The 72,089-nt window shown below is 36.3% G+C and overlaps 1 non-coding gene across 1 annotated transcript; it reads left to right on the top strand.

The window, feature by feature from the left end:
• The first annotated feature begins 38,144 nt into the window (after positions 1 to 38,144).
• LOC128294386 (small nucleolar RNA R71) lies at positions 38,145 to 38,250 on the top strand. The gene has a single exon (XR_008284698.1). It is a non-coding gene; the product is annotated as a small nucleolar RNA R71 (small nucleolar RNA).
• Positions 38,251 to 72,089: the final 33,839 nt, after the last annotated feature.

Genomic DNA, 72,089 nt, shown 5'->3' with positions numbered 1-72,089 from the left:
AGTATTGAAGCCCTGTACAGGGAGATATATAAGTGGTAATGCATGAAGGTCAGAGCAGTCGAACCCTGAAACAGGGGAGACTTTAACTAATAAACTGTACTAATTGGCCCAACCAAAAATTCTAGAAAAATATTTGTAGATGGATATATGAGTCTAGTTTCAGGGAAAATTTACGAAACTGATTTTCGAGTTTTGGAACTCAAGATATGATTTTTAAGGTGACAGTGACGCAGTTAGCCAGCTAGTCTGAAAATTTTTAAAATGGACTGTAAAAATAAGGGAATTAAGTCTGTTAACCCCTCGTGTCCGACTCCGGCAACGGTCTCGGGTACGGGGTGTTACAACTATTGGCTTGGAAAATAGCCTTTAAATGGTCCACACAGGCAGACACACGGGGTGTGTGACACATGGCCAGCACCATGGGCGTGTTGAATGGCCGTGTGTCCCTTGCACCCTAATTTTGCAAGTCATTATGCACAGTAGTAGACACATGGCGTGTGTCTTGGCCGTGTGAGAGACACGTCCTACCCACATGGGCATGTACCAAGGCCGTGTGAAGTCTACCCCATTTTTATGAAAAATCATTTTATTTTAGTTGACCACAAGGTCTGGCGACACGAGCATGTGATGCGGCAGTGTGACCTTAAATTGATGTTGACGTCATAGTCAGAGAGCTACACGGCCGGAGGACATGGGCGTGTCTATAGCACACGAGCATGTCCCCTGCCCCACATGGGCGTGTGGCTCTGCATTAAAGAAAATTTCCTGAACTTCTCTATAGTCTTCGATTCATTCCCGAATCCCTTCTAATGGTTGTTTTGGGCCTCGTATGCCCATATTAAGCACAATTTGTGTACAAATGAATGAAGTTAATTTAAAAAAAATTGTAGCTCGGTTTGCCTCGTAACCTATCCCAGTCTTGGGTATGGGTAAGGGGTGTTACATTTAGTGGTATCAGAACTATGATTTAGTCAATTCTTGGACTAACCTAGCATATTTGATTCTAGCTATACATCCATACGTATATATAATGAATGATAGTGTGATGACTCTTGACAATATTAAAATGTGTTTTCGTATAGCAAATGGATCCCGACAGAGTAGTAGCGGATGATGTAGAAAGTAACGCGCCTACTCCAGTGGAAGAAGGGATGCCATCCGAAAGTAGGCCCGAAATTGTCAATAGAGGAGAAAGGAGGTAGACAGGCCTTTCTCCACATGATAAACACATGGTATACGGAGTTCATTCGAACGAACCCGAACGCTCAACCTCCTCCACCTCCCCAAAGTCCTCAACCCGCACCTGTGATGCCTCAACATATAGATTTCATGTGCTAGGAAACCTGTTGATAAAATTCGAAAACAAGGTGCTGAGGAATTTAGGGCAAATGCCAATGATGACCCTAAAAGAGCGGCGTTCTGGTTAGAGAACTCGATACGGGTACTTGTTGAGTGGGCTTGTAAAGCCAAAGAATTGGTTAAAGAAAAAAAGAAGGTCGAGTCTAAAACAAGAGATACAAGAAAGAGGTACATGACTAAGTCATTGCCATCTTAGTCTAAGAAATCTAGAGAGATGTATTCTCGTTCACATGTGTCAGCTGGACATTCATACAGGAATTGTAGAAAGCAGAATTCGGGTTTTAGATTTCAGGCTACGTCCGTGGCAAGTGTGGGTAACGCTAAACCTTCTGAGGCTGAGTGCCAGCAATGTGGTGGACGTCATTTTGGCAACTGTAGGGTGAGTGAAGGATCTTGTTTTAGATGTTGTTCTCTAGACCACTTTATTAAGGATTGTCCCGGGATGATGGAAAAAGAGAGATTTCAGAGTCCAAGACCGAGCGGCACAGCTTCTAAGGGAAAACACTCTAGGAATGCCGGGAATGGGTTCGGTAGTAAGAATGTGACATGAGATACAGCAGTGAGGTCTGAAGCTAGGGCTCTGGCTAGAGCTTATGCCATAGGTGCACATGAAGACGCAACTTCTCTTGATGTGATCACTGGTAAATTTTCTTTCTATGATACTAATGTTACTACTTTGATAGACCCTGGCTCCACTCATTCGTATGTGTGTATAAAATTGGCATCTAGTATGAATATACCCATCGAGTCTACAAAATTTATAATTAAGGTGTCTAACCCGTTAGGAAAGCATGTGATTGTTGATAAAGTATGTAAGAAATGTCCTTTGATGGTTAAATATCATTGTTTTCCAACTGACTTGATGTTGTTGCCGTTTGACGAATTTGATGTCATACTGGGTATGGATTGGTTGATACTACATGAGGCTATAGTGAATTGTAGATAGAAAGTTATGGAGTTGAAATGTGAGAACGGTGATATTCTTAGGGTTGAATTAGATGATGCAGATAAGTCGCTAATGATGATCTCTTCAATGATTGCTCAGAAATACATGAGAAAAGGGTATGAAGCTTATTTGGCATATATATTGAATACAAAGGAATTTGAATTGAAAATTGAATTAGTTCCGGTTGTGTGGGAGTATGCGGATGTATTTCTAGAAGAATTGCCAGGTTTGCTTTCAGTTAGAGAAGTTGAATTCGGTATTGAGCTAATGCCAGGGACAGCACCTATCTCTATTGCTCCATATAGGATGGCCCCGACTCAGCTGAAAGAATTGAAGTTACAGTTGGAAGAGTTGACCGACAATGGTTTTGTAAGACCAAGCTTTTGGTCGTGGGGTGCTCCCGTATTATTCATGAAAAAAAGGATGGTTCCATGAGATTATGCATTGACTATCGGCAACTCAATAAGGTGAAAATCGAAAATAAGTATCCTCTTCCAAGGATTGATGACTTATTTGACCAGCTGAAAGGAGCAACATGGTTCTTTAGGATAGATCTGAGCTCCGGATATTACCAGTTACGCGTTAAAGAGTCTGATGTGCCTAGGACTGCCTTTAGAACAAAGTATGGCCACTACGAGTTTCTAGTTATGCCATTTGGATTAACGAATGCTCCTGTCGTGTTTATGGATTTAATGAACCTAATTTTTTGACCATATTTTGATAAGTTTATTGTGGTGTTTATCAATGATATCATGATTTATTCTAGAGATGAGGCAGAGCATGCCGAACACCTGAGAACAGTTTTGCAAACTTTGAGGGACAAACAGTTGTATGCCAAGTTTAGTAAAAGCAAGTTTTGGCTTCGAAAGGTTGGGTTCTTAGGCCACATTGTTTCAGGAGATGGTATACGAGCTGATCCCAGTAAGATTTTTGCTATTGTCAAATGGAAGCCACCAAGGAGTGTAACTGAAGTTAGAAGCTTTTTGGGTCTAGCATAATATTACAGACGGTTTGTGAAAAGGTTCTCTATGATAGCTACTCCTATAATGAGACTACTTCAAAAAGATGTCAAGTTTAAATGGTCAGAAAAATGTCAGCAGAGCTTCTAGAATGCAAGTTTTGCATCTTATTCAATTTGGTCCCTAAAATTCAATTAGACATTTTATGCATAGAATTTCTTCATGAAACTTTCACATATGTCTGCATTCATAACATAAACCTCATAAGAATCATATAATAATTATTTCTATCTCAGATTTGTGGTCTCAAAACCAATGTTCCGACTAGGCCCTAATTCGGGATGTTACACTTATGGGATGGCAAGTTTGTATGGATTATCGCTAACTTAATGCTGCCATAAGGAAGGACCACTTCCCACTTCCTTTCATTGACCAAATGTTGGATAGGATTGCTAGAAGAGCCTATTATCGCTTCTTAGACTGCTATTATGGGTATAATCAAATTGATATTGCACTAGAGGATCAGAAGAAAACAACTTTCACCTGTCCCTTTGGTACTTTTGCTTTTTCCCGTATGTCTTTCGATCTTTGCAATACACCAACCACATTTTAAAGGTGCATGATGGCAATACTCTCTGATATGATTGAATATTCTTTAGAGGTTTTTATAGATGACTTATCAATCTATGGGAATGATTTTGATCACGGGTCAACAAGTTTTATTATTCAATTCTAGACTGAAATTGCACCTGGTTAAATTGTGCTCATGGTGGTCTGGACCTTTCGAAGTAGTCGAGGTATTTCCTCATAGTGCAATCACAATTAGAGACTTATATGATGGACTCCAGTTCAAAGTGAATGGACAGCTATTGAAACACTATTTTAGGAATATTAATCAAAATCAGGAAGAGACCATTAAATTGGTTGAAAAATGTTTTTTTTTTTTGAATTTATCATTATGTGATTTTATTTTATTTTTTGTTTTTGTTCAAGTTTGTTTTACTTCCCTTTTTTCTCAGAATAATTAGATACCATTGTCGACACAGTTGGGCTTTATTGTCAATGCAGTTCATACTATTGTACTGTTGTACTATCACTGCACGCGAGTTCGTGGGTGCAACTACTGATAATTTGGAGCGAGATGGAGCTAAACCGGTGGAAGCTGCAAAGGAAGCAACCGATGATGCCGGGGTAGAGCTGGAACCTGAGGAGTGATCCGAGGACCGTGAGAAGCCCAAAGACAAGAAGAGAAAGTGGTCCAAAAATAAAAAGCACAATGAGGAGAAAAAGGGGAGGAAGAAGAAACATCATGCTGCCACATCTGTGGCTGAGGAAAATTGAGTTAGTTTATTTTCAATTTTTTTTAGTTGTTGTGCTCATGCATTGCACATAGCTGTAATTTTTATTCTATTAGCGCACATTGTCGTTCCATTTCTATTGTCATTGCATTTTAATTTTAGTGCATTGAGGACAATGCAAACTTTAAGTTTGGGGGAATGCATATGAGGTTTGGAAATACACCCACATTTCAAAAAGAAATATAAGTTTAATGAAGCATTCAAGGTTTATTTGTGGTTAATGCATATGTGTTTGAAAATTTTTGTTACATTTGATGCTTAATTCTTGAATTATGTCAATTATCAATAAATGAGTTGGATAAATTTGACTGAATGTTGTCTCTTCAATTCTTTGATGAATGATTTAGGTTGCATTAGTAATGGATGACTAGTAGCATTCCTTGAATATTGAATCAATCTACCTTTTACAGCTGCTTATATATTTATATAGTTATGAATAAGAGACACTCCAAAGTAGGTGTATTGTGAAATGCTAAAGAATGCAATCACTAGAAAATGAATCTGGCCAAAGGCTGTCGCTGTATGAGTGTGTGTCAGTCCAATTACGTACTCCCTGGGGGTTTGTTGCACTCTGTTGTTACTTCTCAGGAACAAGGGTACAGTAATGCATCGATATCCCTTATTCACAAAAAAATGAAAAAAAAGAACATATTTATGATCTTCATAGATACTTAGTATTGTACAATAAATGTTGTATTGGTAGATAGAATTTAGGATTTGAACCATGATGCTGGTTTTGATGAATTTGCAATCTTATTCATTCATACTTATGTGTTGTCGATGCAATATTCTGTCATCTGAGTGTGACACATTCATTGGGAATTTAAGTGATTCAAGTTGCTAGAATGATCATTTGCCTTAGCGAATTCTTGTGTAGCCTTTTTAGTTTTTGTTTTTACTTGAGTGAAAGTGTCACGTACGGTTTCTTTGAGAAGGGTGTAATACCACCATCTATCAAGCCCTGACGAGCGATCCACGGAGCTGCATCCCTACTCACCTGGTCCATGCACATCGTTCTCTCCAGGAGGTTGGCCAATGAAAAACTCAAGTTTGGTGGTGTGTGATAGTACTAGAAAGAACATATGTTTTCTCCCTACTTATTGGTTAATTTATCCCAATTTAGTTATCTTTAGCACATATTTTAGCATTTCTAGTTCAGTAAATTGCCTTTTATAACTCAATGGATCTTAGCCTATTTATCCTTAATTTTGTCATGTTTTGGTATTGATGTCGCTACATGAGTATTTCCAGATTGCGCGCAGAATTGTTGCCGCACTTGACAACTATCTAGATAAGAACAAATATGTGTGAGCTATCCAGTCTAGTACAACCAACTTGTACGTATAGAGGCAGCATAATTCTGATGAAAAAACACCTGTGCTATTTGGATAAATATTAATATTCATGTGAAAAGGAAAAAAGAGAGGCTTTTTGAGGGGTATTTTCTTCTTCAACCTATCTTTTGAAGCTTTTTAGCTGTGGCGGCTTAAGTCTCCTACGGGTGAACCGACGTGAAAGGGACACAAATAAGCTCATGACGAGGAGCCCTGAGTGCGACACAAGAGGGAATGGAGAGATTCAAGTTGAGAATGTCCAGGAATAGTATTCTCCACTTGTTTCTTTTATATTTTTTTTCTAAATGATGGTGATTACTTTTTATTTCATGTTTGTACAGAAGTACACATGATTTCTAGGTTAAATGTTCTTTTATTCAATCTTGCTTCTTCTACTTAATCTTTGGGTTTAAATGTTTTTGGCATGGAAGTGCTATTGCGGTCATTGACACTTGAAAGTACAGGGACAATTCAAGCTAAAAAGCATGAAAAAGGAAGTTGCTTAAGGATTAGAGAAATTTAATCCACTTGTTCTTAATAGTGTTCCATTGCCATCATCGGAAGCTGTGGTTAATGTGCATGTTTAAGTCTTAGATTAAATATAGAAGTTAAGTTTGGTAAGATATTCATTGCAATTTAATGCATCGACAATCACCTATCTTTTTATACCTTGTGAGTACTTAGTATTTTGTTGAATATTCACATTAGGGATCCCAGTTTATCATTATCATAGCTTGTGTTATTGTTTTCAAGTTATTACTTCAGCAACTACTCTCACAATTTATTTTGTTTCTACCTATTTATTGCATTGACATTGATAGAAAAAAGACAACCATCCTCATGGGATCGATATCCAATAGACACATATTTGTCTACTATACTTGCATCGACAGTGTACACTTGCATATTATTGTTGTGACATTAAACAATCGATCAATGCCCTTTGGTCTTACAAATGCCCTGGTTGTTTTTATGTACTTAATGAATTAGGCATTTCAACCTTAGCTTGATTAGTTTATTGTGGTCTTCATCGATGAGATATTGATCAACTCTTAGTTTGAATCTGAGCACGATGAACATTTTAGGGTTGTTTCGTAAATCCTCCGTTAGAAGAAGCTTTATGATAAGCTAAGTAAGTGTGAATTCTAGCTCTAAGAAGTGATGTTTTTGGGTCATGTGCTATCGAATGAGGGTATCCGTGCTGATTTGAAGAATGTTGACACTTTTCGTGATTGGAAGCATCCTAAGGATGTTGGTAAGATTAGGAGTTTCCTTAGTGTAGTTGGTTATTATAGTGATGTGTCTCATATCAGTCTTGGTCGTGTGCTAATGCAAGATGGTAAAGTTGTGGCCTATGCATCGAGATAGCTTAAACCGCACTAGTGTAACTACCTGACTCACGACCTTCAGTTGAAAACTGTAGTATTTGCCTTTGAGATTTGAAGACAGTATCTGTATGGTGAGAAGTGTATCATTTACATGGAGCACAAGAGCCTTAGGTACCTTCTGTACCAGCTCATTTATCAATGGTGTCGAAAACAATAGTTTTGGGGGTATAAATCTGACGAGTGTATTTGTAAATATTATTATTTAATATTTACGAGTCAATAATAGTATTTTAATAAATTTTTATAATGATAATTTATGTTATTTGAACGGATAATTATGTTCAAGTCGTAAATTCATAAAGTCAAGTGGTTTTAAAAAAAGAGGTTTCGGGACCCCATTCTATAAACTGAGCCCATAAATATTTACAGAGTGTTATTAAGGTCGTATTAAAATATGGTTAATAAATTTTAATGTTTAAATGGTTAATTAAAGAAAAATGACTAAATCGTAAAAGTCGCATAAGTTAATCGCTACTAAGTTATAAGGTCTAAATAGGTTTAAATAACTTGTTGGATGCTTTTATTTGGCAAATAAGCCATATTCATTTATGTTGGATGGTTTATTAATGGTTTACGTAAAAAAATTATAAGTTATTTTATATGTTAATAATGTAAAAAAAAGGTAATTAAAACAAAAATAAGACAAATGGCCATTTCAGTATTTTTTATTCACTTTCTTCAACCTTTCTTCATCGAAAGCCATGATTCAAGAACACCAAAGTTTCGGTGATGCCTAAAATCAACTACATGGCATGTATTTTTCTCTCATTTTTAGTGATTTTATGTTTTTGAGATCGTTACAGCTAGGTCCAGCTAACCCATACCTTTATTTTTGAATCTGTTAAAAATTTTAGAAGTTTCCATCGATGAATCTTGGTGTTTTTTTTATAATAATTATGTGTTTGAAGCTTTGGTTATGGTATTTGGTTGTTATGTGAAGTAAATTTTATTAGTTTTTTATTTAAAGATTAAATTGTTAAAATGCTAAAATTTCAAGGTTTGATGGTGAACTAAAGGTAATTGGGATTGTTCAAGGGCCTAGATTATTCGGCTGTAAATTTTGAACTTGAAATTTGGTTAATTTGATGATTTTTGAGTTAAGGGACTGAATTGCAATAGTTGTAAAAGTTGGGGGCAATTGTGTAATTTTAAAAAATAAAGGGGTATAAAATAAAAAATTAATTGGCATATGAATATAAGCTATTAAAGGGAAAATTTTACAATTTCGATCAAGACCTTGTTAACTTATGTGAAAAAGGGAAAATTGTAAAATTGTCCCTAAACTTCTACAACTATTACAATTTAGTCTAGGTAAGTTCGTAACTTGATTAAATAAATTAGTTTTTGTTTCGATTGTTTAATAACTAATTATTTATATATGAACCAAGTTTGTTGGTTTGAAGGAAATAAATAAGACCATGGTTGAAAGGCACTATGCCACCATACAATAAACGAGTAAGACTATAGCTGAAAGACATTATGACATCAAAATTCTATCGAGTAAGACCATAGCTGAAAGAAATTATGGCATCAAAATTATATCGACTAAGACACAGCTGAAAGACGTTATGGCATCACGATTCTGTCAAGTAAGACCATAGCTGAAAGATGTTATGGCATCACGAATCAAAGAAATAAGACCATAGTTGAAAGCCACTATGGGAACACGATGGAAATGAATAAGACCATGGTTGAAAGACACTATGGCATTAAGACGAGAATAAATAACACCATGGTTGAAAGACACCATGGCACTCTTTGATCATTCGCTATTCAGGTAACACAGTTCAAGTGAGGTATGTATTATATACAAGTTACAGTTTTGATTAGTATACTTTGATACTAAATGTTAATGCCTTGGTGTGATTATGTATACTTTATATGTCTATAAATATGTTAAATCGTGATGTTATGGTGTGTTTAGAGAATTAAATTGTAATATGAGTAATTTCCAAGTATTGGATGTTATTTCATTTGATTCAATGGGTAAGTAAAGATTAATGGAAAGACATATATAAAAACTTAATGTACTAATGTTCATAAGAAATAGAAAGATAGATATGCACGTATGCAATGAAAAGGATGAAATTTATTTCTTAATTTAGATTATGTTTACTTATTATCTACTAACTATGTGGACTCAAATGTGTAGAATGTGAAATGGATATATATATGTGATGGATGATATATAAAACCTAAATGCTTATTAGGTATATGTCATGATTTACTATGATATATTATGTATGATATATGAAATTTGAGCTATGAAAGGTAATGAAAATGAAACTACATAGTATATGATGAAAGTAACTGTTGATTTGAAAAACTTGAGAGATTATATGCCTTATTTGGTTAAATTTATATGTGCATTACTTCACTACTAATCTTGTGAGGTGTTGCGTATAAGAAAATCAAATTTGAACTATGGCTAAATGGAATCATTTATAGTTGTTTAATTATTACACTTGGCAAGTTCAAGTTCCATTATATGAACTTACTAACCATTAGTTGCTTACCTAGTTGATTTCTCTATTTCTGTAGGTCATCAGAAAGCTTGATCGGTTGGAATCTTTGTCGGACCGCAATCACACTATCCATTGACTATTTTGGTAGCTTTTGAATAAGTCGGCCTAATAGTTATAAATGGCATGTATAGGGTTGTATGTTAATTTGATATATTTTGAGCCTATGCTTAAACTTACTTGCATATATGTATGTTTTGGAATTAGTTAGTATATGTTTGTGTTGATAGACGAATTTGGTCTTTTATGTGTGTCTTCTAAAGAAGTATGACTAGGTGGTATTAATTGAGAATAAAGTAACTAAATGGAGTCTGTGTGTAAAACATGTTTTGGTTTTTAGTAAATGTTTTGTGATTAGGTAACTTTTTGATATATTGAAGTGTGAATGAAACGGTTGAATGGTAGGTATGTGATATATGTATGAAATATGAATCCATGACACTGAGGTTGAATTGTTTACATGTTTAATTGTGGTACTAATAAGGGTACGTTGGATAAGCTTTTGAATTGTATGATTTATGTGTGTCTCTAGCACATTTTTTTCTTGTTTATGTGTGTTTTGAGTAAGTAAATTAATTGGTAAATGATAGGTTTGTATCTCAAGTAAGCATATTTGGTAAACTTGAGTTTTAAGGTACATTTAGGTGCACACGACCTGAGACACGGTATGTCAAGCAGCTATGTGACACACACGGGCAACCACACGGGCGTTTACCCTGAACGTGTTGTAAAATTATACAAGTGTAGTTCCCACACAGGCTGAGACACGGGTTGGGACATGGTCGTGTGTCCCAATTTCAAAAGATATAGAATCTGGGGTGTTTTACACGGCCGTGTGTCCCTATTTTTAGGTAATCATGAAATTTGCCCTAAACTTTTTGAATTGTTTCAAATTAGTCTCATTTTGATCCCAAACTATTTTTAGGGCCTCAAAAGTTCAAATTAAGGGCCAAATGTGTATGTTTGTTAGATTTGTATGAGATTAGAATAATTAATATTAAATAGCATTATTAATCTTATTTGAAGTTATTTGTTTCGATTTGTATGATAACGCTCTGTAACCCTAGTCTGAGAATGGAAACGGGTTAAAGGGTTACATTTAGTGGTATCAAAGCATGATTTTGTGGATTTTCAAACTGAACGTAACATGTGTGGAGTCTAGAAATACATGCCATTTTATAACATGTGATAGTGTGATGTCTCCTAACATAAAGTGATTTCATTTCTTTTATAGATAAAGGTTGTCTTCACACTGAGCTAATTTTGATGAATTTGAGAGCAATTCTCAACTTTCTGATCTAATGACTGCTTATTATGTGCCGAAATTCAAAAGTCTAGAGAAGAGTGTAACAAATGATTTCGGGCCTAGTCGAGCAGTGGTTTTGAACCATTAACCCGATCTTTGGAGAAATTATTTTTAATATTATTTTATGTGTTATAGCATGATTATATGAGTGCATAAAAATTTTGGTAAAATAATTTTAGCGATTGCTTACTTAATTTTGAAAAAGGACTACATCGCATAAGGGACAAAAGTTTTATTTCATTAGCTAAAGGTGTCAATTATCTATGGAACGTTAAATTAGAGGTCTTTATTGAGTAAATAGACCATAAATTTGTTAGTTCTTGAACATAGGGACAAAGGAATTGTAAAGTCAAAATTAGGTGAAATCTGGTGACTAATTTGACTAGAATATAATAAAATAAGGAAAAGCTATCATCTTTTTTTCATTTCTTCTCTTCTCCGTCGATTTTCTTCAAGAAAAAAGGCCATGGGAGCTTGAAATTTTCAGCAACTTTAGACTGATGCAAGTAAGTGATTTTGAAGGTCTTTCTTGATGATTTTTTAGTTTTGGGGCCCTTGTAGCTTAAGCTAACTAATAGGAGGACTATTTTGCAAAATGGTTGAGAGTCTAGGGTTTTTCCATGATAGTAATCATGTTGATTTCTAAAATTTTATGGAAGAAAATGAATCATGGTTGTTAAACAAACAACTTTTGTGAAAGGATTTTCATGAAAACACCTAAAATGAACCATTTTGTAAAAATGACAAAATGAGTGATAAGTATGAGTAACAACTGGAATTTTGGGCTGCTTCTAGTATAAAAAGAATTCAGCTAGGCTTGATTAGTGAGAAAATTTGATAAAAATTGATTTACGAGCCTAGGGATAAAATAGTAAATTTTGTGAAAGTCTAGGGGCAAAATGGTCATTTTGCCAAAATATGAATTATGAAATTTCATTGATTAATGTGATGATTAAACTAGTAAATTTTATCAGTATAGATTAAGAAATACAAAATCTGGACCTAGACCGGGGGAAAACCAAGCTAGTGGATTAAAAATCGACTAGTCGCTCGCTTTCTGTATACTTAGGTAGGTTGTACGTAAGTAAGGCAACTTTATCGTTATTATGTGTTGAATGATTGATTTTGCATAATATGGTTGAATATGCTTATGAATAATGCATGACAAAATCAATACGGTAAATTCTCGATTGAACCTAAGAATAGATTGGATATCCATGCCATTACATTTGGGTGATATGTGTGCTAGTGTAAGACCATGTCTGGGACATGGCAACGACCATATTATGAGAGCCAGTGTAAGACCATGTTTGTGACAGCCCTAAAGTGACCCTAGTCGGAAAGCGATTTTGGGACCGCTAAACTGAGTCACCAGATTATTTGAATATGATATTTATTGTCTAAAATATGTGAATATGAATGTGTGAAAGTTTTAAGCTTCGATTTAGTCGATTGCATGTGAATTCAGCTAATAGGACTTATGTGTGACACTTTTGAAATGTGATAGGTTAATCTATAAGGATCTATTAGTGCATGTAATAAAAGGGTGGACTTGCATGTCAATTTCCCCCTTAATTTAGTAATGGCCGGCCATGACAAGGAAGGAGGACAAAATGTTATGGGCAAAACATGTCATAAACATGTTATGTTAGTGATTTATGTTAGGAAAAAATAAAATAAGGAGTATGGGTAATAAAATAATAATGCAAAGGGAGGAGTGATGAAAAAAAAAATTGTCTCATCCATGTTTCCCCCCCTCTCCCCCCCCATTGCCGTGAATTGAGGAAAGAAAACAAAAAAAAAAAAGTGTTCATTCTTGAACATCTTTGACCGAATAGAGGAAAGAAAGGAAGGGAAAGAGCTTGGAGAAAATCGGCTATGGTGGTTTGCTAGACTAAGGTAGGTTTGATGTTGTCCATGAGATTCATGCATGTTTTTAGTTGTTAGTTTGAGTTCGACCTAGCCCATGGTTTAAATCTTTGCTATAAGATGGAGATGATATTCGGCCATGGGTGTTGTCTTCTTGGTTGATGTTTGATGTTGTGGTGACGAGGCATGAAGATGAGTTAAGTTTCGGCTAAGGTGGATTTGTGTTGATGTCATTTGCATGCTAAGTGTGAAGCTTTGTAATGATACATGTGATGGCGATTGATGACTCTTGGATTTTCTTTTGGCATTTTTGAGTTAGACATTAAGTTCTTTGTGTAACCCATGACCAAAATTGAATGGTATGGTGTCTTGATGCATTCGGCCATGGTAGAAAGTAGATGTGAAATGGTAGTAAGGTGAAGTGCAAAATGTTAGTATTTGATTACTAGTGTATATATGCGTATTAGCCGAGTTTTGAACTTGAAATAAGATGATATATAATCAATACAAGTAACCATACTTGTAGGAAGTATTAAGCATATAATCGGCCTCAACATAGACATGCATATTCGGCCATAGGAAGAAGATTAGTGTTGCATGTATTCGGTTAGAGGCAAGCATATTGATGCTTTTATCTTGGCTTAGACAATCGGCAAAAAGGAAGCGTGGGTTAATATGTTGAGTTGATTCATGATTTCATGTGTATGTGACTTTAATGTCTAATGTATATATATATGGGCTAAGTACCTTGAGTTCCTCTTTTCGATGCTCAAATGATTAAATCAATTTATTTGTTAAATTAAGCTCAAGAGCAAAGGGGAACTAAATCCGATAAAGGGAAGGAAAAAGTGGTCGAATAGCCATCGAAATCATTCGACAACATCCGAGGTAAGTTTTCGAGCAATGAGACTTAGTTTATGATTTGATTAAGTCATGATGTATGAGCATAACAAATATACGGTGATATGATGATTCTACTTGAATTATATGATGAGTTAATTAGTCTATACGTATGACGGGTAGCCGTATGTGCATAGAGATTATGTCATAAAGCAAACTAAACCATGCTTTTTGTATGTGGCTAGTGAGCCGAAAATGGGAGTGCTTAATACGTGACTTGTGTTTGAACTCTAATTATGAAAATGAGATATAAATGTGTCATGATTTATTGATATGTGCATGAATATACGGATGATAACCGGGCTAAGTCCCGAAGGCATTTGCGTTAGTGACTAGTTCTGGGCTAAGTCCCGAAGGCATTTGTGCAAGTTACTATATCCGGTTAAGTCCCGAAGGCATTTGTGCGAAGTTACTATATCCGGTTAAGTCCCAAGGCATTTGTGCGAGTTACTATATCCGGATAAGTCCCAAGGCATTGGTGCGAAGTTACTATATCTGGGCTATGTCCGAAGGCATTCGAGCAAGTAGCTATATCCGGTTAAATCTCAAGGTACTTGGCTTGGGAATGAGCGACCTTGCTGTAATAGTTTCAATTAATACGCCAGTAAAACCCCAAAGATGAGGTATGTTTCAGATATGCATTGAATTAGTTGATCCTTACAAATAGTATTCGTCATCAATAAATGAGCTACCGACCTTTGGCTAAGTTGATCTTTGTGTATGAATATAAGGGTTGGTAATGTGAAGTAAGTATGATATTGAGAATTTGTGCATATGAAATTATCCGTTTAGCCATATGAATGCTACGCTTTAGTTGTGTCTAATTTCATGGCTCAAAACTTACTAAGCATTTAATGCTTACTCCGTTTCTTTGAATCTCTTTTATAGATTTTGGTTCGTCACCATCGGACTCGGGATTATTGAAGTCAAGTCGCCACACTATCAAAGCCCCTTTGGTACACTTTTGGTTGAACTTTGAAATGGCATGTATAGGACTACCCTTTTGATGTTGGTCATGTACCTTTCGGTATTGTACAAATTTGGATAGCCATGCGAAAATGGCTTATATATATATTTGAGCATAATGTTATAATCATTTTGTATGTATATGGTTATTGAGAGGTGTGGATATGCTTGGCAATGATTGGCCATTGGAATGGTTAATCACGATCATACTTTGTGCTATATATGCTAAAGGGTTAGTTGAATCATGGAAACTATGTAATAGGTAAAGTCTACCTTAAAGGCGATCTTGACAAGCAGCAGTGGTGTGAATTTGAAAAATCACTAAAAATAGTAGGAATGAAATTAAATAGTGAATAAATTATGTAATCGAACCTTGATGAATCTACTTCCATATGGAAGAAACGAAACGGTCATATGTGTCGTATTTTAAGAGATATTTAAGTTTTCGTCAGACAGGGCCAGAGCGATTTCTGGATCCCCTAATATGAATTTGGAAATTCATTATAAATTAACCAGAGATAATTAGAAGTCATTCCATATATGTATAGATTCCTTTTTGAGTCTAGTTTCATTAGAAACAAACGACATAAGTATTGAATCCCTGTATAAGGAGTTATCTAAGTTGCAATGCAGGAAGGTCAGTGTAGTCGAACCCTGTAACAGGGGAGACTCTAACTAATAAAATATACTAATTGGCTCTACCAAAAATTCTAGAAAAATATTTTTGGATGGATATATGAGTCTAGTTTCAGGGAAAAATTACGAAACTGATTTTCGAGTTTTGGAACTGAAGATATGATTTTTAAGGTGACAGTGACGCAGTCAGCCAGCTGTCTAGAAATTTTTGAAATGGACTGTGAACATACATGAATTATGTCTGTTAGCACCTCGTGGTCGCTTCCGACAACGGTCTCAGGTACGGGGTGTTACAATTAAATTGGTATCAGAGCTACGGTTTAGTCGATTCTAGGACTACCGTAATATGTTTGGGTCTAGCTATACATGCCATTATGTGATTATTTGATAGTGTGGTGATTTCTGACATTTGCAAATGTGTTTACTTATAGTAATGGATCCCGATCCCAACCGAAGCGGTAGTGATGATCTTGAGATCATGGCGCTGCTCCGACAAGGGACAAGACCGCGGACTCTCAACCTATTGCTAGTAATCCGAATGATGAAGCTAGACAAGCTTTTTATAGCGTGATGAATGATTGGTTCAACCAATACATTCGAACTAATACGGCTGTTCCACAACCTCCATTCCCGACAAACACAACCCCCGCACCTACAATACCTTCGGTAGCTGACCAAATAAGGTAAAATAAGCCCCCAGTTGACAGAATCCGAAAGCATGGGGTACTGAATTTAAAGCTACGGACAGCGATGATGCCGAGCAAGCTGAATTTTGGTTGGACAACACTATTCGGGTACTCGACGAGCTATCTTGCACACCCGATGAGTGCCTAAAGTGTACTATCTCTTTGCTACGTGATTCTGCCTACTATTGGTGGAATACGTTGACTTCTGTTGTGCCCAGAGAGCAAGTAACTTGGGAGTTTTTCCAAACCGAGTTTCGAAAAAAGTATATCAGTCAGAGATTTATGGATCAAAAACAGAAGGAATTTCTTGAACTTAAACAAGGTTCCATGTCGGTTACCGACTATGAACGAAAATTTGTGAGGCTTAGCCGATACACACGAGAATGCATTTCCTCAGAAGCCGTAATGTGTAAATGTTTCGAGGATGGACTGAATGATGATATAAAGCTGTATGTTGGCATCTTGGAATCCAAGAATTTGTGGTACTTGTCGAGCGAGCTTGCAAAGCTGAGGAGCTTAGTATGGAGAAAAGAACAGCTGATATGGGAGCAAAGGAGTTTCGTAAGAGGTCTTCGGGGAGGCCCTTTCAACAATCATCGAAAAAGTTTAGAGATGATTTGGGCCGATCTAGAGACACTTCAGGTTTTTCTAGACGAGACCGTGATCGACCCCCTGTGAGTGCACGAGTCACTTCGGTCGCCAGTGTTGGGAATGACCGTCGAGACAGAACGGAGTGTCAGTATTGTGGTAAATGGCACTCGGGGAGTTGTAGATTCCATGACCGCTCCTGTTACAAGTGCGGGTCGGCTAACCACTTTATTAGAGATTGCCCGAGATTGTCTGAACACAATGTAAATCAGAGTGGGAAGCCTGGTGCTACTACTGCTCGGGGTAGACCATCTAGGAATACGGGCAATGCTAGTGGCGGTCAGAAAGGATCTAGAGATGCTACAACCAGATCTGAGGCTCGTGCTCCTGTTAGAGCTTATGCTATACGCGCACGCGAGGATGCTTCCTCGCCAGATGTTATTACCGGTACTTTTACTCTCTTTGATACTAATGTGATTGCTTTGATTGACCCTGGTTCTACTCATTCCTATATATGTGAAACCTTAGCATCCAATAAAACTCTACCTGTTGAGTCTACTGAGTTTGTAATTCAGGTTTCAAATCCCTTGGGTCGTTATGTGCTTGTCGACAAAGTGTGTAAGAAATGTCCCTTAGAAATCAGAGGTTCCTGCTTTCCGGCCGATTTGATGCTTCTACCGTTTGACGAATTTGATGTGATCCTCGGTATGGATTGGTTGACCGTACATGATGCAATTGTAAATTGCAAAAGAAAAACCATCGATTTAAGGTGTGTAAATAATGAGATAATCCGAGTTGAGTCTACTGACTTGAATAGGTTGCCAGCTGTAATATCATCGATGTTGGCTCAAAAATATGTAAGAAAGGGTGTGAAGCATACCTTTCAGATGTATGATGACAAAGAGTTAGAAAAGAAGCTGAATCATGCGGTGGTTTGTGAATACCGGATGTTTTTCCAGAAGAATTACGGGTTTACCACTGTTCGGGAGGTAGAGTTTGGTATTGAACTTGTACAGGACTACGCCGATTTCGATAGCTCCGTATCGTATGGCACCAACCGAGTTAAAAGAGTTGAAAGCTCGATTACAAGAATTGACGGATAGAGGTTTCGCCGACCAAGTTTCTCACCTTGGGGTGCACCAAGATTGTTTGTGAAAAGAAGGACGGAACCATGAGGTTGTGCATCGACTATCGTCGGTGAATAAGGTGACAATAAAGAATAAATATCCAATGCCACGTATTGACGATTTGTTTGATCAACTAAAGGAGCCTCGGTGTTTTCAAAGATAGATTTGAGATCGGGTTATTACCGATTCTTGAATTCGAGATCGGATATACCCAAACCGCTTTAAGCGAGATACGGTCACTATGAGTTCTTAGTGATGCAGTTTGGGCTCACTAATGCCCCTGCGATATTTATGGATTTGATGAATCCGATCTTCAAACCGTATTTGGATCGGTTTGTAGTCGTGTTTATCGATGATATTTTGGTTTATTCGAGAAATGAAACCGATCATGCTGAACACCTGGGATTAGTGTTGCAAATTTTACGGGATAAGCAGTTATATGCTAAGTTCAGTAAGTGTGAGTTCTGGTTAAGAGAGGTTACCTTCTTGGGTCATGTGGTATCCGCATTGGGTATTCGAGTTGACCCGAGCAAAATTTCAGCCATACTTAACTGGAAGCTTTCGAGAAATATTACTGAGGTTCGGAGCTTTTTGGGACTTACCGGTTACTACCGACGGTTTGTGAAAGGTTTTTCGATGATAGCCACACCAATGACGAAACTACTTCAGAAGGATGTTAAGTTTGAATGGACAGAAAAGTGTCAGAAAAGTTTCGAACAATTGAAAACTCACTTGACGGAAGCTCCAGTACTAATGCAGCCCGAATCAAGCAAGGAGTTCGTCATTTATAGTGATGCATCCCTACTTGGGTTGGGTTGCGTATTGATGCAAGAAGGTCGAGTTGTGGCCTATGCGTCGAGACAATTAAAGCCACATGAGAAAAATTATCCGACCCATGATCTCGAACTAGCTGCCATCGTATTCGCTTTGAAAATATGGCGACACTACTTATTTGGTGAGAAGTGCCATGTATATTCGGATCACAAAAGTCTCAAATATTTGATGACTCAAAGAGACTTAAATCTGCGACAAAGACGTTGGCTCGAGTTGTTGAAGGATTATGAACTTGTCATTAACTATCACCCGGGAAAGGCTAATGTGGTTGCGGATGCCTTAAGTCGTAAATCACTGTTTGCTTTACTAGCGATGAATGTACACTTGTCCGTTCTATCCGACAATGTGTTAGTGGCAGAATTAAAGGCCAAACCATTGTTGATTCATCAAATTCGTGAAGCTCAGAAAGTCGATGATGAATTGGTTGCAAAACGGGCTGAATGTGTTCCGAATATGGAATCAGAGTTTCAAGTTGATGATGACGATTGTTTGAGGTTCGTAAATCGTTTGTGTGTTCCAAGAAATTCGAACTCATTTCGATGATTACGAACGAAGCTCATTGTAGCCGAATGTCAATTCACCCGGAGTACGAAATTGTACAACGACCTAAGACGTCGCTTTTGGTGGCATGGTATGAAACGAGACATTTTCGATTTTGTCTCGAAGTGCTTAGTATGTCAGCAAGTGAAGGCAGAACATCAAGTGCCGATCGGTTTACTTCACCGATCATGATACCGAATGGAAATGGGATCGAGTCACGATGGATTTTGTATCCGGGTTGCCGTGTCGCAAGTAAGAAAGATGCGATTTGGGTTGTTGTTGATAGATCGACTAAGTCGGCTCACTTTATCCCCGGCTTGCACGGATTTTTCAATGGATAAACTAGCTGAATTGTATGTTTCTCAGTTGTGAGATTACACGGGTACCTACTTCTATTGTGTCGGATAGAGATCCGAGATTCACCTCACGATTTTGGAAGAAATTGCAAGAAGCTTTGGGTACCAAGTTGCATTTTAGCACCGCTTTTCACCCCAAACCGATGGTCAATCCGGCGGATAATTCGGATACTTGAGGATATGTTGAGATGTTGCATCCTCGAGTTTAGTGGTTCATGGGAGCGGTATTTTCCTTTGATTGAATTCACTTACAACAACAGTTTTCAATCAAGTATTAAGATGGCACCTTACGAGGCTTTGTACGGTCGTAAATGTCGTACACCATTGTTTTGGACCGAGCTCGGTGAAAGTAAAATTTTCGGAGTTGATTTGATTAAAGATGCTGAACAAAAAGTAAAAGTAATCCGTGAAAGTCTGAAGGCATCCACAGATCATCAGAAATCATATGCAGATTTGAAACGAAAAGACATTGAATATCAGGTGGGAGATAAAGTGTTTCTTAAAGTTTCGCCTTGGAAAAAGATACTCAGATTTGGCCGTAAGGGCAAGTTGAGTCCGAGATTCATTGGGCCATACGAAATCTCCGAACGAGTTGGTCCAGTCACGTATAGATTGATTTTGCCCCTTGAACTTGAAAAGATTCACGATGTCTTTCATGTTTCGATGCTTTGACGTTACAGATTTGATCCTTCGCACATAATAAGTCCCTCCGAGGTTGAAATTCAAGCCGATATGAGTTATGAAGAAGAACCAATTCGTATCCTAGCTCGTGAAGTGAAAGAGTTGCGAAACAAAAAGGTTCCTTTAGTAAAAGTGTTATGGCTCAAACACGGGATGGAAGAAGCTACTTGGGAACCCAAGAACTCTATGAAAGAGCGATACCCAAACCTATTTACTGGTAAGATTTTCGGGGACGAAAATTTCTTAAGTGGGGGAGAGTTGTGACAGCCCTAAAGTGACCCTAGTCGGAAAGCGATTTTGGGACCGCTAAACCGAGTCACCAGATTATTTAAATATGATATTTATTGTCTAAAATATGTGAATATGAATGTGTGAAAGTTTTAAGCTTCGATTTAGTCGATTGCATGTGAATTCAGCTAATAGGACTTATGTGTGACACTTTTGAAATGTGATAGGTTAATCTATAAGGATCTATTAGTGCATGTAATAAAAGGGTGGACTTGCATGTCAATTTCCCCCTTAATTTAGTAGTGGCCGGCCATGACAACGAAGGAGGACAAAATGTTATGGGCAAAACATGTCATAAACATGTTATGTTAGTGATTTATGTTAGGAAAAAATAAAATAAGGAGTATGGGTAATAAAATAATAATGCAAAGGGAGGAGTGATGAAAAAAAAATTGTCTCATCCATGTTTCCCCCCCCCATTGCCGTGAATTGAGGAAAGAAAACCAAAAAAAAAAGTGTTCATTCTTGAACATCTTTGACCGAATAGAGGAAAGAAAGGAAGGGAAAGAGCTTGGAGAAAATCGGCTATGGTGGTTTGCTAGACTAAGGTATGTTTGATGTTGTCCATGAGATTCATGCATGTTTTTAGCTGTTAGTTTGAGTTCTACCTAGCCCATGGTTTAAATCTTTGCTATAAGATGGAGATGATATTCGGCCATGGGTGTTGTCTTCTTGGTTGATGTTTGATGTTGTGGTGACGAGGCATGAAGATGAGTTAAGTTTCGGCTAAGGTAGATTTGTGTTGATGTCATTTGCATGCTAAGTGTGAAGCTTTGTAATGATACATGTGATGGCGATTGATGACTCTTGGATTTTCTTTTTGGCATTTTTGAGTTAGACATTAAGTTCTTTGTGTAACCCATGACCAAAATTGAATGGTATGGTGTCTTGATGCATTCGGCCATGGTAGAAAGTAGATGTGAAATGGTAGTAAGGTGAAGTGCAAAATGTTAGTATTTGAGTACTAGTGTATATATGCGTATTAGCCGAGTTTTGAACTTGAAATAAGATGATATATAATCAATACAAGTAACCATACTTGTAGGAAGTATTAAGCATTTAATCGGCCTCAACATAGACATGCATATTCGGCCATAGGAAGAAGATTAGTGTTGCATGTATTCGATTAGAGGCAAGCATATTGATGCTTTTATCTTGGCTTAGACAATCGGCTAAAAGGAATTGTGGGTTAATATGTTGAGTTGATTCATGATTTCATATGTATGTGACTTTAATGTCTAATGTATATATATATGGGCTAAGTACCTTGAGTTCCTCTTTTCGATGCTCAAATGATTAAATCAATTTATTTGTTAAATTAAGCTCAAGAGCAAAGGGGAACTAAATCCGATAAAGGGAAGGAAAAAAGTGGTCGAATAGCCATTGAAATCGTTCGACAACATCCGAGGTAAGTTTTCGAGCAATGAGACTTAGTTTATGATTTGATTAAGTCATGATGTATGAGCATAACAAATATACGGTGATATGATGATTCTACTTGAATTATATGATGAGTTAATTAGTCTATACGTATGACGGGTAGCCGTATGTGCATAGAGATCGTGTCATAAAGCAAACTAAACCATGCTGTTTGTATGTGGCTAGTGAGCCGAAAATGGGACTGCTTAATACGTGACTTGTGTTTGAACTCTAATTATGAAAATGAGATATAAATGTGTCATGATTTATTGATATGTGCATGAATATACGGATGATAACCGGGCTAAGTCCCGAAGGCATTTGCGCTAGTGACTAGTTCTGGGCTAAGTCCCGAAGGCATTTGTGCGAATTACTATATTCGGGTTAAGTCCCGAAGGCATTTGTGTGAGTTACTATATCCGGGTTAAGTCCCGAAGGCATTTGTGCGAGTTACTATATCCGGCATTTGTGCGAGTTACTAAATCTCAGGGATGAGGTATGTTTCGTATATGTATTGAATTAGTTGATCCCTTACAAATAGTATTCGCTCAGTCGATAAATGAGCTACCGGCCTTTGGCTAAGTGAATCTTTTGTGTATGAATATAAGGGTTGGTAATGTGAAGTAAGTATGATATTGAGAATTTGTGCATATGAAATTATCCGTTTAGCCATATGAATGCTACGCTTTAGTTGTGTCTAATTTCATGGCTCAAAACTTACTAAGCATTTAATGCTTACTCCATTTCTTTGAATCTCTGTTTTATAGATTTTGGTTTGTCAGCTATCGGACTCGGGATTATTGAAGTCGAAGTCGCCCACACTATCAAAGCCCCCTTTGGTACACTTTTGGTTGAACTTTGAAATGGCATGTATAGGACTACCCTTTTTGATGTTGGTCATGTACCTTTCGGTATTGTACAAATTTGGATAGCCATGCGAAAATGGCTTATATATATATTTGAGCATAATGTTATAATCATTTTGTATGTATATGGTTATTGAGAGGTGTGGATATGCTTGGCAATGATTGGCCATTGGAATGGTTAATCACGATCATACTTTGTGCTATATATGCTAAAGGGTTAGTTGAATCATGGAAACTATGTAATAGGTAAAGTCTACCTTAAAGGCAGATGCTGACAGCAGCAGTGGTGTGAATTTGAAAAATCACTAAAAATAGTAGGAATGAAATTAAATAGTGAATAAATTATCTAATCGAACCTTGATGAATCTATTTCCATATGGAAGAAACGAAATGGTCATATGAGTCGTATTTTAAGAGATATTTAATTTTTCGTGGGACAGGACCAGAGCAATTTCTGGATCCCCTGATCTGACTTTGGAAATTCATTATAAATTAACCAGAGATAATTAGAAGTCATGCCATATATGTATAGATTCATTTTTTAGTATAGTTTCATTAGAAACAAACGGCATAAGTATTGAAGCCCTGTATAAGGATTTATCTAAGTCGCAATGCAGGAAGGTCAGTGTAGTCGAACCCTGTACAGGGGAGATTTTAACTAATAAACTGTACTAATTGGCTAGACCAAAAATTCTAGAAAAAAATTTGTGGATGGATATATGAGTCTAGTTTCAGGGAAAAATTACGAAACTGATTTTCGAGTTTTGGAACTGAAGATATGATTTTTAAGGTGACAGTGATGCAGTTAGCCAGCTGTCTGGAAATTTTTAAAATGGACTGTGAACATACATGAATTATGTCTGTTAGCACCTCGTGGTCGCTTCCGACAACGGTCTCGGGTACGGGGTGTTACAATGTTTGGGACATGGCATTGGCAATGTTATGAGAGCCAGTGTAAGACTATGTCTGCGACATGGCATCAGCCACATTATGAGAGCCAGTGTAAGACCATGTTTGGAACATGGCATCGACAATGTTACGAGAGCTAGAGTAAGACCATGTCTGGGACATGGCATCGGCATTGAGACAAGAGCTAGTGTAAGACCATGTCTAGGACATGGCATTGGCCTCGAAATGTGAGCTAGTGTAAGACCATGTCTAAGACATGGAATGGTAATTTACCCTCTTGTGTGAGGCTTATCAGATATTCTTTAGCATTCCAAATGGTTTCACAGGTTATTTTAAAGCTTATGATAAAGATATAGAATGATATAATCATGTTGTAAGTGGTACAGGTTCTTATTCGAAACTCAAGAGAGATGAGTCTAGTTAAGATGCCTTAATGGTAAGAATGATATGAGTAAGTTCTAGCTATGAAAATGATTTTGGGACGATTTTGTAATATGTGACTTATACTTGTGATATATAAGCATGTAGTGATATTTACCTTTGTTCACTCAAGAATGTTGTGTTGATTAATAATATGCTATCTGTTTAAATATGCACGGTTGGTATTGTTACTTATTTATATGCAACTTACTAAGCTTTATGCTTACTCCTTCACGTTTACATTTCAATATAGTGCCACCAAGCTAGCATCGGGAATCATGGGACGTCGGAGGCATCGATCACACTATCACTTGAAGCTTTTGGTATAGTTAGTTTAAATGTTTTGAGTGTGGCATGTATAGGGACTTGGTCTTTTTATTTAGTGTCATGTTAGTTTAGCCACAAGTTTTGGCTCTTATGGATGTGTTATTCATTTTGTATAGGCTATTAATGTAACACCCCTTACCCGTATTCGACGCCAGGACAGGGTTTGAGGCGTTACCGGACTTAAACATTCACAACATGCAAAACCGGGCCACAAAAGTTTTGCCCAAAATTAAAAATCTCAAACACATGCATATTGTCCCTTATACAGGCCTTCGAAACCTATAACATACATCGGGGTGGTTCGGGACTAAACTAAGAACTTTGAAAATCTTTGGGCAACTTAACCAATTTTCTTGCTTTAGAGAGTCACACGCCCGTGTGGGTTGAGTAGTGTCCTCCACATGGCTAAGACACATGGCCGTGTCTCTACCCGTGTGGCCAACACTTAGGCTATTTTTCCAGCCTTGTGTTGTCCTTAATTCTTTCCCATACTTTACACATCATGGACCCAAATTATAGCATCAATTTAATGATTAATCGACCTTGAGAAAGATTCAATTAAATAATTTGCATATTGCCTTACAAGTGTTTATTACCCAGCACTTAATCTCTACACATTCTAAAATTGTCCATGTTTAATCATTATCAACTTACTACCAGGCCACATATTCATTCCATGGCCACGACCACCTCAAATGGTTCTAGGGCATTCATCATATACATGTGTTAAACTAATTATTCATAGAAGCCAATTATAATTACACGACATGCATTAACCCATAGTAGGAATAATCAGGCTTACAAGCCAGAACCATAATATGCCACATCTCATGGCTATATACAATAGATCATTATAAGCTGATATATTTGGCTAATCATAACAACATCTAATATAAAGAAACTAGTCCTTATACATGCCACTCACTTGAAAGTGTTTAATACACGTATGACAATACTTTGGAGTTGATAGCTTGATAGTGTGATGCTGCCTCCGATGATCTCCAACCCCGAGCTGACCTGACAACACTAAAGAAATGGAGAGGAGGGAGTAAGCTTAAGCTTAGTAAGTCCATCTGAAAATAATAACCATTATGACAACATGTTTCCTTAGGCAATTAACCATAATGACACTTTTACTCATATTTTAGTTAAGCTGTTTTCTCGAGTCATAGTTACTAATTTATTTATATCTAGAGCTATAGAACTCAAAATTAAGATCTGTTAATTTTCCCTAAAACTAGACTTATTTATCTTCTTACAATAAAATTTCTAGGATTTTTGGTTTAGCCAATAAGTACAGTTTATTATTCAAAGTCTCCTCTGTTTTGTTGTTTGATAGCTTTAACCTTTTTTCACTAAAATTTGTTTATCTCATAGTACGAGACTAGGATAATGTTCTTGTCTCTTTCTCCTGAAATTAGACTCATTACGGATTTCAGTCATATAATTCCTAACTCATAATTATTTTTGTACAATTTATAATGATTTTCCCAAGTGCAAATTCATAGTAACTATCATAAGCTCATTGATCGTGGACTCATCATTTCATGAAACCCATATCTTATTACACAATGTAAGTTAACATGATATTACAACACAATTCATAATCATAAGCATAAGGATGGTTTATCTTTCAAACCTTTTTACTTGTTTATCATGTATACATATGCATGAATTTTCTTACTCATCATTTATCACATTTCAATAAGGCATCACTTATGAGTATAATCTATGTACCTGTACATATCCGTAGCATATCAATTAACTTTACCTTTATCACCACACCCATCTCGGTACTTTCATCGCATTATTCATTATAATACCAGTTGAATTTCTCAAAAATCTCGATGGATAGCTCATTTACCGTCAAGTCATACAAGTGATTATTTTCAGGCAAGCACTCTCGCAAACCTCACATCTTACGGTGGGATTACCAGTCCAAGCTAAATCCCCTGTAATATAAACTCATAGAGTGATGTCGAGATTACCAGTCCAGGCTAAATCCCTTGTAGTGACAAACACTCTTAATGATCTTGGATTTGAATTACTAGTCCAAGCTAAATTCAGACCCTAATTGGATTACCCATCCGAGCTAAATCCATAATGCACACATATTCTTCGGGAGGCTCGACCACTCAAAGAACACCCGTCTGGGCTAGATCCTTTCTATACTGAGATCAGCGGATTACCCGTCCAGGCTAATCCTTTTCTGGAACACATGCAAGATCTCATATCATGTAAGAATAGCGTATCTATCAGATATCCCTTTATTTTCAATCGAGATTTTCTCTTTTCACCAAGTATACCAATAAACATAGCTGATCATGCAATGTACATTCAATTCAACACATTTTTATGTTTATTTGGACATTAGTCCATGAAATAAACATGGTATTGCACATAATTATATTTAGGCATTTGTCACAACTATATAAATATTCATCACACATTGTTTACATATCAATTTGAGTTCAAGCATGAACAATAATATCATTGCATTATCATTGACATATGAACTTACCTCGGTTCCGAGTACGAATATTTATTTCAAGTTTGTGCTTAACCTTGTTCAACCTCGTTCTAAACCCGAATCTTGTTTTCCTTGATCTATAATATCACATTTAGCTTACTAATTAGTCACATTATTCATATGGGTCCAAAAATCATATTTTTACAAATTTGCATTTGACCCTTAAACTTTCACATATTTACACTTTTGTCTCAATACTCGTAAAATGATTTTTATTCAATTTCCTTGCATTTCAAGCCTAGCAGAATCATTTTCATAACTATGGAAGCCCCCAATTTTCACTAAATCACCATTTTATGACTAATTTTATAACTTTTACGATTTAGTCCTTTTAACCATTTTTACTGAAAATCACTTAGCAAAAGTCGTTTATTACAGACCGAGCCTTCATATTCTACCATTAGACATCAAAATACATGTATATGATTCATGGGTAAATTTTTAAACACAAACTGTAGCTCAAATAAATGGTAGAAATAGCTAGATCTTGTTACGAGGATTTTAAAAACGTAAAAATCATTAAAAACGAGGCAAGAACGGACTTACAATCGAGCTTGGAAGCTTGGAAAATCCTAGCCATGGTTTCTTCATGTCATATTCAGCGAAGGAAGAAGATGGACAAGAAATTTTGGCTTTTGTTCTGTTTTTAATTCATTTTAATTACTAGATTACCAAAATGCCCTTAACTTAATAATATTCTATTTCAGCCATTTCATGTCCATTTTTGTCCATAAAATTATACAATGGTCTAATTACCATTTAGGGACCTCTCATTTACAATTTCATGAGAATTAGACACCTCTAACATGTAGAACTCAACATTTGTACTTTTTACAATTTAATCCTTTTGACCAAATTGAGTGCCCAAACGTCGAATGAAAATATAATAAAAATAAATTTTCTTATGTCGGATTTGTAGTCCCAAAACCACTTTTTCGACTAGGCCCTAATTCGGGATGTTACAATTAATGTTGGCGAATATTGATTATTATTAAATGCATTCGATGAAAATTCTCATGGTTGTGGCTGTTTGGATTATGTGTGTTTATACTTGAATTGGTTATGTTTGATGTTGTGTAGGTTGGTGCAATGAGGGTGGCAAAAAGGCTTGGTAGATAGCCTTGTTTTTTGTCCACACAGACAGACACAAAGGTGTGTGTCTAGACCGTGTGCGACACAAAGTTTGCCCCATGGGCATGTAGTCAGGCTGTGTGTCCCCTGTAACTAAATTTGGCAAAGCAGAATGCCTAGTAGCAACCACACAGGCAAAGACACAGTCGTGTGTCTCAATTGTGTAGAGGACACGGCCTAGTACACGAGTGTGTACCATGGCCGTGTGCCCTTAAAGGGTTGCTGATGTCAGAAACAGAATGTCAAGGTTTTTGTACACAGGCTGAGACACAGGCTTGTCATGGCCGTGTGGGGGATTGGTCATGGACACGAATGTGCCAAGCCGTGTGAAAACCCCTGTAGGAGAAATAAATCCGCACAGGCTAGGGACATGGGCATGTCCCGATATGTTCAGGCTGTGTGAGCCACGGGCCTTCAACATAGCCATGTGAAGAAGACATACGGGTGTCTCGCCCTTTCACATGGGCGTGTGCCCCTATTTGCTTTGAAATTTTACAAAGTTTTCTAAAGTGTTTGGTTTATTCTCGAACCATTTCCAAAGCATGTTATGGACCTTGTAGGTTTATATTTGGGTCGTTAAGAGGAAGTCTAAAAGTTTCAAAAATCAAGCGAAATTTATGACCCGAAAATGATTGTGTGTATATGTTTAAGCCCAGTAACATCTCGTATCCTATTCCGACATTGAACTCGGGTAAGGGGCGTTACATTTAGTAGTATTAGAGCTATGGTTTAGTCGATTCTTGGACTAACCTAGCGTGAGTACATGTCTAGCTATACATGCCATAAATACATTATGATAGTGTGACGACTCTTGATGAATCTAAATTGTGTTTTCATATAGTAAATGGATCCCGATAGAGCAATGATGGATGATGTGGAGAGTAATGTGTCCGCTCCCACTAAAGGGACCACGCTAGTAGAGAGCGGGCCTGTGACAATGAGTCAGGGCAGAGGGGATAGAGAAGTGTACCTCCATATGATGGATGCCTGGTATTCAGAGTTTGTTCCTGCAAATTCGAACACTCCACCTCCCCCACCCCCTCCAATCCCTCAACCTAACCCTATAGTTCCCCAAGGGGTAGAGATGTTAAGAAGGGATAAACCTTCGGTTGACAGAATTAGAAAGAAAGGAGCCGAGGAATTTAGGGTGAATATAAATGATGACCTAGAGAGGGCAAATTTTGGCTAGAAAATAGAATTAGGGTATTCGATTAGTCGTCTTGCACACCTGAGGAGTGCATGAAGTGTGTTGTGTCACTTCTGCGAGACTTAGCCTACCAATGGTGGAACACTGTAACACCCCATACCCATATCCCATACTGTGACGGAATACAAGGCATTACCTAACTTTAAACTCAAGCTTTCATTCATTCCGAGTTACCGAAACTCTGTTCAATTTTAAAAATTATCAACATATCCAGAATATGGGCTTACGAGGCCTAAAACACACATCGTAAATTATTCAGGACCATTTCGAGCCCTTTTTCCAACTATAGAAAAATGTCACTTAACACAAGTAAACACGCCCGTGTAGAAGGGCAACACACCCGTATGACCATTTTAACATGGTCGAGCTGATGGCCCGTGTGGCTCACACGGCTTAAGCACTTTGGGACACACCCGTGTCCCACACCTGTGTAGAATTAATTTCAAATTCACACCTACAGGGGTTTTCACACAGCCAGACACACACACGTGTCGTTGGCCAGTGTCCCTCACGCGGCCACAACACACCCGTGTCCTAGCCTATATGCAAAAACATGGACATTCTGTTTCTGACGTCAGCATGCTCATGATGTCACACGACCAAGGCACATACCCGTGTACTAGGCCGTGCCCTCCACACGGTCGTGTCTCTGTCTGTGTGTTTTGACCACGTGATTTATTGATAGGTTTTAAATATTTATAATTAATCATTCTTGAAACTAACTATTATCGCGATGTAGGCAAGTGTACCTATCGACCAGTAGTATAGTTTCAGCAAGACCGGATTATCGAACCCAAAGGAACTAAAAGTACTAGTAATAACTGTCTTTTTATTATTTAGCCTAAGAATAAAGAGGTTTTTATTTTAACTAACTAATTAGCTAAACTAAGAATTCACAGAGAATGGAATTGGGGAATTTCTTTTGGGAAAATCAATTGAATTAAGACAATACCTAAGGAAAAATCCACCTAGACTGTACTTGTTATTCTAGCTTCGAATTGGACGATTTATTCATTTAACTTGTTCCATATAGATCCCTAAGTTATGTTATTATCCCTATTCAAGACTAATAACGTCTAATCCCTAGATTGAATAATTGAGACCTTTCTCTAATCAACACCCTAGGGTTGCATTAACTCGATCTATGGATCCTCTTATTAGGTTTCACCCTAATCTGGCAAAATCTTGTCACCCTATGTCTAGACGAGCAATCGACTCCGCTTAATTATGACAAATGTACTCTTAGACAGGGTCTATTCGTCCTTTGAATAAGAGCTTATCTTGAATCAGTATCCTGGGATATCAAAACAAGAATTAAGAACACATAATTAAGAACAAGTTAAATATTTATCATACAGTTCAGAAAATAATAACAAGATTCGTCTTAGGTCTCATTACCCTTAGGTATTTAAGGGTTTTAGTTCATAACTAAATAAGAAAACATCTCAGAATAATAAAGAATACAAAACATAAAGAAAACCCAAAACTCCTAAAGGGGAAATTGAGGAGAAATCTTCAGTCTTGATGATGAATTTGACTTCTAAGATGGATCAATCGGCTTTTTTGAAGTAATTCCTTACTCCCTATTCTATGCCCCCCTTTTTCTTCCTCCTCTAGGGTGTATTTATATGCTTTGGAATGCCTAAGAGCACTCAAAATTAACCTTTTTCGAATTGGACTCAACTTGGGCTTGGCAAGGACATGCCCGTGTATGATTACTTCAAGCCGTGCTCGAGCCTGCCAAATTGACACGGCTGTGTGGTCTACCCGTGTGAGGAGGTCCAGGCCATGTTGATTTCGTACTTTGGCCCATTTTCTCTAGTTTTGGCCCGTTTCTCGTTCCTTTCACTCTTCTATGCTCTCGTAAGTATAAAACATGAAATTAAAGCATTAGGAGCATCGAATTCACCAATTCTAATAGGAAATTATCCATAGAATGTGTTAAACATGGGGTAAAAATATGTATAAATTACGGTATATCAAATATCCCCACACTTAAGCATTTGCTTGTCCTCAAGCAAAATTCTCAAATCATAATCAAAATAAATTCTTCTCAACTTATAATTTCTATCGATAATATCTCAAAATAATTCATAGGTACTAATACATTGAGAATTCAACTAAAAGAACATAAAAGTTCAAACATTCCAAGTTGAGCATTTTCTCCTGAAAACATAGGTGTTTCTCCTCATTTAAGTAATTACCTTTGATTTGGAAAATCACAGAGTTTCACATCCTCACTAAAGATTCACTAAAATCACTCGAGGTGTTTTAAGGACAATAAATGAAGCACTCAATAGTCAATAATGAAAAGTCATTACCATAGGCTTGCATGAAAATCAAATCTCCACCACTGATAAATTGAGATGAAACATCAATCAAAAGGTCTTTAGAGGGTTGTAATGAGGCTTGGTTAAGGGGTGTGGTCACACACTGAAAGAAAGGGTTAGAATCGAGATTGAATTGAAAAATTGCTTAACTAGAAAAAGATTTAATCATCACTTGAGTACAACAGAGCTTATTCTCAGAATATGGAATTACTAATGTGAATACATAGTTTTTTTTTTAAGAACAAGTTAAATAACATAGACTAACTATTAAGAACAAGACATAGCTAAGCAATTTATTCAACTCAAATCTCTACAAAAATAGGGATTAATTAATTTAGGGGATTTCAACAATAATGGGTTAAGGGTTGATATTGAGGGTAATACAAGGAATGGCTTGGTAGGCTCAAAGGGGTTTACTAAGGGTTAATCGTGGAGGCAGGCTTTTCATGGCATGAGTGGGTTAATCCTAGTGCCCCTATCATCTTGACATATCAAATCAAATAGTGTGGTCTTGACATGCATAATCAGACAAGTTCTAGAATAACAATTCAATATTGACGCACTCAAAGCAATAATAAAAGTGAGCATGAAAGAATTAATAGATGCTCAAAAGGCTTAAAAATCTCACAAAAATTATGGCTTTTTGATGTTTAAAACTTGTGAATTCCAACTCAAAGTAATACTTAAACTTTAAGGAAACAACCTAAGATTTTAAATTCTTAAAAATCAACATATCATGCTTGATTCTCTAATGTCTTAAAGTTCAAACAATCAATGCATCAATGCCTATTTTTTAATTCAAGATATATTAATCAAAATCATAAATCAATCAAAATTTATCCTAAATATGATATGAGAGCTTTTCAAGAAAACAAGGCAGTCATTCAGGGATTTTTCTGATAATGAAATGAATACCCCCCACACTTAAGATGTACATTGCCCTCAATGTACAAAGATAGATAGAAAAAAAAATTTGTAATCGTAAGATAGGGGGAGAAGTGAAACTTCCTGAGTTAAAAAATGGATGGATTTACTGGATTAGCGAGAGCGAGTTGTTGGAAATAAAGCTGGAGGACAAACATGATTCTGAAGGACAAAATGAGAATTGGGGGAATAATTTGATAGTAATCATAAAGATAAGTCGTGTTTAAAAACAAAAGAATCTTCAAAAAGTAATAAAAGAAACAAAGAAAAAATAATCTAATTTTTCAAGTGGCACGGCCGGTTCACACGCCCATGTGGATCGTGTCCCGTTCGTGTTATTCACGAAGTGAGATATCGTCACACGGCCTTCGGGCATGCCCGTGTGTATAGGCCATGTGTCTTCATGGTCATGTTACACGACCGTGTGTGATGTGGTTCGTTTCTCCCACGGTCGTGTAGGTCTTCGTACGCCCGTGTCATTTTGACAGTGTCGTCCACGGGTGCTAGACACGGGCGTGTCGCACGCCCGTGGCCACTTATCACATTCCGTGTTGGGAAAGATAACTTTTAACCTGTTTTCGCATGGTCGTATCTCACGGCCATGTTTCCGTCCGTGTTGGTCACACGGCCTTAAGCACGGCCGTGTGATTGGCCGTGTGGAGTTGGGAACCTGTGCTTCAAAGACTCTATTAGTGACCTAGATGCTTAAAACTTGAAATTTAAATAATTTAAAACCATTAGTACTCGGGTTACCTCCCGAGAAGCACTTTTTTATAGTCAAAGCTCAGCTGTTACCTTGTTGATTTATTCAGGGCAGTTTGTGGAATCGTAGCTCATCTTCATCATTTTTAAAATTCTCCCCGTATAAAGTTTGAGACGTTTTCAATTTACTTTGAAAGTACCGTGTGATGGGTGACTTACCTCTATTGTGCCATATGGAAGAACAAATTGAATTACGAAAGGTCCTGACCATCGCGATTTAAGTTTCCCAGGAAACAATTTGAGTCTTGAGTTGTATAGGAGGACAAGATCTCTGACTTCAATTTTTTTTGTTGCTTTAGACGAGTGTCATGGCGCCGCTTTGTTGCTTCCTTGTATAGGCGTGACTTTTCGTATGCATTGGCTCGCCACTCATCAAGCTCGTTCAGCTGCATCAACCTATTTTTTCCTATAAGTTCGGGATCAAGGTTTAGAAATTTAATAGCCCATAAGGCTTTATGCTCTAGTTCGAATGGAAAATGACAACTTTTTCCATAAACAAGTCTGTAAGGTGATGTTCTTATGGGTTTCTTAAAAGCAGTTCTGTAAGCCCATAAAGCATCATCTACTTTCATTGCCCAATCTTTTTTGTTTGATTCTACTATTTTTTCAAGGATCCGTTTGATTTTCGGTTTGCCACTTCAACTTGTCCATTAGTTTGAGGATGGTATCGTGTGGCTATTGTATGATGAACTCCATATTTTTTTAGAGTTTTTTTAAATTGGTTATTACAAAAATAAGTGCCCCTGTCATTGATAATTGCTCTAGGTGTTTCGAATCTCGTAAAAAGTCTATTAAGGAAACGTATTACCACTCTAGCATCATTAGTAGGCAGAGCTTGGGCTTCCACCCATTTGGAAATATAATCAACTGCTACTAAGATGTATTTATTCCCATATGAACTAGGGAATGGGCCCATGAAATCGATACCCCAAATGTCAAATATTTCACATGAAAGCATATAGTTTTGAGGCATTTCATCACGTTTGGATATGTTACCTGTCCATTGGCATTTGTCACATGAAGTAACGTACTTGTTAGTTTCTTTGAATAATGAAGGCCAATAAAAACCTAATTCAAGTATTTTATGGGCAGTCTTAGTTCCACTATAATGTCCTCCATTTGGCCCTGAGTGGCAATGTTCCAGAATTTTCGATGTTTCGGATCTTGTAATGCATCTTCTAATGACTTGATCTGCACATCTGTGAAAAAGAAAGGGGTCGTCCCAAAAGTAGTTTTTCACATAATTAAAGAATTGCTTCTTTTGCTGGTGTGTTAACCCTTTGGGATAATGTTAGCGGCTAAAAAGTTCACGATATCCGTAAACCAAGGTACCTCGGAGTCAGATATAGCGAAAAATTATTCTTCAGGAAACGAATCATTTATTTCAACTTCATCTAGTTCATTGGTATTGGAGTTCTCAAGCCTGGATAGGTGATCAGCCGCGAGATTTCAGCTCCTTTCTTATCCTGAATTTCCAAGTCGAATTCCTGCAATAAGAGAATCCATCAAATGACTCGAGGTTTTGCATCAGTTTTAGTTAAAAGGTAACGAAGGGCGAAATGGTCAGAGTACACAACAACTTTAGATCATATGAGATATGATCAAAATTTATCAAATGCAAAAACCATAGCTAGCAACTCTTTTTCCGTAATAGTATAATTCTATTGTGCGGCTGTTAGAGTTTTGCTAGCATAATAGATGATAGGTTGAAAATGCCTGTCTCTCCGTTGTCCCAGTATTGCACCTACTACAAAGTCACTCCCATCACACATTAATTCAAATGGTAAATTCCAATTAGGTGCAATTATAATTGGAGCATTAATTAATTTATCCTTTAAAGTATTAAATGCTTCTAAGCACTCCTTATTGAAATTAAAAGGTATATCTTTTTCTAGCAATTTAGTCAAAGGATTAGCTATTTTAGAAAAATCCTTAATAAATCTTTTATAAAAACCATATGTCCTAAAAAACTTCTAATAGCCTTAACTGAGCTTGGAGGGGGTAATATTTTGATTGCTTCTATTTTAGATTTGTCCACCTCAATCCCTTTACTAGAAATTTTATGCCCTAATACAATACCTTCTTGAACCATGAAGTGACATTTCTCCCAGTTAAGCACAAGGTTCGTTTCCTCACATCTTATTAAAACTCGCTTTAAATTTTTAAGGCAGAGATGGAAAGAGTTACCCAATACCGATAAATCATCCATAAATACTTCCATGATATCTTCCACGAGTTCGTTGAAGATGGCCATTATACAATGCTGAAAAGTGGCAGCAGCATTACATAATCCAAAAGGCATTCTATGATAAGCGAACGTACCATATGGGCATGTGAATGTTGTCTTTTCTTGATCTTCAGGAGCTATTGAGATTTGGAAGTAACCAAAGAGTCCGTCTAAAAAGCAGTAGTACATGTGCCCGGATAATCTTTCCAACATTTGGTCAATGAATGGCAAGGGGAAGTGATCTTTTCTTGTGGCATCATTCAGTTTTCTATAGTCAATGCAAACTCTCCATCCCGTGACTGTCCTTGTCGAGATTAATTCATTCTTCTGGTTGGTCACAACCGTCATGCCTCCTTTCTTAGGGACAACTTGCACTGGACTTACCCAAGAACTGTCAGAAATAGGATAAATAATTCCAGCATCTAGAAGTTTAATTACCTCAGCTTTTACAACTTCCTTCATGTTAGGGTTCAGTCGTCTTTGAGCTCGCACACACGGTTTGTATTCATCTTCCATCATAATTTTGTGGGTGCAAAAAGAAGGGCTGATTCCTTTAATGTCAGAAATTTTCCAAGCTATGGCCTTTTTATGCTCTTTTAATACTTGGATTAATTCCTCTTTCTCCTTGGGTTGCAAGTTAGAAGCAATGATAACTGGCAATGTAGAATTATTTCTAAGGAATGCGTATTCCAAGTGGTTTGGTAATTGTTTAAGTTCCAGTTTAGGAGGCTCTTCAATAGAGGGTTTTTGCTTAAGTTCAGCGTTTATCTTCATGCCCTCGTATTCTACTCGTCTTGAAGAATGCTCATTAGGTTCATCATCTGTCTCCTCTTCTTGAGCTAGATACTATTTCGTCGTGTCCTTTTGTATAATTTCCTGAAAAGAGTCTTGAGTAGTATGATCAATAGAGTCAATAAAATAACAAGAGTCATCCTGTTCCCTAGAAAACTTCATAGCATCATAAATTTTAAATATAATCTCCTCGTCACTTACTCTAAGTACCAATTTACCATCACCCACATCGATTACAGCCCTAGCAGTGGCTAAAAATGGGTGCCCTAAACTTAAGGGCACTTCCACATCTTCATCCATGTCAAGCACAACAAAGTCAACAGGAAATATGAATTTATCTACTTTCACAAGTACGTCTTCTATAATGCCCCTAGGATATTTAACAGATCTATCGGCTAATTGAATACTCATCCTAGTAGGTTTAGGTTTCCCAAGACCAAGTTGTTTAAACATTGTATATGGCATCAAATTAATGCTAGCGCCTAAATCAGCTAGTGCTTTCTCAACATTTAGACTACCAATTAAGCAAGGGATAGTAAAACTTCCTGGATCTTTCAGTTTGGTTGGCAGCTTGTTTTGGAGTATGGCTGAGCACTCCTCGTTGAGTTCTACTGTAGATAAGTCCTCGAATCTCCTTTTATTTGTTAGAAGCTCCTTCAAAAATTTTGCGTATGTAGTTATCTGCGAGATGGCTTCAACAAAAGGTATGTTGATATGTAATTGCTTAAAAAGTTCAAGAAACTTACCGAATTGTGCATCAATTCAGTCTTTTTTCAATTTTTCTGGGTATGGAACTGGAGGTTTATATTCCTTCGGCACTAGTTTGTCACTATTTTTGGGTTTTTCTTGCCCCCTTCCACTTACCACGGCTTCTTGTGTTAGCTTCTTTTCAGATTCTACTAACACTTTCCCACTCCTTAGTGTAACTGCTTTCACATGCTCTTTTGATTTGGTGTTGTTAGGTAAACTTCCTAGTGGTCTTTCTGAAATCAATTTGGAAAGCTGGCCTATCTGAGTTTCGAGCCCTTAGATCGATGCTTGTTGATTTTTAAGTGTTGTCTCGGTGTTCTGGAAATGGGTTTCTAACACTGAGATAAACTTTGTGAGTATCTCTTCAAGGTTCAGCTTCTTTTCCTATTGGTAGGGTGGTTGTTGGTAGCCTAAAGGTGGTTATGGTCTTTGATTTCCTTGACTGCCCTACGAGAAATTGGGGCGGTTCTACCAACCTGCATCGTAAGTGTTACTATATGGATTGTTTTGAGGTCGAGGATTATTACCCATGTAATTTAATTGGTCGTTATCGATGTTGTGGCCATAAGGTTGGTATTCCGAATGGCTTGTTCCACCTCCACTTACTTCGTACTGCATTACTGGGTGAACCTGTGAAGAACTAAGAAAACCATCAATTTTCTTATTCAAGAGTTCTACCTAATTAGAGAGCATGGTGACCGAATCAATGTTATAAACATTGGTTATTTTCGTTGGCTTTGTCCTCATGACTTGCCACTAATAGTTATTCAATGACATCTCCTCTATGAACTCATAAGCATCTTCAGGTGTTTTATTATTGATGGTTCTGCCAGCAGCTGCGTCAACCATTTGCCAAGTCAAAAGATTCAGGCCATTATGGAATGTTTGAACCTGAAGCCAAAGCGGTAATCCATGGTGAGGGCACCTTCTCAAAAGGTCCTTGTATCTCTCCCATGCATTGTAAAGTGTTTCTAAATCCATCTGCACAAAAGAAAAGATATCATTACGTAATTTAGCCATTTTAGCTGACAGAAAATATTTTAGTAAAAATTTTTCTTTCATTTGTTCCCAAGTAGTAATTGACCCTCGTGGTAACGAGTTCAACCACTATTTAGATTTGTTCCTCAATGAGAAATGGAATAACCGAAGACGAATGGCATCATAAAAAACGCCATTAATTTTAAATGTATCGCATAGTTCCAAAAGGTTTCCTAAGTGAGCGTTGGGATCTTCATCCTGCAAACCATCAAACTGAACAAATTGCTGTATCATTTGAATAGTGTTAGGTTGTATTTCAAAAGTGTTTGCAGCTACAGCAGATCTAACTATGCTCGATTCAGTTCCTGTTAAAGAAGGTTTAGCATAATCATACATAGTGCATGGAGCAGGATTTTGATTAACCGCAATTGCCTGAGGTAGCTGATTGTCTTGGTTTTCAGCCATCTCTTCCGTTGGGGGTTGAGTATCATCTTCTTGCTCATTCTCTGTGTACCTTAGGCTTCGCCTTATTTCTCTTTGGTTTCTGGAAACTGTGCGATCGATTTCTTCGTCAAAAAGTAGTGGTCCTGACGGGTTTCTTCTAGTCATAAACTATAAAAACCTGTCAGAAGAAAGAAAAAGAGAATTAGTAAATTAGAATAAAATTAAAAATAAAATTAGATTGCAAGAAAATTAAATGGCTAAAGTAATAAAAATTTAGTGTTCCTAATATTTTAGTTCCTCGGCAACGGCGCCAAAAACTTGATCGCGTGATTTCGTGATAGGTTTTAAATATTTATAATTAATCATTCTAGAAACTAACTATTATCGCGATGTAGGCAAGTGTACCTATCGAACAATAGCATAGTTTTAGCAAGACCGAATTGTCGAACCCAAAGGAACTAAAAGTACTAGTAATAACTGCCTTTTTATTATCTAGCCTAAGAATAAATAGGTTTTTGTTTTAACTAACTAATTATCTAAACTAAGAATTCACAGAGAATGGAATTGGGGAATTGCTTTTGGGAAAATTGATTGAATTAATACAATACCTAAGGAAAAATCCGCCTAGACTGTACTTGTTATTCTGGCTCCGAATCGATTGATTTATTCATTTAACTTGTTCCATAGAGATCCCTAAGTTATGTTATTATCCCTATTCAAGACTAATAACGTCTAATCCCTAGATTGACTAATTGAGACCTTTCTCTAATCAACACCGTAGGGTTGCATTAACTCGATCTATGGATCCCCTTATTAGGTTTCACCCTAATCTGGCAAAATCTTGTCACCCTATGTCTAGGCGCGCAATCAATTCCGCTTAATTATGACAAATGTACTCTTAGACAAGGTCTATTCCTCCTCTGAATAAGAGCTTATCTTGAATCAGTATCCTGGGATATCAAAACAAGAATTAAGAACACATAATTAAGAACAAGTTAAATATTTATCATAAAATTTAGAAAATAATAACAAGATTCGTCTTAGGTTTCATTCCCCTTAGGTATTTGGGGTTTTAGTTCATAACTAAATAAGAAAACATCTCAGAATAATAAAGAATACAAAACATAAAGAAAACCCAAAACTCCTAAAGGGGAAATTGAGGAGAGATCTTCAGTCTTGATGATGAATCCGGCTGTTGAGATGGATCAATCGGCTTTCTTAGAGTAATTCCTTACTTTCTATTCTGTGCCCCCCTTTTCTTCCTCCTCTAGGGTGTATCTATAGGCTTTGGAATGCCTAAGAGCCCTCAAAATTACCCTTTTCTGAATTGGACTCAACTTGGGCTCAGCAGGGACACGCTCGTGTAACACGCCCGTGTGCAATTACTTTAGGCTGTGCTCGAGCCTACCAAATTGACACGGTCGTGTGGTCTGCCTGTGTGAAGAGGTCCCAGCCGTGTTGATTTTGTACTTTGGCCCATTTTCTCCAGTTTTGGCCCGTTTCTCGTTCCTTTCGCTCTTCTATGCTCTCCTAAGTATAAAACATGAAATTAAAGCATTAGGAGCATCGAATTCACCAATTCTAATAGGAAATCATCCATAAAATGCGTTAAACATGGGGTAAAAATATGTATAAATTACGGTTTATCATGTTGATTACCATGCATACTGACTTGAAAGTTTTACGTGTAGGGGACACACGACCTGACCACATGCCCATGGGACACACGCCTGTGTGCCTACCCGTGTGGACAATATAAGGCTATTTACCAAGCCTCATTGCCCCCCTCACATACCTAGTTTCATACACATACCAACCAGTACCAACACAAGCACAATTCATATAACTAATTCAACCACAATAGACATTCATTTAACCATGGTAACAAATCTTTTATAAATTCAAAATGAATATTAACTATCATTCCAAGCTTAATACATTTTAAAAGGTTTCCAACCCAAGCAAACACATTTAGCCAATTCTCAAAGACACAAAATAATAAAGTCTAAGTCCTATACATGCCATATTCAAAAATATAAATCCAACTATACCGAATGCTTTGGTTGATAGTGTGATCGATACCTCTAACTTCTAGAATCCTTGAGCTAGATAGGCGACACTATAAGGCAATGGAAAGGAAAGGGAGTAAGCATAAAAGCTTAGTAGTTGCATATAAATAAATATACAACAATGATATACCAATAATAAACATGCTCATAATACCAAGGTAAGCATAGATATAACTTACTCATCACCATCCATACACGTCACATATTATACAATGAGCTCATATCTCATACGTACCAATTAGGTACTTGTGCCACTCACAACACGATTATACCATCCTCATAGATTAAGAACATAACTTTCACTGTTGAACCATTTGGAACACTACCAGATATTCATTAAGCCTCAAACGTGGGTAAGGTACTGACGCCATGTCCCATACATGGTCTTACACTGGCTCATATCTCTAGTCAATGCCATGCCCCAGACATGGTCTTACACTGACTATCATCTCGTAGCCGATGCATGTCCCAGACATGTCTTACACTAGCTCTCATCTCAATGTCGATGCCATGTCCCAGACATGGTCTTAACCTAGGTCACAAACAAATTACCCAAACGTTATGGCGTGAATATCCGATTTACTTCTTAAGGTTACAATGGAATTTCTACTATCTCAATTATCATTATACATTCCCAATTTCACAACCAAATAATTCATGCTATATTAACTCAATACAATTCAATACATACATTAAAAATGTAGTTGTATTATTTACATACAACTTACCTCAAATTACAAAATGTGGCAACTAGTCAATTTAGTCAAATTGCTTGGCTTTCCCCCGGTCTAGGCTTGAATTTGGTATTTCTTGATCTATAATAGCAAAACACACTAATTTAATCACTAAATAAATTTAAGCAATTAAAAATTCACGTCTTTGGTAAAATGACCGTTTTGCCCCTAGGCTTTGGCATAATGACCATTTTACCTCTTTGCTCGAAAAATAATTTTTATCGAATTTCTTCGCATCTTCGCATCAATTTTTATCAATTTTTATCGAACGAGTAGAAAAGGTGCACCTAGGGAGTCTGCTGTGAGACCCGAGGGCACGGCACCTACAAAGACCTACGCCATTCGTACTCGTGAAGAGGCCTCATCTCTTGATGTGATTACGGGTACATTTTCTATCTATGATACTACTGTTGTTGCTTTGATTGATCCGGGGTCTACCTTTTCGTATGTTTGCATGAAATTGGTGTTTGATATGAACTTGCTTGTTGAATCTACTGAATTCGTGATAAAAGTGTCAAACCCGTTAGACAAATATGTGTTAGTTGAAAAAGTGTGTAAAAATTGCCCTTTGATGATTAGGGGTCATTGTTTTCTGGCTAATCTCATGCTATTACCGTTTGACGAATTTTGATGTAATTCTTGGTATGGATTGGTTGACCGCTCATGATGTTGTAGTGAATTAGGGAAGAAAATTTATCAAACTAAAATGTACGAATGGTAATGTTCTTCGAGTTGAACCAGGCGAATTAAATAGCATGCCTATAGTTATTTCTTCCATCTCTGCTTGAAGATGCATAAGGAAGGGTTATAAAGCTTACCTTGCCTTTTTATTGAACACTAAAGAGTCTAAATCAAAGATTGAGTCGGTACCGACAGTATGTGAGTATTCGGATGTGTTTCCGAAAGAGTTGCCTGGGTTACCTCCTATTAGGGAAGTAGAGTTTGGTATTGATTTGCTTCCTGGCATTGCACCTATTTCAATTGCCCCATATAGGATGGGCTCGACAGAGTTAAAAGAGTTGAAAATTTAGTTACAGGAGTTGACTGACAAGGGTTTTACAAGACTGAGCTTTTCACCTTAGGGTGCTCCCGTGTTATTTGTGAAGAAGAAGATTGTTCGATGAGGCTATGTATAGATTATCGATAGCTCAACAAGGTGACGATAAAGAACAAGTATCATTTTCCAAGGATTGATGATCTATTTGATCAGTTGAAAGGAGCCACAGTATTTTCAAAGATAGACCTAAGGTCTGGTTACTATCAGTTGCTAGTTAAGGAGTTAGATGTACCAAAAACTGCATTTCTGACGAGGTATGGTCATTATGAGTTCCTTGTCATGCCTTTTGGGTTAACCAATGCTCCCACTGTATTTATGGATTTAATTAACAGAATATTTCAGCCTTATCTGGATAAATTTGTTGTGGTGTTTATTGATGACATATTGATTTATTCTTGTGATGAGACCGAACATGTTGAGCATTTAAGGAAGTTTTGTAAACTTTGAGAGATAAGCAGTTATATGCTAAGTTTAGGAAAAGTGAATTTTGGCGTCGCGAAGTTGGATTTTTAGGACATATTGTTTCGGGAGACGGTATTAGAGTTGACCCGAGTAAGATTTTAGCCATTGTTGATTGGAAACCGTCGAGGAATGTGACAAAGGTCAGAAGCTTTTTAGGCTTTGCCAGTTATTACAGACAGTTTGTCAAAGGGTTTTCAATGATTTCTACTCCAATGACGAAGCTATTACAAAAGGATGTTAAGTTCGAGTGGACAGAGAAGTGCCAACAGAGTTTCGAGGAACTGAAACGTTGTTAACTGAGGCTCCAGTGCTAGTTCAACCTGAACCGAGAAAGGAGTTTGTGACTTTTAGTGATGCATCCTTGAATGGATTAGGGTGTGTACTTATGCAAGAAGGAAAAGTGATAGCCTATGCATTTAGACAACTGAAATCGCATGGGAAAAATTACCTGACACATGACTTGGAACTAGCCACCATTGTGTTTGCATTGAAGATTTGAAGACACCATTTGTATGGTGAGACATGTCGAGTATTTACCGATCACAAGAGTTTGAAATACTTGATGAATCGAAAGGACTTAAATCTAAGGCAATGAAGATGATTAGAGTTGATAAAAGATTATGAGTTAGTAATCGACTATCATCCGGGAAAGGTTAATGTGGTCACCAATGCCGTAAGTAGAAAATCCTTATTTGCTTTGAGAGCCATGGGTACATGGTTAGCTTTATCAAATGATGGTGCGGTTGTAGTAGAGTTGAAAGCTAGGTCAATATTTCTTGAAGAGATTCGTGAAACACAGAGTAGTGATGAGGATTTACAAGCTAAGAGAGCCCAATGCGAATCAGGCACTAGATCTGATTTTTGGATTGGTTTTGATGGTTGCTTGATGTTCCGAGATAGGATTTGTGTTCCTAAGTATACCGAGTTGATTCATAAGCTTTTGCGTGAGGCACACAATGATCGTCTATCAGTACACCCCAGTAGTACTAAAATGTATAACAACTTGAAGAAAATATATTGGTGGAATGGTATGATAAGAGATATTTTCGAGTTTGTTGCGAGATGCCTAATTTGTCAGCAAGTGAAACCTGAGTACCAAGTACCTTCAGGATTGTTACAGCCTATCATGGTTCCCGAGTAGAAATGGGACCGAATTACCATGGATTTCATAATGGGTTTACCCTTGACACTGAGTAAGAAAGATGCAGTTTGGGTCGTTGTTGATCGATTGACGAAGTCTGCTCATTTTATGTCGGTATGTACCAACTACTCGCTAGATAGATTAGCTGAGTTGTATATTTCTGAAATTGTGAGACTTCATAGAGTACCCTTATCGATTATATCAGATAGAGATCCGAGGTTTACCTCACAATTTTGGAGAAAATTGTAAGAAGCTTTGGGCACAAGATTGAATTTTAGTACCGCCTTTCACCCACAGACCGACGACCAATCCGAGAGAGTGATTCAAACCTTGGAAGACATGTTGAGATGCTATGTTTTAGAATTGCAGGGTAGTTGGGAAAAGTACTTACCTTTGGTTGAGTTTGCCTATAACAATAGTTTCCAGACGAGTTTAAAAATGGCACCTTATGAGGCATTGTATGGCCGGAAGCATCGAACTCCCTTGTATTCGATAGAGGTCAAGGAAAATCAGATTCATGGGGTTGACTTGGTCAAAGAAACCGAAGACAAGGTAAAAGTAATTGGAGATTGTTTAAGGGCGGCATCGGATAGGCAAAGGACTTACACGAATTTAAAAAGAAAAGAAATTGAGTATTAAGTGGGCGATAAGGTATTTTTGAAAGTATTCCCATGAAAAAGGGTTTTGAGATTCTGCAGGAAAGGCAAGTTGAGTCCTCGTTTCATAGGACCTTATGAAATCACTGAAAGGATAGTACCAGTAGCTTATCGGTTGGCCTTTTCGTCTGAGTTGGAGAAGATCCATGATGTATTTCATGTGTCTACGTTGCACTGTTATAGATTGAATCCCTCATATGTGATTTCACCGACAGAGGTTGAGATCCAACCGGATATGACTTATGGTGAAGAGTAGATCAAGATTTTGGCTCAGAAAGTCAAACAGTTGAGAAACAAGAATATTGCCTAAGTGAAAGTGTTATGGCATAGACATGGGTTAGAAGAGGCTACATGGGAGCCCGAGGAGGCCATGAGAAACCAATACCCGCACTTGTTTACCGGTAAGATTTTCGAGGACGAAAATCCCTAAGGGGGGAGAATTGTAACATCCCAAATTAGGGCCTAGTTGGAAGAGTGGTTTCAAGACCACAAATTCGAGATAGAAATAATTTTTTTATGATTTTTATAGGGCCCATGATAAGTATGCATGCTTGTGTGAAAATTTCATGGAGAAATTCTATGCATAAAATGTCCAATTGAACCTTAAGGACCAAATTGAATAAGATGCAAAACTTGTATTCTAGAAGCTTCAAGCATGAATTTGCTTTACACTATAAATTAGAAGGTCCTAATTAGCAATTTGACCAATTTTTAAAATTTTGGACAAAAATGGACATGCATAGGAAAAAATTGAAAGAAAGGCCTTAAGGGCATTTTGGTTAATTAGTAATTAAAAGAATAAAAAGGGAAAATTAAAGAAAAAATTGGCTCATCTTCTTCATATGGCTGCTGAAATTTCTAAGCTCTCCATAGCTAGGGTTTTTGACATTTTGAAGCTCAATAGTAAGTGTTTCCTAGCCCGTTTTTAATGTTTTTTACATTTTCGAAGATCTCGTAGCTTAATTTACCTATTTCCACCCTTATTTTGAAGTAGTGTTTATGTTTAAAAATTTACCCATGTTGACATCCATGTTCTTTAATGTTTAATGAAGGAATATGTGAGCTTGATGTGTGTTTAACATCTATTACTAAGTGATTTTGCACGAAAACACCTAAAAAGGACTAAATTGAAAAAGGTGTAAATTGAGTGATAAAAATATATTTTTATTGAGTAATGTGGGTTGTTATGAGTATAAGGAAAATTTGGCTAGGCTTGGGTAACGAAGAAAATGCATGCATTTCACTTTATGAGCCTAGGGACTAAATTGTAAATAAGTGAAAAGTTAGGGATAAAAAGGTAATTTTACTAAAGTATGAATTATGGGTCGATTTGAACAATGTGGTTATTAAACAAGTTAAATTTGGTATTATAGATCAGGAAAAATAGAGTCCGAACCTAAACCAAGAGAAAAGTAAGGTTTTGGACTAAAACGTAAAGTTAGCAGTATTTTGGGACAGAGGTAAGTTGTGTGTAAGTATTCAACAATTTCATTATCGTGTATTTAATGCTTGATGTTATATGAAATGTGTGTATATGCCCTTATGGAATTTGACTTGAGCTGATTCAATAACAATTCAATGATAGCTTTGTATCTCGGAAATCCCGGGTGACACTAAGGAATACTTAGGATTTGGATGTCATGACAACATGATTTGTGAGATCCCATGTAAGACCATTTCTGAGCATGGCATCGGCATCGATACGAGATCCTGTGTAAAACCATATTAGGGATATGGCTTCAACATCGATACGTGATTTCGTATAAGACCATGTCTGGGACATGGTGTCGGCACCGATTCAAGACTTCGTATAAGATCATATTTGGGATTTGGCATCGATGTGTGGTTCCATGTAAGACCATGTCTGGGACATGGGTTTGGCACCCTATTTGGTGTATGATCATCCCGAACGTCCTCCCGTATTCCAAGTGGTTCAACGTGCCTTTCAAGATCAAGGTTAAGAGATTGAGAAATATGAATAAACTATGAGTAGTACAGGTATGTATGTAAACATTATGAGTATGGAATTTGATTCATGATGGAAAATTTATCATGAGTAAGAAAAAGTAAGATAAGTTATGAAGTTCAATGACATTTACTGTCAATTCTTATTATGTCCATTGTGTGTGTAAATTGATAATGTGGTGGTAATTAGTAGCATGTTTAACTCATGAAATTGTATGATCTATGTTATTTATTAGTTACATACAACTTACTAAGCTTTATGCTTACCCCCTCTCTCTTTTCCATTTTTTCTAGCATCACCAAGCTAGCTCGGGGATTGTGGACATCGGAGCTCAAGATACACTATCAACAAATCTTTTAGGGTATTTTTGGTTTAATACATTTAAGTATGGTATGCATAGGGGACTTATTATTTTGTTGTACGTGTCATATTGGTTGGCCAAAGTGATGGCCCATATTGGTATACTAATTCATTTTGTATATGGCCATGAAGTATGGCACATATTGATTATTGGGTTGTAATTCTAGATATGGATGCATGCATGAGATGTGTTGATACCCTTGAGGTGTGTGAAGAGTTGGTTGTTGACAATGAATGATAAAATTTGGAATCTATGCATGATGGATGATTGATGTCACTTGGTTAGGTTATAACATGGTTTAAAGTAAGGAAATGTTTTGAATGATCCTAGTAAGTTATGGAGTCCCAAATATGTATACTTTGGCATGTAATTTTCATGCATGAGTTAAACTATTGATGTTTAAGTAACCCATTTATGCCATAATAATCACCATTGGCATATGAGATGTGCATGTGTTAGTGAGGGTGACAAAAGGGCTTGGAAAATAGCCTCATAGTTGTCCACACGGGTAGACAACGGGCATGTGTCTAGGCTGTGTGTGACACACGGTCAGCCCCATGGGCGTGTTGTCTGGCCGTGTGTCCCCTGCACCCTAGTTTTGCAAGTCAGTATGCATGGTAGTAAACACAGGGGCAGAGACACAGCCGTGTGTCTCAACCTTGTGGAAGACACGGCCTCAGGACATAGGCGTGTGCCCAGGCCATGTGAAGTTTGCTCTTTAGATGCGAAAATTAAATTCGCCACATAGCCTAGCACACTGGCATGTGACTTGGCTGTATGACTTATAATTAATGCTAACATCATAAACAGAGAGTTACACGGGTTGAGGGCACAGGCGTGTCCCAGCCACACAGGCGTGTGAAAGCCACACGGCCTATCCATACGGGCGTGTGACTCTCCAAACTTGGAAAATTTCTTTAAGCGTTGTAAATTTATTTTTTAGAAGCTCTCAGCTTAGTTTCAAACCATCCCTAAAGTATGTTAAGGACTATGTGGACCCATAGATGGGATATTGTCTGTAACACCCCGTACCCGAGACCGTTGCCGGAGTCGAACACGAGGTATTTACGGACTTATTTCATTGACTTACACAGTTCATTTTTTTTTCCAGACAAGCTGGCTAACTACATCACAGTCACTTTAAAAATCATATCTCGAGTTCTGAAGCTCAAAAACTGATTCCATAAATTTTCCCTGAAACTAGACTCATATATCCATCTACAAATTTTTTTCTAGAATTTTTAATCGGGCCAATTAGTATAGTTTATTAGTTAAAGTCTCCCCTGTTTCAGGGTTCGACTGCTCTGACCTTCATGTATTATGACTTATATATCTCCCTGTACAGGGATTCAATACTTATTTCGTTTATTTATCAGGAAACTAGACTCAAAAAGGAATCTATACATATATGGCATGACTTCTAATTAGCTCTGGTTAATTTATAGTGAATTTCCAAAGTCAGATCAGGGGATCCAGAAATTGCTCTGGCCCTGTTCCACGAAAACTTAAATATCTCTTAAAATATGGCTCATATGATCGTTTCGTTTCTTCCATATGAAAGTAGATTCATCAAGGTTCGATTACATAATTTATTCACTATTTAATTCCATTCCTACTATTTTTAGTGATTTTTTTCAAATTTACACCACTGCTCTTGTCAAGATCGCCTTTAAGGTAGACTTTACCTATTTCATAGTTTCCATGATTCAACTAGCCCTTTAGCATATATAGCACAAAATATGATCATGATTAACCATTCCAATGGCCAATCATTGCCAAGAATATCCACACCTCTCAATAACCATATACATACAAAATGATTATAACACTATGCTCAAAATATATAAGCCATTTTCGCATGGCTATCCAAATATATACAATACCAAAGTACTTGACTAATAACACAAGGGCAGTCCTATACATGCCATTAGCAGAGTTCAACTAAAAGAGTACCACAAGGGCTTTGATAGTGTGGACGACTTCGACTTTGACAATCCCGAGTCCAATAGCTGACGAACCAAAATCTATAAAATAGAGAACCAAAGAAACGGAATAAGCATTTAATGCTTAGTAAGATTTGAGCAATGAAATTAGGCACAATTGAAGTATAGCATTCATATGACTAAACGGATAATTTCATATACACACATTCTCAAAATCATACCTACTTCACATTACCAACCCTTATACTCATACATAAGAGAATCAACTTAACCAAAAGCCGGAAGCTCATTAATCGACTGAGCGAATACTATTTAAAAGGAATCAACTAATCCAATGCATATACGAAACATACCTCATCGTTGGGATTTTACGAGCATATTAATTGAAATTATTATAGCAAGATCGCTCATTCCCAAACCAAGTACCTTGAGATTTAACCGGATATAGCTACTCGCTCAAATGCCTTGGGACTTAGCCCGGATATAGTAGTTCGCACAAATGCCTTGGGACTTAGCCGGATATAGTAACTCGCACAAATGCCTTCGGGACTTAGCAGGAATTAGTAACTCGCACAAATGCCTTGGGACTTAGCCCGAATTAGTCACTAGCACAAATGCCTTGGGACTTAGCCCGTTATCATCCGAATATTCATGCACATATCAGTAAATCATGACACATCTTTATTTCATTTTCATAACTAGAATTCAAACACAAGTCAATTATTAAGCATTCCCATTTTCGGCTCAATAGCCACATACAAACAGCATGATTTGGTTTGCTTTATGACATGATCTCTATGCACATACGGCTACCCATCATACGTATAGACTAATTAACTCAACATATAATTCAAGTAGAATCATTATATCACCGTATATTTGTTATGATTATACGTCATGACTTAATCAAATCGTAAACTAAGTTTCATTACTCGAAAACTTACCTCGGATGTTGTCGAACGATTTCGACGGCTATTCGATCACTTTTTCCTTCCCTTTATCGGATTTAGTTCCCCTTTGCTCTTGAGCTTAATTTAACAATAAATTGATTTAATCATTTGAACATCAAAAAGAGAAACTCAAGGTACTTAACCGATATATACATTAGACATTAGAGTCACATATATATGAAATCATGAATCAACTCAACATATTAGCCCACACTCTCTTTTAGCCGATTATCTAAGCCAAGATAAAAGCATCAATATGCTTGCCTCTAAATGAATACATGCAACACCAATCTACCTCATGTGGCCGAATATGCATGTCTATGTTGAGGCCGATTATATGCTTAATACTTCCTACAAATATGGTTACTTGTATTGACTACATACCATTTTGTTTCAAGTTCAAAACTCGGCTAATACACATATATACACTAGTAATCAAATACTAACATTTGCATTTCACCTTACTACCAATTCTCATCTACTTCGCCATGGCGAATGCATCAAGACATCATACCATTTCAATTTTGGTCATGGGTTAAACAAAGAACTTAATGTCTAACTCAAAATGCTAAAAAGAAAATCCAAGAGTCATCAATCACCATCACATGTATCATTACAAAGCTTCACACTTAGCATGCAAATGACATCAACACAAGTCCACCTTAGCCGAAACTTAACTCATCTTCATGCCTCATCACCACAACATCAAACACCAACCAAGAAGACAACACCCATGGCCGAATATCATCTCCATCTCATAGCAAAGATTTAAACCATGGGCTAGGTAGAACTCAAGCTAACAACTAAAAATATGCATGAATCTCATGGAACAACATCAACATACCTTAGTCTAGTGAACCACCATAGCCGATTTTCTCCAAGCTCTTTCCCTTCTTTTTCTTTCTTCTATTCGGCCAAGTTGAACAACATGAGAACTTTTTCTTTTTTTCTTCATCATTTTCCTTTTCATTATTTTATTACCATGCTCCTTATTTTATCATTCCTCCCATGAAACACTAACATAGCATGTTTATAATACCTTTTTACCCATAGCATGGCCGACCACCATCCTAAGTTTTGGGTATTTTGACATGCAAGGACAACATTTTCTAGCATGCATCAATAGGCCACTTTAACATTTGTCTAGCACATTTCTAAATTTTCTCACACAAGTCCTATTTAGCAAAATTCACTTACAATTAACAAAATTCAAACATGAAATTTTCACACATGCCTATATACATATAATAAGCATCAAATATAATGGTTAATTATTTTTATGACTCGGTCTTGTGGTCCCAAAACCACTTTCCGACTAGGGTCAATTTAGGGCTGTCACAACTCTCCCCCACTTAAGAAATTTTCGTTCCCGAAAATCTTACCGGTAAATAGGTTTGGGTATCGTTCTTTCATAGAGTTCTCGGTCTCCCAAGTAGCTTCTTCCATCCCGTGTTTGAGCCATAACACTTTTACTAAAGGAACCTTTTTGTTTCGTAACTCTTTCACTTCACGAGCTAGGATACGAATCGGTTCTTCTTCATAACTCATATCGGGTTAAATTTCAACCTCTGATGGATGGATCAGATCTATAACGTTGAAGCATCGAAACATGAAAGACGTCGTGAATCTTTTCAAGTTCAGGGGGCAAAATCAATCTATACGCAACTGGACCGACTCGTTCGGATATTTCATATGGCCCGATGAACCTCGGACTCAATTTGCCCTTACGCCCAAATCTGAGTATCTTTTTCCAAGGTGAAACTTTAAGAAACACTTTATCTCCCACCTGATACTCAATGCCCTTTCGTTTCAAATCTGCATACGACTTTTGGCGATCTGATGCTGCCTTCAGACTTTTACGAATTATCTTTACTTTCTGCTCAGCATCTTTAATCAAATCAACTCCGAAAATTTTACTTTCACCGAGCTCGGTCCAAAACAATGGTGTACGGCATTTTCGACCGTACAAAGCCTCGTAAGGCGCCATCTTAATGCTTGACTGAAAACTATTGTTGTAAGCGAACTCAATCAAAGGTAGATACCGTTCCCATGAACCACTAAACTCAAGGATGCAGCATCTCAACATATCCTCGAGTATCTGAATTATCCGCTCGGATTGACCATCGGTTTGGGGATGAAAAGCGGTGCTAAAATGCAACTTGGTACCCAAATCTTCTTGCAATTTCTTCCAAAATCGCGAGGTGAATCTCGGATCTCTATCCGACACAATAGAAATGGGTACCCCGTGTAATCTCACAATCTCAGAAACATACAATTCAGCTAGTTTGTCCAAAGGAATAATCCGTGACGCACGGAATAAAATGAGTGACTTAGTCGGTCTATCAACAACAACCCAAATCGCATCTTTCTTACTTGTCGACAATGGCAACCCAGACACAAAATCCATCGTGACTCGATCCCATTTCCATTCAGGTATCATGATCGGCTGGAGTAAATCCGTAGGCACTTGATGTTCCGCTTTCACTTGTTGGCATATTAAACACTTCGAAACAAAATCGAAAATGTCTCGACTCATACCATGCCACCAAAACTGACGTCTCAGATCGTTGTACATTTTCGTGCTCCCCGGGTGAATTGACATTCGGCTACTATGAGCTTCGTTCAGAATCATCGAAATAAGTTCTGAATTTCTTGGAACACACAAACGACTTCTGAACCTCAAATAATCGTCATCATCAATTTGAAACTCTGATTCCCTAACCGAAACACATTCAGCCCGTTTTGCAACCAATTTATCATCGACTTTCTGAGCTTCACGAATTTGATGAATCAACACCGGTCTAGCCTTTAATTACGCTACTAACACATTGTCGGATAGAATGCATAAGTGTACATTCATCGTCAGTAAAGCAAATAGTGATTTACGACTCAAAGCATCCGCAACCACATTAGCCTTTCCCGGGTGATAGTCAATGACAAGCTCATAATCTTTTAACAACTCAAGCCAACGTCTTTGTCGCAGATTCAAGTCTCTTTGAGTCATCAAATATTTGAGACTTTTGTGATCCGAATATACATGGCACTTCTCACCAAATAAGTAATGTCGCCATATTTTCAAAGCGAATACGATGGCAGCCAGTTTGAGATCATGGGTTGGATAATTTTTCTCATGTGGCTTCAGTTGCCTCGACGCATAAGCTACAACTCGACCTTCTTGCATCAATACACAACCCAACCCAAGTAAGGATGTATCACTGTGAATGACGAACTCCTTGCCTGATTCGGGCTGCACTAGTACTGGAGCTTCCGTCAAATGAGTTTTCAATTGATCGAAACTTTTCTGACACTTTTCTGTCCATTCAAACTTAACATCTTTCTGAAGTAGTTTCATCATTGGTGTGGCTATCATCGAGAAACCTTTTACAAACCGTTGGTAGTAACCGAAAAGTCCCAAAAGCTCGAACCTCAAGAATATTTCTGAGGCTTCCATTAAGTATGGCTGAAATTTTGCTCGGATCAACTCGAATACCGATCGCGGATACCACATGACCCAAGAAGCTCACCTCTCTTAACCGAACTCACACTTATCGAACTTAGCATATAACCGCTTATCTCGTAAAATCTGCAACACTAATCTCGGTGCTCAAGATGCTCGGTTTCATCTCTTGAGTAGACCAAGATGTCATCGATAAACACAACTACAAACCGGTCCAGAATCGTCTCAAGACCGATTCATCGATCCATAAATACCATGGGCATTAGTGAGCCCAAACGGCATCACTAAGAACTCAGAGTGACCGTATCTCATTCGAAAGTTGTTTTGGGTATATCCGAATCTCGAATTCAGAATCGATAATAACCCGATCTCAAATCTATCTTTGAAAACACTGAGGCTCCCTTTAGTTGATCAAACAAATCGTCAATGCACGGTATCAGATATTTATTCTTTATTGTCACCTTATTTAGTTGACGATAGTCGATTCTCAACCTCATGGTTCCGTCCTTCTTTTTCACAAACAATACTGGTGCACCCAAAGGTGAGAAACTTGGTCGAGCGAAACCTCTATCCGTCAACTCTTGCAACTGAGCTTTCAATTCCTTTAATTCTGTTGGTGCCATACGATAAGGAGCTATCGAAATTGGTGTAGTCCCAGGTACAAGCTCAATACCAAACTCTACCTCCCGAACAGGTGGTAAACCCGGTAATTCTTCGGGAAAAACATCCAGATATTCACAAACCACCGGCACAGATTCAGGCTTCTTTTCTAACTCTTTGTCATCAAGTACATACGCAAGGTATGCTTCGCACCCCTTTCTTACATATTTCTGAGCCAACATCGATGATATTATAGCTGGCGACCCATTCAAGTTAGTAGACTCAACTCGAATCATCTCATTATTTGCACACCTCAAATCAATAGTTTTTCTTTTGCAATTTACAACTGCATCGTGAACGGTTAGCCAATCCATACCGAGGATAACATCAAATTCATCAAACGGTAAAAGCATCAAATTGGCCGGAAAGCAGGAACATCTGATTTCTAAGGGACATTTCTTACACACTTTGTCGACAAGCACATAACAACCCAAGGGATTTGACACCCGAATTATGAACTCAGTAGACTCAACAGGTAAAGTCTTACTGGTTGCTAAGGTTTCACATATATAAGAATGAGTAGAACCAGGGTCAATCAAAGTAATCACATTAGTATCAAAGAGAGTGAAAGTACCGGTAATAACATCAGGCGAAGAAGCATCCTCGCGTGCACGTATAGCATAAGCTCTAGCAGGCGCACGAGCCTCAGATCTGGTTGTAGCATCTCTAGATCCTCTCCGACCGCCACTAGCATTGCCTGTGTTTCTAGACGGTCTACCCCGAGTAGTAGTAGCACCTGGTTTGCCACTCTAATTTACATTTTGTTCAGACAGTCTCGGGCAATCCTTGATAAAATGGTCAGCTGATCCGCATTTATAATAGGAGCGGTCATGGAATCTACAACTCCCTGAATGCCATTTACCACAATACTGGCACTCCGTTCTATCTCGATGATCGTTTCCAACACTGGCGACCGAAGTGACTCGTGTACTCACAGGGGGTCGGTCACGATCTCGTCTAGAAAAACCCGAAGTGTCTCTAGACCGGCCTAAGTCATCTCTAAATTTCTTCGATGACTGTTGGAAGGGCTTTCCCGAAGATCTCTTATGAAACTCCTTTGCTCCCATATCAGCTTTCCTTTTCTCCTTACTGAGCTCCTCGGCTTTGCAAGCTCGCTCGACAAGTACCACAAATTCTCGGATTTCTAAAATGCCAACATACAGGTTTATATCATCATTCAGTCCATCTTCGAAATGTTTACACATCATAGCTTCTGAAGAAATGCATTCTCTTGCGTCTCGCTAAGCCTCACAAATTTTCGTTCATAGTCAGAATCGACACGGAACCTTGTTTAAGTTCAAGAAATTCCTTCCGCTTTTGGTCAATGAATCTCGATCGATATACTTCTTTCAAACTCGGTTTGGAAAAACTCCCAAGTTACTTGCTCTCCGCCCTAACAGAAATCAACGATTCCACCAATAGTAGGCGTAATCACGTAGCAAGGAGATAGTACACCTTAAGCATTCATCGGTGTGCAAGATAGTTCATCAAGTACCCGAATAGTGTTATCCATCCAAAATTCAGCTTGCTCGGCGTCGTCACTATCCGTAGCTTTAAATCCAGTAGCCCCGTGTTTTCGGATTCATCAACTAGGGCTTATTTGACCTTATTTGGTTAGTGATTGGAGGCATTGCAAAAGGGGTTGTATTAGTCGGGAATGGGGTTGTGGAACAGCTGTATTAGTTCGAATGTATTGGTTGAACCAATCATTCATCACGCTATAAAAAGCTTGTCTAGCTTCATCGTTCGGATTACTAGCAATAGGTTGAGAGTCCGCCAGCGCTGTCCCTTGCGCGGGAGCAGGCGCTACACTCTCAAGATCATCAGCTACCGCTCGGTTGGGATCGGGATCCATTACTATAAATAAACACATTTTCAATTGTCAGAAATCACCACACTATCAAATAATCGCAAAATGGCATGTATAGCTAAACCCAAACGTGTTACGGTAGTCCTAGAATCGACTAAACCGTAGCTCTGATACCAATAAAATTGTAACACCCCTTACCCGAGGCCGTTGCCGGAGTCAAACACGAGGTATTTACGGACTTATTTCATTGACTTACACAGTTCATTTTTTTTCCAGACAAGCTGGCTAACTGCATCACAGTCACTTTAAAAATCATATCTCGAGTTCCGAAGCTCGAAAACTGATTCTGTAAATTTTCCCTGAAACTAGACTCATATATCCATCTACAAATTTTTTTCTAGAATTTTTAATCAGGCCAATTAGTACAGTTTATTAGTTAAATTCTCCCCTGTTTCAGGGTTCGACTGCTCTGACCTTCATGCATTACGACTTACATATCTCCCTGTACAGGGCTTCAATACTTATGAAGTTTGTTTCTAAGGAAACTACACTCAAAAAGGAATCTATACATATATGACATGACTTCTAATTATCTCTGGTTAATTTATAGTGAATTTCCAAAGTCAGATCAGGGGATCCAGAAATCGCTCTGGCCCTGTTCCACGAAAACTTAAATATCTCTTAAAATACGGCTCATATGATCGTTTGGTTTCTTCCATATGAAAGTAGATTCATCAAGGTTCGATTACATAATTTATTCACTATTTAATTCCATTCCTACTATTTTTAGTGATTTTTTTCAAATTTACATCACTGCTGCTGTCAGCATCTGCCTTTAAGGTAGACTTTACCTATGTCATAGTTTCCATGATTCAACTAGCCCTTTAGCATATATAGCACAAAATATGATCATGATTATCCATTCCAATGGCCAATCATTGCCAAGCATATCCACACCTCTCAGTAACCATATACATACAAAATGATTATAACACTATGCTTAAAATATATAAGCCATTTTCGCATGGCTATCCAAATATATACAACACCAAAGTACTTGACTAATAACACAAGGGCGGTCCTATACATGCCATTAGCGAGTTCAACTAAAAGAGTACCACAAGGGCTTTGATAGTGTGGACGACTTGACTTTGACAATCCCGAGTCCAATAGTCGATTTAACCAAAATCTATAAACAGAGAACCAAAGAAACGGAATAAGCATTTAATGCTTAGTAAGTTTTGAGCAATGAAATTAGGCACAATTGAAGTATAGCATTCATATGACTAAACGGATAATTTCATATACACACATTCTCAAAATCATACCTACTTCACATTACCAACCCTTATACTCATACATAAGAGAATCAACTTAACCAAAAGCCGGAAGCTCATTAATCGACTGAGCAAATACTATTTAAAAGGAATCAACTAATCCAATGCATATACGAAACATACCTCATCGTTGGGATTTTACGAGCATATTAATTGAAATTATTACAGCAAGATCGCTCATTCCCAAACCAAGTACCTTCGGGATTTAACGGATATAGCTACTCGCTCAAATGCCTTGGGACTTAGCCCGGATATAGTAGTTCGCACAAATGCCTTGGGACTTAGCCGGATATAGTAACTCGCACAAATGCCTTCGGACTTAGCCCGAATTAGTAACTCGCACAAATGCCTTGGGACTTAGCCCGAATTAGTCACTAGCATAAATGCCTTGGGACTTAGCCCGTTATCATCCGAATATTCATGCACATATCAGTAAATCATGACACATCTTTATTTCATTTTCATAACTAGAATTCAAACACAAGTCAATTATTAAGCATTCCCATTTTCGGCTCAATAGCCACATACAAACAGCATGATTTGGTTTGCTTTATGACATGATCTCTATGCACATACGGCTACCCATCATACGTATAGACTAATTAACTCAACATATAATTCAAGTAGAATCATTATATCACCGTATATTTGTTATGATTATACGTCATGACTTAATCAAATCGTAAACTAAGTTTCATTACTCAAAAACTTACCTCGGATGTTGTCGAACGATTTCGACGGCTATTCGATCACTTTTTCCTTCCTTTATCGAATTTAGTTCCCTTTGCTCTTGAGCTTAATTTAACAATAAATTGATTTAATCATTTGAACATCAAAAAGAGAAACTCAAGGTACTTAACCGATATATACATTAGACATTAGAGTCACATATATATGAAATCATGAATCAACTCAACATATTAGCCCACACTCTCTTTTAGCCGATTATCTAAGCCAAGATAAAAGCATCAATATGCTTGCCTCTAACTGAATATATGCAACACCAATCTACCTCATGTGGCCGAATATGCATGTCTATGTTGAGGCCGATTATATGCTTAATACTTCCTACAAATATGGTTACTTGTATTGACTACATACCATTTTGTTTCAAGTTCAAAACTCGGCTAATACACATATATACTGTGACAGCCCAAAATTGACTCTAGTCGGAATGTGGTTTCGGGACCACAAAACTGAGGCATAAAAATAATTTAAAATTTATTTTGATGCCTATAATATGTGTGTGCTCATGTGTGACATTTTTTGGTGATTGATTTAGTGTTATTAAGGTGAATTTCACTAGAAAGGACTTAGTAGTGAACTTTGAAAGTACGATAGGGAATTGTGTGATGACTAATTAAAGCATGCATGCAAAACAATGGACTTGCATGTCAAATTCCCTTTTATAGGTGGTGGCGGCCATGGCAAGGAATTATGGGCAAAGAAAACATGTTATGACATGTTTTGTTAATGCATGATGTATTAAGTGATAAAATAATTAGATGAGGGAAGAGAAATAAAAAAAAAAATGTGTGTGAGAGAGTAGCAATCCGCCATTGCCGTGCAAGTGAAAGAAAAACAAAAAAAAATTGTTCATCCTTGTTCTCTCCTTTTTTTGGCCGAAAATTCTAAGAGGAAGAAGAGACTTTTGCTTCATTTTCTTTGTTTAGAAGAGATCTAGAAGGAGATTTGGCTAAACTTGCATCAAGATTAAGGTATGTATGAGGTTGTGTTATGAGTTTCATGCATGTTTTAGTTGCTAACTTGATGTTCATGTTAGCCATGGTTCAAATCCTTGTTATGCCATGGGAATGGTATTTGGCCAAAGTTGTTATTGTGTTAAAGCCATTGCATGCTAAATGTGAAGCTTGCTAATGATGCATGCAATGATGGATTGTCTACTCTTGAAATTCCTTTGTAGCAATCTTGAGTAAGACATTGAGTTTTCTTTTGTTTAACCATGACCGATGTTGAAAGGGGCATGATTGTGATGTATTCGCCATGAAGCATTCATGAGCATGGTTTATGCTTCTTGCATGTTAGTTAAAATTTGTGCTTTGGATGGTTATGGACACCTTGAAATTGCCTTGCACCTATATGTGTATATATGTTTGCACATGATATTTTGGTGATGAAGAAAGTGATAAATATGTTTGTTTAAAGAAGAAATTTGTTGAAGAATGTTGTGAAATTTGCATGTACATTCGCCTAGTACATGTATAGGGTGAAAAACCTTGAAATTATTTTTGATTTTGTGTATTTATGACCATGTATAATCGGCCACATGAGTAATTTGAGCACTTGATGTTATGTTAAAATTCATGAGCTTAAATATATGGATGTATGTATATGTGGCCATATAATGGCGTTTTGGTTCAAAGGTTGAATGATAAATTATAATAAAGTGAGATGATATGAGATGCCGAATGTGATTGACTAGTAAACATTATTGAGAAAATATTGAATACTTCTACTTGTATTCGTTAAGCTCAAGAGCAAAGGGAGCTAAATCCGATAAAGGGAAGGAAAAAGTGATCGAATAGCCGTTGAAGCCGTTCGACAACATCCGAGGTAAGTCCTCAAGAAATGACCCTACTCGAATTATGTGAAATGAAATATGGATGTGTAATGATTATTGATTTATGTGTATGAGTATTTGAATGATACCGGGCTAAGTCCCAAGGCGATTATGCAAGTGATATGTTTGTGTTTGAGCCTTAGTAACGAAAATGAAACATGGATGTGTAATGATTATTGATGTATGTGTGTGCATGAGCAATTGAATGATATCCGGCTAAGTCCCAAGACATTTATGCTAGTAATTATATCCGGTTAAGACCAAGGCCATTGTGCTAGTGACCACATCCGGCTAAGACCAAGGCATTCGTGCAAGTTGTTAAATCCGGGCTAATACCAAGGCATTTGTGCAAGTCGTTCTATCCGGGCTAAGACCAAGGCATTCGTGCATGTGGTTATATCCGGTTGTATTCAAGAAGCTTGGGCTGAAGGTGAGCGTTGGTTGCTGTAATAAATTTAATTAGTACGCTCGAAAAGCCCAAAGGATAAGGTATGTTTATATGTGCATTGGAAAAGTCGATATGTTTGAGTAACATTCGCTCAATCGACTAACGAATTTTCAGCTATTGAATTGATTGATATCTTGTGAAAGTATACAATGATGAAGTGTGAAGTAAGTATGATTATGTGAATGTGTATTAATGAAATGATTCATTTGGCTATGTGAATGTAATGCTTTAGTTAAAGCTGATTTTATTGCTTGAGACTTACTAAGCATAAAAATGCTTACCCGTTGCTTTGGCTCTCTGTTTTATAGATTTTGCTCGTTAGCGATCGGATTTGGGATCATTAAAGTCGAAGTCATCTACACTATCAAAGCCTCCATTTTGGGTATAATTTTGGTTGAACTTTGAAATGGCATGTATAGGACTACCCTATTGTAGAAGGTCATGTACCTTTCGGTTTTATGTAGCTTGGATAGCCATGTGAAAATGGCTTATATACGTTGTTAGTATGATTCTATAATCGTTTGTATGATGATCATTATGGGGTATGGAATGGTTTTGAAAAGATTAGCCATTGGAATGGTTAATCATGATCACACTTGTGCTATGTATGCAAAAAGGGCCAATTGAATCGTGGAAATCATGAAATAGGTAAAGGTTACCTTGAAAACAGATGCTGGCAGCAGCAGTGGTGTGGTTTTGAAAAATCACCAAAATTTGTAGGAATAGTATTAAATAGTGAATAAGTTATGTAAATGAACCTTGATGAGTCTACTTTCATATGGAAGGAACGAAACAGTCATAGGAGTTACTTGTTAAGAGATATTAAAGTTATTGTGAGACAGGGCCAGAACGGTTTCTGGGTCCCCTGTCGCGACTTTAAAAATTTTCTATAAGTTATCCAGAAATAATTAGAAGTCATGCCTTATATGTGAAGATTACATTTTGAGTCTAGTTTCATTAGAAACAAACGGCACCAGTATTAAAGCCCTGTACAGAGAGATATTCAAGTTGTAACACGCGAAGGTCAGAGCAGTCGATCCCTGTATCATGGGTGACTTTAACTAATAAACTGTACCAATTGGCCCGACCAAAAATTCTAGAAATAAATCCATGGAAGGATATATGAGTCTAAATTCAGTTAAAATTTACGGAATCAGTTTCCAAGTTTTGAAACTCGAGATATGATTTTTAAGGCGACAGTGACGCAGTTTTCCAGCCTGTCTGGAAATGCCAAATTGGTCGGTGCTTTAAGAGGATTTAGCTCGTCAACCCCTCGCGTCCGACACCGGCGATGGTCTCGGGTTCGGGGTGTTACATATACACTAGTAATCAAATACTAACATTTGCACTTCACCTTACTACCAATTCTCATCTACTTCCTACAATGGCCGAATGCATCAAGACACCATACCATTTCAATTTTGGTCATGGGTTAAACAAAGAACTTAATGTCTAACTCAAAAATGCTAAAAAGAAAATCCAAGAGTCATCAATCACCATCACATGTATCATTACAAAGCTTCACACTTAGCATGCAAATGACATCAACACAAGTCCACCTTAGCTGAAACTTAACTCATCTTCATGCCTCATCACCATAACATCAAACACCAACCAAGAAGACAACACCCATGGCCGAATATCATCTCCATCTCATAGCAAAGATTTAAACCATGGGCTAGGTAGAACTCAAGCTAACAACTAAAAATATGCATGAATCTCATGGAACAACATCAACATACCTTAGTCTAGTGAACCACCATAGCCGATTTTCTCCAAGCTCTTTCCCTTCTTTTTCTTTCTTCTATTCGGCCAAGTTGAACAACATGAGAACTTTTTTTTTTCTTCATCATTTTCCTTTTCATTATTTTATTACCATGCTCCTTATTTTATCATTCCTCCCATGAAACACTAACATAGCATGTTTATAATACCTTTTTACCCATAGCATGGCCGGCCACCATCCTAAGTTTTGGGTATTTTGACATGCAAGGACAACATTTTCTAGCATGCATCAATAGGCCACTTTAACATTTGTCTAGCACATTTCTAAATTTTCTCACACAAGTCCTATTTAGCAAAATTCACTTACAATTAACAAAATTCAAACATGAAATTTTCACACATGCCTATATACATATAATAAGCATCAAATATAATGGTTAATTATTTTTATGACTCGGTCTTGTGGTCCCGAAACCACTTTCCGGCTAGGGTCAATTTAGGGCTGTCACATTATCTTTATGTTTGAGTGTTTTTAAGATCGGATGAAATTTTTATGGTTCAGTTTGTGTTAAAGTGTATGTTATAGATCGGTAATGCCTCGTACTTTGCCCCAGAGTAGGATACGGGTGAGGGGTGTTACAATGAGTCTGTATATAGATTGCTAGTAGTTGAATAAAATTACGGTACAGGATAAATACTCGTTACTTTGTATTATAGACCTATTTGATCAGTTGAAAAGTGCTACAGTGTTCTTGATGATAGATTACCGATCTGGTTTCTATCATTTGTGAGTTACAGATGTTTATGTACTAGAAACAACATTCAAAATACATTATAAGCATTACGAATTTCTAGTTAAGTCTTCCGTATTAAATAATCCCTTGCAGCATTTAACGTTTGGTGAATCAGCTTTCTTTCTATTCACAGTTCAACGGATTCATTGATATTTTATATTGAGGATGTACTGATCTATTATAAAACTGATCTAAAGCATGCTTAGTGATTTGGAAATCTGTATTATAGATTATTTATTAAGAATTTCTTGATAAATACATCGCTGATTATAAAGCTATTATAGGGACATGTTGGACTTATTTAGTTAGTTAAATGCCAGTAGGGTTTTGACCAGTTGAAAATTTTATTGATAGAAGCTCTAGTACTTATTCACCGTAAGTTCAAGAAGGAATTCATTATTTACAGTAATATTTCACTTAGATTATCTTGAATTATGTCAATTTGATTACGATAGATTCGAGAGTTAAATCATTATTCTTCAAAAAATTTGGGAGATGTAGAGAAATGACTTAAATTTGTTAGTTAAACGAAAGCATATTCAGAAAGATCAGATCACGAACTTTCTATATTTTTGAAATGCAATATGTGTGCTATTTAATTATGAGTTTATACGAGACATCTTATAAGAGGCTTATAGCAATGTCTATTTGATCCAATCAGGTAACAACAAAATGTGTAGTGACTTGAGGCAGAATTACTAGTGGCCAAGAAGAAAACATGAAATTTCTGAGTTTGTACTAAAATGTTCAATACGCCAACTGTTCAAAGCTAAATATCAAGTTTTTTTTTTGAACAAAACTAAATATCAAGTTTTGTATGAATTATTGCAGGATGTTAAGATTTCTGAATGGGATTGAGAATGAGACACGGTAAATTTTGTATCTAAATTATCCTTGACAATGAGAAAGAAAGAATTGATTTGAATTGTTACTATCAAGTTGGTAAAATCGACTCATTTTTTTCTAGTTAAAACAGATTATTCACTTGAAGAGCTAGTTGAGTTGTATGTATTTGAGTTTATCTCTAGATTCAGGAATAAATTTCACGAAGTCATGGGCAATCAGTCAGACAGTCAGACAGTCAGAATGAGAAATTTAGATTCTAGAAGACATAGTACAGTATTACATCATCAAGTTCAAGGGTCGTTGGTTGAATCCATTTATTATGGCAATTATCAGTCCGACATTAAAATGATACCATTTGAAGCTTTTCACAGACGAAAATGTAGAACTCATTATATTGGTCAAAATGGAATGAAAATAGGTAGTGGGGACAAATTTGATTTGGAAAAGAGAAGGGTCTTTCAAAATTCAGTAACCAAACTTATTTCATCTAGGAAATTTTGAAGACGGAATTTTCTAAGGGAGAAGAGTTGTAATAGCTCATTTGTCAAAAATAACGATTTCCGAGCCACAAATCTGACAAACGAATTCATAAATATTATTATTTAATATTTACAAGTCAAAAATAGTATTTTAATAACTTTTTATAATGATAATTTATGTTATTTGAAAGGATAGTTAGGTTCAAGTGGTAAATCCTTAAAGTCAAGTGGTTTTAGAAAAGGAGGTTTCGAGACCCCATGTTATAAATCGAGACTGTAAATATTTTATTAAATTTTTACGAAGTGTTATTAAGGTCGTATTAAAATATGGTTAATAAATTATACTATTTAGATAGTTAATTAAAGAAAAATGACTAAATCGTAAAAGTAGCATAAGTTAATCGCTATTAAGTTATAAGGGGTAAATGGGTTTAAATAACTTGTTGGATGGTTTTATTTGGAAAATAAGCCATACTCATTTATGTTGGACGGTTTATCAATGGTTTACGTAAAAAGATTATAAGTTATATTATATGTTAATAATGTAAAAAAGGTAAAATAAAAATAAGACAAATGGCCATTTCATTATTTTTTATTCACTTTCTTCAACCTTTCTACACCGAAAGCCATGGTTCAAGAACACCAAAGTTTCGGTCATGCTTAAAATCAATTGCATGGCATGTATTTTTATCCTGTTTTTAGTGATTTTTATGTTTTTGAGATCGTTACAATTAGGTCTAGCTAACCCGTACCTTTGTTTTTGACTCTATTAAAAATTTTAGAAGTTGTCATTGATTAATCTTGGTTGTTTTATTATGATAATTATATGTTTAAAGCTTTGATTGTGGTATTTGGTTGTTATGTGAAGAAATTTTTATTATTTTTTTATTTAAGGATTAAATTGTTAAAATATTAAACTTTCAAAGCTTGATGGTGAATTAGAGGTATAATGGGGAGTGTTTAAAGGCCTAGATTATTTGGCTGTAAATTTTGAACTTGAGAATTTGGTTAATTTGATGATTTTTGAGTTAAGGGGCTAAATTGCAATAGTTGTAAAAGTTAGGGCAATTGTGTAATTTAAAAAAATCAAAGGGTATAAAATGAAAAATTAATTAGCATATCAATATAAGCTAATAAAGGGAAAATTTTACATTTTAGATCAAGACCCTGTTGACTTACATGAAAAAAAGAAAATTGCAAAATAGTCCTTGAACTTCTACAACTATTACAATTTAGTCTACATAAGTTCGTAACTTGATTAAATCAATTAGTTGTTGTTTCAATTGTTTAATATCTAATTATTTATATCTGAATCGAGTTTTTTGGCTTGAAGGAAATAAATAAGACCATAGTTAAAAGACACTATGACACCATACCAGAAATAAGTAAGACTATAGCTGAAAGACATTATGACATCAAAATTCTCTCGAGTAAGACCATAGCTGAAAGACGTTATGGCATCAAAATTATATCGACTAAAACCATAGCTAAAAGGCATTATGGCATCACGATTCTATTGAGTAAGACCATAGCTGAAAGATGTTATGGCATCATGATTCTATCGAGTAAGAACATAGCTGAAAGACGTTATGGGATCAAGAATCAAAGAAATAAGACCATAGTTTAAAGACACTATGGGGACACAATGGAAAATGAATAAGACCACGGTTGAAAGACATTATGGCATCAATACTAGAATAAATAAGACCATGGTTGAAAGATATTATGGCATCAAGACTAGAATAAGTAAGACAATAGTTGAAAGACACCATGGCACTCTTCGATCGTTTGCAATTTAGGTAACACGTTTCAAGTGAGGTATGTATCGTAAGTATGAATACGAGTTGAACTTTTGACTAGTATAGTTTGATAATGAATGTTAATGCCTTGGTTTGATTATATATACTTTATATGTCTATAAATATGTTAAATCATGATGTTGTGGTGTGTTTAAAGAATTAAATTGTGATATGAATATTTTCCTAGTATTGGATGTTATTTAATTTGATTCAATAAGTAAGTAAAGATTAATGGAAAGGAATATATAAAAACTTAACATGCTTTCCATGTATCTTATCATTTCAATGTATTTCATATAGACATGTATTTGCTCATATTGAACATTTACCGTTTCCTTTTCGATTCATGCCCATTGAACCAAATAAAATATCGTTGGATACTAGGGATAGCTCACACAAAGTGTGCTAACTCATATAACTGTAATCCGTCAATTCATGTACGTATATGCTCACATGAGCTATGAAAATGGGCCTGCTCACACGCGGTGTGGGTCAGAACATAGCTACACGATGTTGCTCACACGCGGTGTGGGTCAGAACATAGCTACACGATGTTGCCAGACCTCAACTATCGATAAGACATTTAAGACCAGCATTTGAATCATGTAAATCCTAATGACATGACATTTGTACCCTATGAATTCTTAAGGTTCAAACAGTGCTCGATAGTCGTCGAAACATCAATGGATTTCCATTGTTTCATTACAGGATAAATTGCATACTAACATATATATATATATTGATTTAATCATAATATAATCACATATTAACATTCAATTTAATCAAAATTATACAGAATACAGTTCAAAACGAACTTACCTGGCAAGTTTGTAGAAATGACAAAGTCTAGGGGCATTTTGGTAATTTTTATTCTCCTTGATTTTCCACTTGATCTTGATCTAAATTAATAATTTCATTCAATATATTAATTTAAAAGTAAAACAATTCATTTTATGCAATTTAGTCATTTTTATATTTTTACAAAATTGTCCCTAAATTTTAATTTTATTCAATTTAGTCCTTGAGCCCAAAACATACAAATTAACCATTTTTAATAATTACAGCCCATTTTTAAAATGCCCGAATATTCATGGCACCATATCAGCCGATATTTGTAATAATTTCACATCAAATCCTTGTACTTTTATTCTTTTAACAATTTAGTCCCTAATTGATAAATTCATCAAAAATCACTTCATAAAATACTTTTAAATAACAACTAATATTTCAAATTCATCAATTAATATCTAAAATCACAAGGTTAATTAATGGAAACTTCAAAATCTTTAATAGTTTCAAAACCAAAGGTACGGGCTAGATCGACCTAGTTGCAACGATCTCAAAAACTTAAAAATTACAAGAAATGGGGCTAAAATCACATACAAATTTAGCTTTTGAAGTTGTCGAAGCCTGCAAGTTAAAAAAAATGGCTTCTTCCCCCATTCTCAATCGGTGATGAAGCTTTGGAAAAGATGAGAAAAGCTTTTGTTTTATTTATTTTAATGTAATTATCAAATAACCATATTAACCTTAATTAATAATTAAATAAAACATCAAATTCATGTCCATTATTGTCCAATAACACCTTCAATGGTCTGATTACCATTTAAGTCCATTTTCCTTTATTCAATTAACCATTTAATCACTCAAATCAAATAGCGATCAAATTTTATATCTTTTACAATTTAGTCCCTTTTAATCAATTAGCCATTGAAACATTAAAATTTTTCAACGAAACTTTAATACCACCTTAATGATACTTCGTAAAAGCTTAGTTTATAGAAACGAGGTCCCGATACCTCATTTTCTAAAACCACTTGACATTAGGGTCATACCACTTGAACTTAATAAATCGCTTATATAAAATAATTTATCAAATCAAAAACCTTTTTAAAACCATATTTGACTCATAAATATTAAATAATAATATTTACGAACTTGTCGGATTTGGTTGCCTCAAAACCACTATTTCTAACACCATTGAAAAATAGGCTATTACAATTCATACGACCCAATCGATAGCACAAAATACCAAAATCGTGTCTGAACAACTATCATCATGCCAATATTAATGATATGTATTCTAACACAAAAATAACATGAAATTCATATAAGCCGATTCAAATTTTCGAAGACCAACAACTCAAAAAGGTTCTACCATATTTCCTAACTCCCCAAAATAAGAATAAATAAGAACCTACGAAGAATAACCAGACTTCCTTAGATCACTCCATTGGAAACTGTACCGCCTACACTGAACCATTACTAATATGTAAATAACCAGACTTCCTTGGATCACTCCCTTGGAAACCACACCGCCCACACCTAACCATTACTAATCTGTAAATGTTGAAATGAGGGAATGAGCTTTTACAAGCTTAGTGAATGAATAGAGTAACCATAACGTAAACATATCGTCATGCAACACAACCAGGCATTTACTACAAGAAGTTCATTCTTAAGTCTAGGATCATATAGTATTAAATCATGCATAGTCTAAAGGTCATTCTCATAACACATATACATACTCATTCAAGCATAGAACATATTCTATACAATTACATAAGATAAGATAAGATAAGATGGCACTTAGATTATGAAACATATAGTGAGCTTTATCGTCACACATCCAATACACGAATCTCCTTACACCACATACACTCGTAGAGTCAAACATGTCTAAAAAGTGAAGCATATAGCTAACACTCTCCTTATTTCCCCTCACATGTCCTGTTGAATGGAGCTCAGCTCACATTTCCTTATCCCTCAATACATGTCCCAATGCCTCAACGCCTAAAACCTCTATACATATAAGTGATTACTCACAATCCTACGGCATGCCAACTATATCCAATGGTTCCAAGATCATAAGGCCAAAATATATGAAAAACAATACATATTACTTACCGATTATCCATTCACTATCACTATGTATTAGCATCTTTTGCAAAACACTAGCATAAGCATATAACATATATATTACACATTTACTATACGTATACAATTGCACTTTTCACAATAATCACCATATCCATGTATCACGTGTCATTCATATTATATAACCACATAACCACAAGACTAGTATAGTTTAGTTCAAGAAAACTTACACTCAGAATTTAGAGTAAAGGTGTAGGCTACATCTAAATTCCCAAATAACACATGACTCGTGTTTATGAGTAGTAATTCCATCACTCACCACTTTATGCTTTTACCGAAAAGTCAGAAGTTCAACTAATGCTTCCCTAGCTCATAGAAAGGTCTAATGAATCCAAAGCTTTACACAAATAAATCATACAATAACCATAGTCAAATATCAACCAATAATCCACTCAAACTAACTAAAACACAAGCTTTAAGCTAAGTTCTCATGTAACTTAAACTATTAACATAACAAACTTTATATACTCATATCTCAATCTATACTCAACCTTATTGCATAAAACCAGTTTCGTTCATCTACTTAATCATCTACGCCTGATTCACAACCTTCAAACTAGACAAATCTACTTAATTCATGGTATCGACATTTTTCAATATCTTTTAGGCAATTTTCACAAAATTTATTAAAACATGATAAATCATTAACGAAACTTCTAGATAAGTTTTAAAAACCTTCTAATCATGCTAAAATGAGTTGAAAAACACTTTGAAACCAAGTTTTTACTCAAAATCCTAAAATCCACCATTAATGGTTTGACTTTCGGCTTTTATTTAAAACATGCGATTTAAGGGCTAATAATTTCGTCTTAGAGTCTAAATAACATTAAAAATCAATAGGGACATGAAGGATTACCTTTGTTGGGAGAATGAATGAGTTTTGACAAAAATTTGGAAAACCCGCGTTCGAAGAAGATGGTGAAATCTATGGAGTGTTGGGTGTTTTTCTTGGAGATTTATGATGGAAAATTACTTGGGAATGATAGGGAATCAAGGTACTGTGATTTGGGATCAAAAATTAATTGAGGAAGAAAGGGGAATAATAAGGGATGGTAGCTACAAGTTTGAAGAATAACTATCGTGACTTTAGGCTAAAAGTTGGGGTTTTTAGGTTCAATTTTAAAAACTTGTTTGATTGCCACATAAATGCTCACTGTTTTGACTATGTTACAAATAAGTCCTTGCTCTAAAATTAGAGGTTTCTACAACACTTTTTCAAATATTGATTTGATAGTTAAGATGCCATAGTCGAAAACATCATTGAGTATTAACCTTAGGAAATTTCGAGCTCGTATAGGCCAAAATTCTTAAAATACCCCTAAAACTCCTAGGCCTTATTTTAGGGTGTTACAAATCATGTACCATGTAACACCCCTAACCCATATCCTTCGCCGGAATGGGGTTACGAGGCATTATCGATCATAATATAACTTAGAACAGACTTTCATTTCAATTATATCATCTAGTAAAATTTTAAACCAAACAACATACTTCGATTCTATAATTCATATAATTTTCCAAATTTCTATTCAATCAATACAACCAAATAATCATGGAAATCAAATGCTTAACTCATAACCAAGTATATTTCATTTCATATACCAATCATATATGCATACTTAACATTTAAGGCATTGAATGGTTTAAATATAGAATAACTTATCAACTTACAGATTATATGCACATACTTTAAAACATGTAAACATACATCATTTCATTTCAAATAAATAACATATACCATTATGTCTATTTCATCTATCAAATATTACCATACCTTTATAACATTTTTTACCTAAATACAACAATTGCATAACATTGATACATATATATAATATTTTACTTAGCATATACCGACTATATATAATTAACTTAACCAATTAAACTACTTAAATAAACAGACCAAACTTTCAAGTAAAATGCCATTTGAAACCAACACAAAAACCACATCCATTAATCAAATTTTCATAGCCTAACTTAGTCCACAAATATTCAATACCACAATTATAACATTAATATACTAGTCAACAAAAAATGACCTAATTTAAACACATTTACTGAACCACAAATATAGCACATTTTCAACTCAATACAAAACCTAACATTTTGGTCTTTTAATACCGTACCTCAAACAAATTATAATAACCAAAAATAGTTATAAAACATACTCATTATTTGTTTTCATCAATTGTACATAATTAACCAACCATTCAAACACAATATGCTAACATACATTGCCATTACAAACCAAATCAAATTAACTAGTACTCATTTGAATATATATATATATATATATGAATCATTATCATTTTACTTCATTACTAAATTAAATCATTAAACCATTCATAAAGATAAAACATATCATATAATATGCATACCAAAATAAACTCCAACCATGTTTTGATATAATCAAATATTCTTTAATACCAAATCACAAAATAACACCTTAACAAAAAATATCAACCAAATTCATGTATACTTTTATCCATGCATAAACCATAGCCGAATCAACCACATATACATCAAAAATCATCAACATTTCCAAATCATATAACACATATAAACTTGACTAAAGTTTCATATACTCACATAACATATTAGCCATTTTCGCATGGCTTAATGTATACATACTTCAAACTTAACTAAATATAATCTAGCCTATACATGCCATAGGTTCAACTTCAAACTTATAAAATACCCAAGATAGTCGATAGTGTGATGGACTTTACTGACGATCCCCAAGCTCGTAACTAATCTCCAAAATCTGTAAAACAGAGGCAAACATAAACACATACAGTAAGCTATCGTAGCTTAGTAAGTCATAAGCAAATAAACAACCTAATGACATAATCAACTCATTTAAACCAAACCAAATTATACTATCATAATCACATTTAATCTTAAGTTTGCAATTTCATGTATAACATATACTTTCACATATAAACTTTAAAATGGCCGAATGTACATATATATATTAACAAAGTATCATTCAATTTCAAAGCAAAAATATCATTATATAACCAAGTACATTTACACTCATATACATAAACTCATGAATCAAAATATAACATCACATGCATATTCATAGTGTAACACCCCAAACTCAGCCTAGATGTTATGGCCGAATCTGTGATGTGACATTGGAGTGTTATTCCATAGCACAAATTGATAAAAACTCTTTTTTCATAAAAACTTCTTCAGATTCTAAATAAAAGGTTAGG

The sequence above is a fragment of the Gossypium arboreum genome, chromosome 6, assembly GCF_025698485.1.
Source record: "Gossypium arboreum isolate Shixiya-1 chromosome 6, ASM2569848v2, whole genome shotgun sequence".
Taxonomy (NCBI): domain Eukaryota; kingdom Viridiplantae; phylum Streptophyta; class Magnoliopsida; order Malvales; family Malvaceae; genus Gossypium; species Gossypium arboreum.
This window is presented reverse-complemented; position numbering and strand designations above follow the sequence as displayed.